The sequence below is a fragment of the Hakea prostrata genome, chromosome 9 (genome assembly GCF_041222555.1).
Source record: "Hakea prostrata isolate BN-2017 chromosome 9, UWA_Hpros_2, whole genome shotgun sequence".
Classification (NCBI taxonomy): domain Eukaryota; kingdom Viridiplantae; phylum Streptophyta; class Magnoliopsida; order Proteales; family Proteaceae; genus Hakea; species Hakea prostrata.
In genome coordinates this window covers 44740442-44812530 of record NC_142608.1, presented here as the reverse complement: position 1 = coordinate 44812530, position 72089 = coordinate 44740442, and the positions used below count along the sequence as shown (strand labels likewise).

General features: G+C 38.8%; 2 protein-coding genes across 2 annotated transcripts; both read left to right on the top strand.

Annotated features, from left to right (window-relative positions):
- The first annotated feature begins 27448 nt into the window (after positions 1–27448).
- Positions 27449–28520, top strand: LOC149005294 (putative glutathione S-transferase parA). The gene is made up of 2 exons (XM_089168757.1): positions 27449–27801; positions 27883–28520. The coding sequence occupies exons 1-2, from the start codon at positions 27481–27483 to the stop codon at positions 28225–28227; spliced, it is 666 nt and encodes a 221-aa protein (XP_089024883.1). The 5' UTR covers positions 27449–27480; the 3' UTR covers positions 28228–28520.
- A 12498-nt stretch (positions 28521–41018) lies between these two features.
- On the top strand, positions 41019–42446 carry LOC149005293 (putative glutathione S-transferase). The gene is given in 3 exon segments (XM_089168153.1): positions 41019–41456; positions 41700–41972; positions 41974–42446. Coding segments are annotated over 3 exon segments (663 nt in total). The 5' UTR covers positions 41019–41141; the 3' UTR covers positions 42049–42446.
- Positions 42447–72089: the final 29643 nt, after the last annotated feature.

Sequence of the window (72089 nt, the reverse complement as noted above, 5' to 3'; positions counted from 1 at the left end):
TCAGCGTAGTCCCAGACCTCTGACTCATCAACCCTATTAGTCATCCACAAATAATAGACGGGAAGCTCTCATGTCCTCTCACGGGTTGGTTACCGGTCTTGAGCGCCCATGAGCCCAAATCTACTATTTGCAACACTACCAATAAATGGCCCCCACAATGTGATTCATGTCCTCTCATGAGTTGGTTACCGGTCTTGAGCGCCCATGAATCCCCATTGCTACCACGGGTCGTTCAGTCTCAATACCCTTCCGAATCGGGTCTGATATAACAGGGGTATTCCTAGCCAAACATTGCTAGACCAATCCTAGGTATGTCAAACAATAGTTAGGGAAAGAGTCAAGGGGCACCATATGAAAGCGTCCCATACCACTTCCATTGATGTCCAAAGACATAAACGCCAATAGGGCATTCCCCATTCCACAACCACAACCTAGGCATTCACATCACATCATGATTCCATACAAATCACATTCACATTCACATTCATATTCATATCATAGTCCAAATCACATTCACAATACTATATCATCAATTCCAATATGTAAATAACAATATGAATACGCTACTGTAGTTACAGAAGTATCATGATGTAAAGAAAATAAAACATCAATAACTGGGTCAATCATTTATGTCATATTACAATAAGACATGTAAAAAGGCATATTGTGAGTTGGAATACTCACCTCGTAATCCGAACTTATAATCTTCAAGTAAGAGATCAGAGAACAGATCCAAAATCACCTATACATGTTTTGTCAATCACCTAAACAAGCTTGACAAAACATGTATAGGTCATAAGAAGCAAATCCAAAATATAGGAGTCGAAACAGAATTGGAGTTGCTGATTGCCTTGGTCGATTGGGTGGTAGCTTGGTCCAATCGACCAAGCAATCGACCAGATGAACAGTGTTTGACAGCAAACACTAAATTGGTCATAACTTCTTCGTTTGAAGTCCGATTGATCCGAAATTCGAAAGGGAACCTCACAAAAACATACTAAGATTATCGAGCATGAATTGGACATCATCCATGGTAAAAAAATCAGCACTTTCTAATTTGGGAACATGAGTTTCTAAAGTAGAAACAACATGGTTTTCATAGCAAAACACAACGTGTATTCAAAGGGGAAATTAGAGAGAACAAGGCTTCACTCTAATGGAATATCAGTAACATATCAGAGATAAGAATCATCATAAGAATGGATCAATCGTGCTAGAGAATATGATCAAACATGCATCATGAAGATATCCATGATCTCTTTTAGAAAGTCAAATAGGGGAACCATAGCATCATTAGAATTGAATGGATTCGCAACTTTGAAGATCATAGAAGAGGTGTTTGCAAGGATGCAATACCATCTTCTTAATCACAGCAAGAGTAGATAAATAGAAAATCAAAAGAATACTAATCCTTGAATGAAAGGAATAAAAAATAGAGACTTGCTAGAATGCTTATATCAATGATCAACATAGAAGGCTATAATAGCTATAATGAATGGGGATTCATTCAAAGAGATGAAATACATTAGAACAACAGTACAGACTAAGATTAAACATGTTAAACATTGATTAGAAATGAACTATAGTAAGATAATCATGCTGTCCAAAACTCAATCAAAAGCCAATGAAGAATCTAGGAGATTTACCATATGGCTTCAAGGAATGCATAGAGCGATTGGGGGTTCACTCTAAGACATAAGGAAGCAAGGGAATAGGTAGTTACAGTAGTGTAACACCTTCTCCATACTCAAAACATCATGCTAGAACAGTAAGAAGAAGAAATCAGAGAAGAAGAAGATAGATTACTAACCTTGTTGAAGATGAAACCAAATTAGAAACAAAGAGGAATGCTTGGGGATCTTCCTTGGCTTGAGGAGGAGGCTCTAGGGTTCTTCCCACGTTTACTAGCAATTGAGAGGCCAAACAATAGGGTTTAACACGAGGTTGCATTATATAGAGGGTCCTAAGATCAAAACTTCCAAAAATAAGAAGTTCAACAAATCTGGGCAGCTTTGGTCGATGCCTTGGTCGATGGGATTGACCAAGGAGGATCGACCAAAGGGTCTTCCTTCCTCAAATTTCAGAATTTTGGTCTCCCGGGGTTAAATCCGACACTTGGGCCTATAGCCAACTTAGGGAAAGGTCTGAATTGACTTTCTAGGGTCTTCTAAACCTATCCACACTGAACTCTGGGTCCCACTTACAGGTCTAATATCCACAAGTCAATTCTTTATCCCAAAACAAACAGGGTGTCCAGGCTAGGTTTAGAGCTGGATTTCACACTCAGGGCCAAACTTGCACCTCTATGATTTACAATGAAAATTATTTACCTTATTAGTAATTTTATGGAAAAGGTATAGAGAGTATATTGAAAGATCTTCATACGGTCTTTATTGATCTAGAAAGCTTACGATAGAATCCCTAGAGCATTAATTTGGCAAGTACTAGAGAAAAGAAATGTTGCAGGTAAATATATAAACATAGTTAAGAATATGTATGATGGTTCATTGACAAGTGTAAGAATGGTGGGAGGACAAGGTGGTGAATTCTCAATTACCATTGAGCTACATCAAGGACCAACTTTAAGCCCATGTTTATTTGCACTTTATAATGGATGAATTAATCAAACACATTCAAGATGAGATTCCTTGGTGTCACACCCATCTAGCAAGTATCAGACTTACCTGAATATCATCCGTGGTTGCGATCCGTCACCATGATCTAGGTTCATGGCCAATCCATAATCACATGTACATAATATCAAAATCAATAGAGTAAAAGAGAAATAAAGGTATTAAAGTATAATTTTTATTACAGTTATCCCAAACGATATTAAAGTAAAAGTCAATGATAAAAACAAAGGAAGTCTAAGAGTATCATAGTAATGCTTAAGAGTATTTGGCATTGCCTAACAAAAGAGATAAAAAGTATACATAATAGCAATCAAGGCAACTACACTTCCAAATAATTTCTCTAGAGTGGAGTCTTAGAAAGGTTGGACTCCATAGGAGCAACCCGGGCACATGCACGAATCTCCCTGTGCCTTGGTGTCCTCTCCAGCAAGTCCCTCGTAAGAATCCACCAGTGGCGAACTCTCCTAGTAAATGACGTTTTCTCATAACCTACAACTGATTCTAAAGAAAATATATTTTCAAGGAAAGAGTTCCACAGAACTCAGTTGAGGTCAACAAAATCGCATGTCATGCATCCAACACATGTACCATAGATAATGTATGTGTAAATGAAATGGGATAATGAATGTATATGAAAGTATGCTCCTATACTCTAAGAAGTATTAGTCTCTATGGAGGACATGCATTAAGTCGTAACACCAGCCTCCTCTGGAAAGGTCTTGTCAAACTAATCCCCCATTGAATGGTTACCTCTGTTGGGATCTTGTGATGAGGGGGTCCAGTCACATCACAATATGGTTGGGGATTTGGTCACTACTCTCTCACCACACCATTGGCAATGAGTATTGGTGTGCGTCAGGGATAAGCCTGTCCCAATGCAAAGTAATCTACCTTTCATAATACTGTGGTCTGGATACCTTCTCTCATGCCTAATGCCTTATTGGTCTGCATATCGTTCTCACCTAGGAATGTTATTCCTCACGGGCTGGCCCTCTATTGGATTAGTATTCCGTAACCTTATGATTGTAATGCATCACCACCCAATTCCCAACATATCACATTCACAATCATAATTTGAAATGAAATGAATCATGAGTAGCATAAACAAATATTATTACCACCCTTGCATGCATGTCCTACTATATCCGTCATAAGAACACACACAACAATTGTAATAGTATGAAATGGAATATGAATTAAATGCATAAATACATAATGATGTATTCCTCACATGTCAGTGATGAAATAGTCTATAAGAATCCAAGATAATCCACAAATCAAGGAATTAATCAGCTACACAAACCCTAGAAAATGTGTAGGTTGAATTAGGTTTAAGTTGAAGATGGAACTAGGCATCAACAGGATCAAAAAGAACAAACCAGAACAAAGGCAATTTGTGACACCCAGCCCAAATCTAGCCCGAAGACCCAATCTATTTTGGGTGAAGTAGGGTTTGTTTAATGTTGACTTGGAAGTTTGACCGTGATTCAGTTTTACTATCTTTTAAAATCTTAGGAAGCCATGTCAGACCTTTCCCTTAGAGTTGATCCAATGTCCCAAAATGAGGAAGATGTCTTTGTGGGCCATCACAGTAGAAGAATTGGTGTTTGACCCAAAACCCATGGATATTGATGATGGTGTTTCCTTATGGAAAGTTTTTTTGATTTGGAGTTGAACTACTCATTTGTGAAGAAGAACTTGGTTGATGAACCTAAAGCTTAGTTGGACCTGGTTTGAAGACATCCCTCCAACTAGGTAAGTAGTATGATGTGTTGAAAGAAGCCCATCCAAAAATATTGAAGTTAGGCCCATTAAATCCCTATTTTTGAACAAGCTGTCCAGGCAGTGGCATTTTGGTAATTTTCTGTTTTGAAGGTTTTTAAAAAGTTTTATTTCTTTTAATTTCGTGGTAAGCTATCCTACTATGTTTCTAAACCTCTTGATGGTTTACCAAAAAAAAAAAACCTCTTGATGGCGTGGGAAGGACCTTAGAACTTCTTCTTTGGCGACCAATCAACCAACAGGGTCAGTTTGGTCAGTTTAGTGAAATCCTAGTAATTCTTGAACTCTTTGTGCTATTTAAAAGGGGGAACTCCATGTTTTTCACTCTCAATCTGTTTCTAAGCCTTGGAGAACGTGGGAAGATCCCTAGAACCTCTCCTCCGAAGCCTAGGAAGATCCTCAAGCATCTGTTCAGATTTCTTCATCGGTTTCTCTTCTATGAGGTTGGTATTCAATTCGTTTCTTCTTTAATTCATTCTTTCTTCTCTACTTCTGATCTTCTGATTATGAGAAGGGTATTACACTACTGTAATGACCTCTTCTCTAATTCTTTTAGCCCTAGAGTGAATCCCCCAATTTACTCTATGATCTTGAAGCCATATGGCGATGATCCTTGAATTTGACTCCACAAAAGATCTTGATGATACTTTCCCTGAATTTTCTACCTATCTTTATGGTTGTGGGGAAGGTCTCATACTATTACCATGACCTTCCCTTGTGTCCTCATGATTGAGGAGTTGTTCCCTAATATTCCCTTGGACCTTTGGAAACCAAAAGGGGAGAGATTTTTAGGGGAAATTCTTGGGTAACCTTCATAAGAGGGTAACCAATTGGCAACCCTTTTATTTTCTATTAATTCATTGGACCCTCCCCAAAAGCTTTCTTGATTGTAAATTCTTTGCCCTAAGGGTGAATCTTTATTATCCCTAGTCTTTTCATGGGATACACGGATTCTTGTTAGTAAATCCCTAATTGTATGATTTGAATTTCTTTCCTTTCACTTTAATTGAGAACCTTATTTTCTCTCATTAGTAGACCCTTCCTAATTCCATTCTTTATTTTGAAATACTAATGAGATATTCCTTTATCTATCTTGGGTTGTTTTTGTGAGGATTAATTATGGGCAACTCTCATGAGAGGTAACCATATATGAAACCCTAATGTTCTTTTATCTGTTGGAAACTCCCCAACACCTTTTCAAATTGTGCATTCTTTGTTTCTCTTTCCCTTGGGTGATATTTGTGTTAACCTAAACTTGATCATCTTTATTTTCTTGTTTTATTGGTTATCAATTTACTTCCTGTCATCCGGTGCTCTCAACCTTTTCATTGGGAGCCAAAAAAAGGGTGAAACCCTAACCTCTTGGATCAAACCAAGAACCCTTAGTTTGATCTTGTTATCAGCCAATCAATGTGTTTCTTTACTAAAATTGTAACCTATCATTCTCTAATTCCTTATCCTTGATCACACTATATTTTCTTAATGATCCATGTTTAACCTAATTAGGATTTCTAATTATTCTTTCTTCGTTCTTGTTCTTGATTGAGATCAGGAAAAAGATGATGCATCCTTGCAACCATCTATTCCATGATCTCATTCTATTCTTTGAGATCTATGATCATCATCATGATCTTAACCCTAGCCAATAGATTCTTGAAACCTTAACCCTAACCCTTGAATGATCTTTCTGGAAACCTTTTGTAACCTTCCATGTGAGGGAAACCTCATGGGTAATGTTTCTATTAACCTAAACTAGATTTCCTATGATTTCTTGTTATTTTCTTGATAACAATCATTCCCTCTCTTTCCGTGATCATAACCTTTTCATGAGCCATATGTTATGATGAAACCCTAACCCCTTTATTATTGACCTATTGAGATTGATTTTTCGGACTATGATCTCCCCCATGTCTTCATTTGGGTTAGGTTGTACTTGGTCATCAACCCCATGAGCAAAGCACCCTTGTATAGCAATATACATGGGGGCGGTTGCTAGAGGCAGTCGATTGAACCAAGCGACCGCCTGGAGCGACCGCCCGGTTCTGTTTTCGGGGTTTTGCCCTATTTTGCCCTATTTTGCCCCCTGTTCGTTATAAATAGCATCCCTCGCCCTATTAACGCATTTTTATGTTCGGGATTGCTATTTTGGGCGATTAGGCGGCTGTGGAAACATGCGGGATTCAGGTTTGAAGTGCTGTTAATGTTATGAAACCTTTTCTCTTCTATTCTTGGGGATTCTGATTAAGGTAATGAATCTCCATCTGCAATTCTCTTCTTTTTAACCTCTGATTGATAATCAACCCATCCCCTTTTTGTTAGTGGTTACCCATTTGATTTGTTGTACTCCCTTTTCAATGTTCTTGATGAGATCCTGTCCAGAAACGAATCCCTGCATTTGTTAATGGATAGATCCAGTCAAGGGGAGAGTTTCTGGGTAATCCATTTATGATGTTTGTTAGTTTTCCCTTCACCTTTTGTCTTTAGGAGTGTTAGATTCGAGACTTAGGCCATGATCACTCGAAATCCGGATTGAAAACGGATGATCAGAAGCCTGAGTTTCGGATCTGAAACTCTCTGTTTTTGGGGCGGTCGCTCAACCTAAGCGACCGGCTCAAGCTGTAAAACCCAGCCCTAACCTTGACCCGGAAACCTTGTTATTTGTAGGTCCGATGACCCGAAGTAAAGTAAGAAGTCAGCTTTGGGCCATCCCAGTGGAGGACTTGGTGTCTGGCTTTGAATCCATGAAAGTTGATGATGAAGTTCTATTTATGGAAACTGAATCTTGATGAAGATCGGATTAGTTGATGGACTTGGAGTGCTCTCTATCTTGGTTTGAAGGCATTTCTACCTATTAGGTAAGTCACTTGACATGTGTGCAAAACCCCTTTAGGATTGGATTTGATCTGGGTCTTCAATTCCTCGTTTTGGAATTGCTGTTCAAGATTGGTCGATCGATTGGTCGATGGACCAGTCGACCAATCCACTCGACCAATGAGTGCTGTCTTTGGCAATTAGGTTTTGCTTGCTCTATTTAAGTCCAATCTCGAGTCTACTTCGTATTTGCTGCCTCCAAACTCTTTGGAACGAACCAAAGACCTCTGCAAGTCATCTCCCTTGCATCCTTGGTGATTTTCTTGACGGATCTTCGTCAAGACTCTTCCTTTTCATCAAAAGGTATGTCTACACTCTCTTCTTCTCCTCTATCTCTTATTTTCTTTCCTTTTTGAGTTCAGACAGTAGAGGAGATGCTGCATTCTCTCGTTGCAAACATCTCTGGACTTGTCTCTCATGATCATCCTAAGGATTAAAGGCTAGAACAATGATCTTAACCATGATCATTGCAAGCTTTTGAAGGAATCATGATCAAACCATGATCTAATCTTTGTTAAACTTCTGATTTGAATTCCGATCTCCTTGGATCTTCTATATTGATCATGTTAGTAGTTAATTGCTGTGTTTTCTTTTCATGATCCATGATCTATCAATCTCTAGTTGTTCTCTTCTACCATACTATGTGTTCTTCATGAATCATGATAGTTACATATATGGTAGGTTTTGTTTCCTTATTTAGATTTATGCTTTTAAGCCTATTTCCTTGAAGATCTAAGTATGCTTTTCATGATACCTTTACCTGAAGCAATGATCCCTTCTCCTATTGTTCTTGTCTTTGATTTCTATTTTGAATTCATCAAGATCCATGGTTGATCTAATTATGGTAACTTTTTGTTTCCTAATTTGGATCTTGATGGCTTGATTTGATTAGTGTTTTGAGGTCCCCTATATGTTAGAATACTACTGATGTAGTTTACCCCTTGATTAGTACCCTTTTGAACCACCAAATTCGGATTTCATATCTTAAAACTCTGTTTTTTTTAGGTTATCGTCTGCATTGGTCGATCGATTGGTCGATGGACCATCGACCAATCCACTCGACCAATGAGTACAAAGCAACTCCAGAATTGGTCTGTGTTGGATGTTTTGGTATCTTTTCTGTTAGGGATCTTTCCTAATATGTTGTATACACTTGTTTAGGACCTTCTTCTCAAGTTTGCCAAGATCTTACTTGATTTCTTAGGATTCCTTTGCGAGTTATAAAAGGTAAGGATGGTTATTTCCTTAATTACATAGATAGCATGAATCTAGTTTCTATATTTGAATATCATTGATATGTTTCCTTAATTAGATTCTTACAACGATATACTACTGTTGCATAACCTTGATTACAGTAGCATTGCTTAAATTGATTCATATATGATTTACTTACCAATTATATACAAAGTGATTGTAATTATTGATTTCTTTCCATATATGAAGTTACCATATATGTGATGATCTGAATTGATGCATGTGTATGCTTAAGTATGGTTTGGAAAGGAGAGGTGTCCTTTTGACACTTCTGTCCTTGGACTACTACGGGAATATTATGGGATGTTTCCGGAGATGCCCTATGGACACCTTCCTAAACTGTTGGATGACATATCTAGGATTGTCTAGTAGTGTTTGGCTAGGATGTCCTGTTATGTCAAACCCTAATCGGAGGGGTATTGAGACCGAACGACCCGTGGTAGCAATGGGGATTCATGGGCGCTCAAGACCGGTAACCAACCCGTGAGAGGACAGGAATCACATAGTGGGGGCCATTTATTGGTAGGATTGCATATGGTTAGACTTGGGCTCACGGGCGCTTAAGACCGGTAACCAACCCGTGAGAGGACGTGAGAGATTCCCGTTTACCATATGTGGATGATCAATAGGGTTGATGAGTCCGTAGTCAGGGACTATGAGGACTCTAGTGTGAAGGATACCGGAAAGGATCGTCAGGGACGAGGAATGGACGTATCTAGATCTGACTTGATGTAACTAAGTAGAAGACTTGCATTTGGCTAGGTTTTACCCTGACATGCGCCGGTACTTAGACCAATGGTGATGTGAGAGAGTGGTGACTTAACCCCCAGCCATGGAATGTCCCGAGGGATGCCGGACCCATTACCAAATGATGATGAGTGATTGAGACCTTCCTAAAGAAGTACGGTGCTATGACTTAAAGCATGTCTGCCAATAGAGACCAGCATACATAGAGTTAGATTCATTCATTCATTGCTTGTCTCATATCATATTGCATTTATGTTTGTTCCCGAAATCCCGCCATTTATGTTATTATGGATTTAATCGCCTTTATCGAGTTTCTTTGAAACTCATTCCTTTACTGTACAATGTTTGTTAGACTATTCTGCAGATACTGAATATTATGACGGTCCCTATGAAGAAGCGCAAGGCGAAAAGGCATATCTCCAGGAAGGTGATTGCGGTTACCACAATTACACTGAAGATCCCGCAAGTGGTTATGCTCCATACGATGCTTAGTCCGACCATTGAGTGGAAGCGTCCTTGTGCCATTTATGAGATTTACACTTATAAGGATGTTGTCTATAAAGTAGAGAACAATTTAGTTACCCATTGTACTTGCTACTGGGATTAGATTTGTCTAGTTTATTCTCTTTTGGAGCTACTTTTCCGCTGGTTGTAGAGTGGGATTTTGCCTCACTTTACTTATCTGTTTTGACACTCTGATTATATCTAGCACTCTGATTTATATATGATTCATTCTTTCCTTATTGGATCTATGGTTTATCTTCCGCACTTTTATTATGATTGTTCATGATTATGTTATTGTTTATGTGGGATGTTGATTACTCGATACCTGATCTTCGGGCTGTGGATCACACTCTAGGGTATGCCAGATAGGGTACCGGCTGGGAGGATGTGACACAAGCGACCGGCCGGTTTCCAGTGTCTATGTAAGTTTGATTTTGGATTTGTTTTGACTCTTGACTCATATATTCTTGTAACCCCTATGCCTAGGTGTTCTCTGTTTCAAGTAAAAGTCTTATAATAGTTTCTGGAATTCAAGTTAGAGGAATTTTACATAATTACAGGTAAGGACATGCATTCTTATTTATATGCAATTACATATACATGATGATTCAGTTGTTCTATTTACTATTCTTTGATCATGTAACTTGCTGTAATTGTATAAAGCATGTGAATCTTATTGTACACTTGTTGTTTGTGATATTCCTTGATGTACTTCATCTTTCATGATATTGCACAACTGTTCATGGTATGATAAAGAGTGATTGTAGTGTAGTTGTGATGGAAGGGGTATTCCTTTGGGATATCTTAGCTTGGGATATCAGAAGGCTGTGGAATGGGACACATGCCTGCTGATGTCTCCAGCACTATCATGATTACTTGATAACATATTTAGGAGAGTCTAGAATTGCATGGCTAGGTACCCCACATGCTATTACCCTTTCGGCAGGGGAATTGAAGCCGGGTGACCCGTGACAATGGTGACGTGACTATGTTTCATCCAACAGCAGTAACCAGTCCGTGCGGAGACTCAGTGGTCCACTGTTGGTCATGTAATGGTAGGGTTGCATATGTTAGGGTTGAGCTCATGGACGTCCAAGGAACGGACCGGGTGTCGTGAGGAGTCATGAGAGCATCCGCCCCAATAATATGTGGATGACCATAGGGTTAAGGAGTGGAGTCCAACAGCGGTAGCCAGTCCGTGAGGGTTCTCACTCCTAGGTTGCGAAGGATACTGAACCGAGTTGGTTGGTGCCATAGGGGAAGTATCTGGACTTCATATAGTATGTTACCATTATGACTTGCATTGGATTAGAAACCCCGACATGCGCCAGTACTCATTGCCAATGGTCGAGGTGAGAGAGTGCGGACTTAACCCCTAACCATGGTTTGTGAGCCAAGTGTGGACTTTCCCTTTTTCCTTGGATCCCTACAGAGGTAACCAGTCCTTGCCGGATCAGAGTGATGAGACTTACCCAAAGGAGGGCTGGTGTATATCTTAAAGCATGTCAGCTGTTAGAGACTTGCATAGTTAGATCTTAGTAGCATTCATATTTCTGCATACCATCCATATCATTTCATATGTGCATTCGTGGATTGTATTGACATATATATGAGAATCGTTTGTTCCTTACTGAGTTCGTTGGAACTCATTCCTTTCATTGTATATATTATATAAACTGTACAGATAGTTGCACAACGTCGGACGTTGGAGATGATTCGTATGAAAGAGCCTCCTCGTATGAAGCTGATGTGAGACAGACAGTGATGCATGGACTTGTAGAGAATGGAGCCTCCTGAAGATGCTTGTGTGCACTTTTAGCACCCATTGATGAGCGACAAAGGCAGATTGCCAGTATTTTGATGATCATATGAAGAAAGATTGGAGGACATCTTTACTTGCTAAGTTAGAAAAATAGTTTTTAGTTTTAGAAAAGAAAACCAGAGAGAAGATTATTTAGTTATTTATTTTGCTTCCACTGAACTCGATATTATATTTGATTCTGGTTTATTTCCTTTGATTATTTCTTGGATATTTATTGGAGTATTTGGACTCCTGTAACCTTTTAATAATTATTGCACTATTCTTGCTCTTGATTATCTGTATTTGTATTTATTATTGTTGATAGACTAAAACCATGGATCCTGTGATGGTTCGCACCCACAGGTTGTCGGGCGGGGTGTGACACAATTGGTCTAGGCTCTCCCATGGGTTGCGAATCAAGTTGGCCTCTACAAGCTCATTTTGAAAGTCTAAGTTTTTGGGACATCGACAGAATAGTGTTTATGCCCCCAAAAACACTCCCAAAACACCCAACAAAATCTCAACATGAAAACCCCCATTCTGATTAACAGATTGTTGCACACATACATCTCTGAGATGATGAATCGAATTCAAATGGGAAAGATAACACACACCACTTAGTGGGGTTGAGAGACACAATAGGAAACACAAACAAGCATTCAATTCCAACTAACTACCACAACCACCACCATCAATGCAAACAATCATCTTAAATGTCTCAAAAGAATAGTTGCAAGGTGAGTTTTTGAGGTTTCCTTACCTCAACATGTGATTATCCTTGTGATTTGAGCTTCGACACCACCAATCTTGTAAAGATTCCACTAATTCTCAAGCTTTTCTCCTCTCCCAAACTCTCAGCCTCCAAGAACATAAAATATTCATTTGAGAAACATAAGAACAATAAAATAGGATTTCAAGACTCAAAATCTCAAAAATGCCCTTTTCTGGGCAGGGGGCGATCAGTTAGTTGGATCAACCACCCCCGAGAGACCGCTGCTATAACTTCTTCATCCGATTTTGATTTCCATCGGGCTTTGGAGGGTATGTAATTATAAACATGCTTGATTCAATGGTATAGTTTAACTTGGCATTAGGGTCTTCTATCCTTGATTTTCGTGCATGCCAAAATCGCTTTTTTAACCCCCGTCGATTGAGCTTTCTCTCTCCTCCCAAAATAATCTATGTTGGCTGGGTCATCTCCTACCTTGTCCATGCGCATAGGTTCCATTTTGAACTCTTGGCCTTAACATGCATGGTCCAAAGTTGTCTTCTTCAGGCACTCCGGGTTCTTGGACCTACAACAATGGGTTATTAGCGTAGGATTCTAGGAAATTTCACACTTGGTTTATGCTTTTTGTTGATGATATTGTGTTGATACACAATACACATGTAAGGATTAATACCAAGTTAGAATCATGGAGATAAACTTTGGAATCAAAAGGCTTTAAACTAAGTAGAACAAAAATGGAATATCTAGTTTGTAATTTTGGTATTAATCGGGTGGATGATGAGATGGTGAAACATAGGGAGAAGGAGATTCCTCAAAGCAATTGTTTTAGGTATCTTAGCTCAATCATAAATAAAAAAGGTGATATAGAGAATGATATTTTCTAAAGAATTAAAATGGCTTGGATGAAGTGGAGAGGTGCGTCTAGGGTTTTGTCTGATTGATCTATTTCTTTAAAGCTCAAAGGAAAATTCTATAGGACCGTTGTACAACTAGCTATGATGTATGGTGCAAAGTGTTGGGTTGTTAAGAAGCATCGATAAACTTAGTGTGAGAGCAATGAGGATGCTAAGATGGATGAGTTGAAAAACTAGGAAGGATAAGATAAGGAATGATTATACTAGAGCTGGTCTTGGAGTAGGTTCGATAAGTGATAAGCTGCGAGAAAGTCGTTAGAGGTGGCACGATCATGTTCAATGGAGGCTTGTAAATGCCCTAGTACGGAGAAGTGATTTAATCTAGATTGAAGGAATAAGAAGAGCTACGGGAAGACCTAAGATGACCTTAAGAGAAGTGCTAAAAAATGATATGCATAGCTTAGGCTTTGTATATTGTATGGTCTTAACCAAAGCAGATTGGAAGGCAAGAATCCATGTAGCTGACCCATTTAGTTGGGACAAGGCTTATTGTTGTTGTTATAATCCATTGGAGTCTAGATTAAAAAGTCTTTGTCGTCACCAAGCATTTTAATATGGAGTCTAGATATTAGAATAAATGTCAACTAAGGAGAGGCTTGTGTAAATACAAATAGAAAGTTACATGAAGAGAGAGAGAGAGAGAGAGAGTCGGGTTCCAAAAATTGTAGAGAAGGTATGACAAGTTCGAAGGAAGGTGTAGCAGTGATAATGGTGGTTACTTTTGATGTCATTCATGCATGTTACCCTATTACATCATTGGACTTTGATGAGATGCTTGCAACAAAGGTAATTCATAAACCACACAGAAGTATAGAAGTCGTTGTTGGGGGCAGTGGCGGTCAGCAAGGGAGGGGTGTGGTGGTTTCTGGCATGGTGTAGGAAGAAGATGGGTGAAGGGGAATCCCATCATCTTGTTATGTCACACCCCACCCAGCTGGATCCGGCCATACCTGAATACCCGTGGGGGTGATACACCGCAGGACCTAGGTTCAGTGACAATTCCATACAACACAGGATATACCATAATTAAAAGGACAAGAATAAATCAAGTTCTAATAATAAGTTATTAGAATCTGGATTATCAAAAGGTTACAATCATCCATTATCCAAAGTTAATCAAAATGGACATCAGAGTTTGAAGGAAGCATAGATTGTCATAGTGGAATTCAAACTAACGGATTCCCTAATGGAATCCAACCTCATAAGAACAGTCTTTGCACGTGCATGAAGCTCCATGCAAGTCTACATCTTCTTCAGTCACTCCTTCAAGAAAGCCTGCTGGCGATGAATCCTCCACTTGGAAAGAGTCCTCATAACCTGCAGAATATTCTAATAGAAACAACCATATAAAAATGAATGAGTTCAATAGAACCCAGTGAAGTCAACTCAACATCTTATCATACATTCGTCCACAAGATTCCACATCATATCATGCATTAGTACACAAAATCCCACACCACACATATAGCTTGAGTATCGATAATGTAATTAATGATAGTGATATGATGTATGAATGATTATGATATTATGCTCCTGACTCTATCATGTGGTCTCTATGGTAGACACACATTAAGTTTAAACATCAATCTCCTTTGGGCAGTCTCAATCGCTCTCCATCAACAAGAGACGTCTATTGGGTTCTCCGCGGTTGTTGAGTAAAGTTCTGTCAAGCATGGTTGGGGTATAGGTCAATACTATCTCATATCACCATTTGGTATGAGATTGGCGTGTGTCAAGGATAATCTTAGCCCAGTGCAAAGTCATACGGTCTCGTACTACATATGGTCCAAATATCTCCCCTCATGCCTAGTGCCCTTTTGGTTCAATATCTTCCCACCTATGAATGGAATCCTCAACGGGAGGCATCTGTTGGATCCCATTCCTTAACCCAATGGTCATCCACATATAATGGACAGGATGCTCTCCATGTCCTCTCACGGATCATTTCACCGGTCTTGAGCGCCTAGGAGCCCTTATCTATTATATGCAACCCTACCTCTCTATGATGATAGTGGGCCTGCTTGACACTCAGGACCCAGCCACTAACATCACAGGTTAACCAGCTTTAATACCCCTAGCCAGAAGGGTAGTAGTACTCATAAGGTTACCTAGCCAAACACTTCTAGACACTTAGCATTCATGTACTTAGCTCTAGATCCATATTCATGTAAGTTCACTAGGGTTGTGGGTTTGGGTAATGGGCAAACCCACAACCCTAGTTTGAAACATAAAATAAAAAGAGTAATTTAATCCAACATCATGCATATATCTTCACATCAATAATTTAGGACTTGAAAATAAAAGAAAAACTCACTCCATTCAATCTCATCCATCTCATCTGTATTCTCATACATTCTCATATTATTGAAAATGGAAGCAAACATACTTTCTTACTTTTCATTCGTGCAAAGTCCCACACATGAACATAAGAAAATAAACACTAAAGCAAGACAAGATATCAATAATGAAATTGAATTAACATGATTAAACATGCAAGATAAGGTTAAGTATATTCCTCACCTTTTTAGTTAGCATAAGCTCTCCAAAGTTCCACAAAGTCACACTTACGAGTTGATGATTATAATCAAAATAAACCTAATCATGTAAGAGGATCATTAGACATAAATTAGAAGTCAATTGGGTTTTAATAAAGTTCCCAAAATCACCCAACAAAAGCCTAATCTGCCAACTAGTTTCGAACCCACCTTTCTCAACCTAGTTTCAGCGAAAATCAAATTTTACCATCGATTCGAAGTCGAATCGAAACGAAACTTTGGGAATATCTAATTGGCTGCAATAGGGTCCAAAATATACCTTCAATTTGATCCAATTTGTTCTGGATCAAAAAGCCCCAAATTTGGCTCTCGCAAGTCACTTGAAAGCATCTCTAAGAGTCAAAATGCGAAATCGTTTGCAACGGTCCACACAAACCACTCACAAACTAAAGAGAAACATAAATAAAACTATTTGCAAGCATTTAATAGACCTAACATGCAACAACTACTCAAATCTATCATTTATTATGAAGAACACCTCATAAAACCAAGCTTAAAGAAGAGGGCTTGAGGATTCTCACCTTTTCTAATGATTTCGCTATGATTTGGGTGTCGGCACGCTTCCGAATGGTTAGGAACCTTCCTCTCCCTTGGTTTCTCCTCCTCCTTGAGCCATAGCCTTGTACTAGCAACATAAAATGCAAGTATGAGTGAAAGAGAGCTTCAAAATAGGGTTTTAAAGAGTAAAACTCGATTCTGCCCCGAACAAGGTTGGGGCGGTCGACCGGCTGTTCAACCGGCCCGACCGACCGGCCCTTGTTGAGGGGCCAAATAAAGTCCAAATTGGGAGATCTTTGGCTTGTTGGAAAGGTCTTTCGACGCTCTTCGTTTTGATACCTTATTCACGTCAATCGGATTCTCCATCACCGATCTATGGCCGTTCCAAGATCACCCTTTTTACACCATCATGATTAATATTTTCTCTTCAATTAAACTTTAGGAGAGTTGATGAGTCATCACAAGAGTCATCTACCAACATTGGTTCCATTTCCAACCCTTTGGGCTCCACTTGAGTGGCCCACATTTTTCGTCAACCCGAGGCCCGATTTTCTCGATTTTGAAGCCACGGGTTAAAGGGGTAGAAATCCAGGGGATTTCACATGTTAGGTATGGGATGAGACACAAAGTTAGTTTACTAACATTAAGAGGGTATTTTTGTCATTTCATGTTAGAAGTTAATTGACATTAATTGAGACTGTCGAGTTGTGGGCTAGAGGTAATTTAGTTATAGATTACATGTAATTTAGGCTACTTAAGGAAGACAACATGAGTTTTGGCCCAACTTAAGTAGGACATATGTAAAAAACTCTTTTTAAAATTTTTCGAGGGCAAAATGGAGCTTGCATAAGGGTGTCAATTTATAATTCAGACCATTAAAACCGGATTGAACCAACCCTTTATAGCACGAACAAGCCTAAACCGAACCTTAACAGGCTGTGTTTAGGCTAAGAGCCCCAACCCAAACCTATTGGCCAGAACTAGCCATACTTTTTTTTTTTGGTACAGGTTATAACAGGTTTTAGTATTTTACAGTTTGTATTAAACAATAACTATTCTTTTAACTTTTAGATTTAGGTTTTATTTTACTTCAAAACTCTAAAATGAGTTTTTAGGTTTCATTCTCACTGTTTCAGTTTCACCTTGGCTCTTCACTATCTCGGCTTCTCCTTCTGCGATGAGTCCAGCAAGCAACGACGACTGCCAAGCTAAAAGGCACAAGCATTTCTGATTTTCTTCTTTAGTTCTTCTTTCTCTGTTTCCTCTTGCGGACTACCCCTAGTATAGGTATATCACAAAGAAACCATCTTCTCTTGTTTTTCTTCTTCTTCTCAAGGATGCCTATGGCTATGATTCTTGTTGTGGATTTTATACCTAATCTCTCTTTGGTTGCATTTTCACTAGATATTTTTTACTTGTTTGTCTTTGAATCTCTCTGCATTAAATAATTCCCCTTTTTTCTGTTTCCTCTTTTGCATCTATAAAGCAACATTTGAATGTAATGAGAAGGTAGATTTTGAATATAGTAATATTCTCTTGTTGAATTCGTATAACTCAAGCTTCATTCTTCACTTCATTTTTTAAGAAAGTAGTATCATTCATAATCTCTTGTTCTACGCCATGTTACTCCAATTTTTGAAGTTCTAGCATATACAAAAGACACTGTTGAAGATATCAGTTATGTGAAATCCCCCGGATTTCTAACCCTTTTATCCATGGTTTTAGGAACGCAAACCCAAAACTCGAATAGGCTACAACTATGGACCATTTGAGTCAAGCCAAAAGGTTCAGAAGTGGACCCCATAGTAGTAGATGACTCCATTGATGACGTGGCCACTCTCTTCGAATTTAAGAAGAGAGAGAAAGTCCATCAAGATGGTACTAAAAGAGATTTTGGCACGTTCGAAAATCGATGAAGGAGAATCCAAATGACGAGGTAATTATACCCAAACATAGGCCCTTGAAAGAGCTTTCTTTCAAACCAAAAAGGAATTGGACCCCGACTGATGGGGCAAACAAGGACTGGTTGATTGGCAGGTTGAACGTCTGGTTCAACCGCCCCTTGCCCAGTTCGAGGCAGTTTCAGGAAAATGGGTTTAAAAACCCTATGTTATGCCTCCACTCAGCATAGAACGTATTTTCTAATGCTAGAGTGGGGTTGAGGCTTGGAGGGAAGAGGAAACTAAGGGAGATTTCGGATTCCTTCCATGCGGCATCACTTCAAGGCTCGAATCTTCGTGGTAACGCTAAGAAAGGTGAGTGTTCTTGAAACCTCTCTTCTTTAAACCTACTTTAATGGTATTTTTCATCATTGAATGCTAGGTTTTGGTAGTTGGGGTTAATATAATGCAGTCAATGCTTTCCTTTACTACTCTTTATGTCTCTGTTTGTTTTATAGAGATGATTATGCGATTCATTGCGATCAAATTCATTTTGAACCTCTCAAGGACGCCTGCGGGCATTCGCGAGAAGTGAATCTGGGGCTTTTTTCATTTGAGGCCTAGTTGGGATGAATTGTTGGTACCCCATTACTGTTAATTAAAAGACCCCAAAGTCTCACTTTGATTCAATTTCGAATCGAAGGCGAAATATGAATTTTTGTTCAAAACTAGATTGATGGTGAGCTGACTAGCCGTTCAACCAGTCCTGTAAGCCTATGCAATGGGCCATTCAACCGGTCATATTTGGGAAGTGTGTTTTGGACCTTTTTTGAACTCCAATTGCTCAAAACTTACTCTTTCTCTTATGCAACTAGGGTTATTTTGGGTCTAGTTACACTTTTGGGTGCACTTTGTGGGACTTTGGAGAGCTATACTAACTTGAAAGGTGACCAAATATACTTAACCACATATTGTATGCTTGGTGATGCTATTACACTTTCATTAATGATATCTTGCACTACTTTTGTTATCTTATATTTGTGATAATTGTGTGACTTTGCACGAACAAAAGGTAAGAAAATATGTTTGTTTATTTTTCAGATCTTGTGAATGATGATATGAGAATGTATGAGATTGGTTTTGAAACTTAGTTCTTTTGTATCTATTTACCAACTAGGGTTGTGGGTTTGCTCATTACCTTAGTGACCTTATATGAAGATGCATCTAGACCTAAGTGTATGAATATTAGGTGTCTAGAAGTGTTTGGCTAGATAACCCTATAAGTACCACTACTCTTCCAGCAGAGGTATTGAAGCCGGTTAACTTGTGATGTCAGTGGCTAGGTCCTATGAGCACCAAACAAGCTCACTGCCATTATGGAATGGTAGAGTTGTATATAATAGATAAGGGCTCATGGGTGCTCAAGACCAATAACCAACCTGTGAGAGGACATGGAGAGCATCTTGTCCATTATATGCGAATGATCATTGGGTTAAGGAATGGGATCCAACAAAAGCCTCTCATTGAATATACGATTCATAGGTAGGAAGGATATCGAGCCAAAAATGCACTAGGCATGAGGGGAGATATCCAGACCATATGTAGTACAAGACTGTATGACTATGCATTGGGCCTAGAGTTGTCCTTGACACTTGCCAGATCTCATGCCAAACGGTGATGGGAGAGAGTGGTGACTTATACCCCCAGCCACGGATTGGTGACTTTACCCAACTACAGCGAAGAACCCAAAAGACGTGCTTAAGAGCCGTTAGGGAGAGTGACTGAGCCCACCCACAAGAGATTAATGTTCAACGTAATGTGTGTCTATTATTGGGACTTCATGAAAGAGTTAGGAGCATAACATTATAATCATTCATTAATCATATATTTATCTTTAATTATATTATTATTATTAATCTTATATGTGTGATCTGCGAACTTGTGAATGAGTGTATGATATGTTGTTGAGTTGACCTCACTGAGTTCTTTTGAACTCATTCCTTTTATATGTATGTTTTTGTTAGACTATTTTGTAGGTTATGAGGACTCCATTCAAATGGAGAATCCGTCTCCGGTAGATTATTATGAAGAAGCGACTGGAGAGGAAGTGGACTCACTTGGAGCTCCGTGTACGTGCTAGGATTGCTCTTACGGAGCTGATTCCAATAGAGAATTAGTTTAGATTATTTTCGCTGCAAAACTATTATTTCCTTTATTCTGATATTCATTTTGATCAACATTAGTTAATGAATGGTTGTAAACACTAATATTTTAAATTTTATAACTTTAGTATTTGAACTTGATTTATTATTGTCCTTAGATTAGATATATCATGTAATTTTATGGGTTTGTCACTTAACTGAGATCCTGTAGTGTATCACCCAGTGTATCACTCCCACGGGTATTTGGGGTATTACCGGATCCGACTGGGTGGGTGTGATAAGTTACCTCATTTTCTCTATGCGCTAATTATGATAATACCACACAATTATAAGATCCATTGAATCACCGAGAAGTCTGCTTCCATACTGATTCAATTTATGGTCTTTGGTTCAATATTCTAACCCAAACAATGGACTATTTTTTAGTAATTTTAAGTGGCCATCAATCCAACCCATATATATATATATATATATATATATATATATATATATATATATATATATATATATATATATATATATATATATATATATATATATATATATATATATATATATATATAAATATTTATATATTTATTTATTTATTTATTTATTTATTTATTTATTTATTTATTTTTTTTTTTTCTTGCATATCACAAACCTATTAGCCCAAACTGTTAGTCAACTCAAATCCAAACTGTTAATCAATCTGAACCCAAACCACATCAAACTGTAACTAGCCCGAAATTGTTATTTTTCAAATGGGTAGTATTTGCGTTGAGTGTTTTTCAGCTCGAGACCTAAGGGTGTCAATTGTGTATCAAAATCGTTCAACCGTACCAAACTGCGCCCTTTAAACCGCACCGTACTACATCGTTCAAAATTTGTTATGGTATGTATTGAAACTGAATTTTAAAATTCGGTTTGGTACGATACCGATTTTGATGGAACCATACTACCGTATATCCCAAAACCGTACCAAATTTGCATAAAACGATATGGTACCCTATAAAACTATATATCATATCAAATAGAGGCTATATATATAAGTTTGCACTTAGAAGATGCCGTGAGAGAATCATCTAGTGTTTAAAGTCTATATTAAATATTATTTACTTGGTGTTTCAAGTCAAGTTGATTAGCCCTTGATGTTTAAAGTACATGTTACTGGAGGTTCTTTGGTGTCTAAACTCCAATTCTCTAAGCCAACTATGAAACTACTCTTCCACTTCAACCTACAAGTTGCTGCATTGAAGATCATATCCATAGTGACCCAATAACTATCTTATTATGAATTATGTTATTCTTAATTAGATATTTGATGATACAAGTAAAAAGCATTGAATTATCTTTCATGATCGTACGGTCATAAGCACAACTTTACTTTGGACAATAAAGACTTTCCTTTAGAGCATATGAAGTTAGTAGACCAATAACAAAAATGGAATGGGTTTTTTGGTACAAAAATTATACCGCACTATATATCGTGTTTAAACTATTTTTTCGCACCGATTTCATATTGAAACCGTACCTTACCGTTTTGCAAATACCGTACCATGCCATGTAAATTCAATGTAGTACAGTTTCGATTTTCGGAATTCAAAGTTGGTACCATACCAAAACTGTACCAGTTGACACCCTTACTGAAACCTTTAAGCAGAATCTGAAATTGCACCGTTTACACCCGTACGCTCGCATCAGGTCTCCACAAGGACAATGTGGAGTGAATTTGAACCCTCCTAATGGTGTTGGCGCACGTGTTATAGGTGGCTCTCAGGGAGTCAGGCCCATGAAAAAAGACTAGATTTGTCCAATGGTCCCATGTTGGGCAATTTTGCTGAGGTCCTGCCCGATCAAGATCTTGGGGGAAGGACCTGCTCCAGAGTCCGGTCCGGACCTGTATGGCAAACTCAAGTCTGTATCAGGATTTTAACCATGGTACCAAATGTCGGCGACATATCGCCGACACACGGCGATATGTCGCCATGTCGCTGGGGGGCGATACGACACCCCCCAGCGACACCAACATCGCGAGAAGTCGGTCGATAAATCGCCGACTTCTCGCGATAAAAGGGCGAAATTCGGGCAAATTTCGCCCGAATTTCGTTCGAATTTTTTTTAATTTCTCTCTCTTCTCCAGAGCTTCTCTCTCTCATTTTTCGCACTTTTCACTATATTTTCGTCCGATCTTCGACATCTACGGGTACATCTTGCTTCCTTGTTGCCGGATATCACGTTGTTTCTGTCGATCAGTAGCCGTTTCGCACAGATCTGAGAGTTTTTTCGTCAAACAGGTAACCATTCTTATCCAAGTAATTTTTCACAAAATGCATGCTATATGATGTTGGATGATTTTGAAATTAATATATGTTGAATACCATGTGACGATCTACGATTTCACGGAGTCGGAATTTTTTTCCGCAAAGTATTTAATTTTTTTATTTTTGTGGGTAAAAAATGATATTTTGATTATCTTGTATGATTACTTTTTAAGTGATACAGTGGTTGTATGATGATAGAAAAAACATATGTGGAACTCCGTGAGCCGATCTATGGACTCACGGAGTCGAAATATTTTTTGACCGAAAAATAAGTTATTTTATTTTTCAAAAAATATCTTGATATTAATAAAAATATCAATAATTATGAAAAATGCAAAAAATAGGGAAAAATGGGGGGAAATGTTTTGAAAATTATGGAATAATTATATAAGTATTTTTCAACTGTTGGTTGTGTTGCCCATGTGGCTTCATCGCCGGTTTTGATATGGGCAGCTATTTTTATAATTATATCATACATGCAATATTCATAATTTCATATATGATTGTTTATATGTGTATAAAGTATAAACAATTATAATGATGTTGTTATTTGTTAATGTTATTTGAATGCAACAGTCATCATGTCTGCTGGTGGGAGTCAGAGGGGAACTGGGTCTTCCCCGTGGTGGACGAGGAGGGAGGAGGGGGACGAGGGTCAAGGAGAGTGGTCGGGGACAACTCCGAGAGATCAGCAGAGGAGGGAGGACCGACCCAAAGCATGGCAATATTGTACGGCTATTGATGGAGACAAAAATAAAGCGAGTGTAATTTTTGTCACAAAAGAATATACTCGGGTGGCATCGGTAGGTTCAAGGGTCACATCACTGGGAGTTCAAAGGATGTGACTAAATGCACAGAGGCCCATCCAGATGTAATCAAGTTACTCAGGGATTTACAAAAACAAAAGGGGAAGAAGAAAGATGATCGAAGGAAAGTCAATAGAGCACTAGATGATGCAGTGCGGGGGCCGTCATCATATGTGGATGATTCAGATGATGATAGGGATGTTGATCCTGTTGATGTGGACGAGAGATCGGGAGGAGAGGGATATGCGGCGGGCCATGGCGAGAGAGCAGACGATTGCACCATCGGGGAGCGAGGATATGGCCAGAGCTAGAGCTACAGGAGCTGGTCCATCTAGGCCTACAGGGGCTAGACCTTCTGATTCTGGGGGGAGGGGTGGTGTATTTGGCATGTTTGGCAGATCACAGAGTCAGCGGGCCCCTCATACATCAGGTTCAGACCGTTCAGTGCCACTACCACGGCAACCATTTGATTATCCACGCCGTCCAGACCCGACCATGGAGCAAGATCCTGATACATTCAGGAGAAAAGGGTCCAAGCAGCCCAAGATATCTGGTGCATGGAAAGGTATGGCAAAGAAGGTAAAGAAGGCAATGTCAAAGTGGATTTATTACAATCACATCCCAGCAAACACAAGACACGGGGTCCATACTATACGAATATGATTGATACTATTGCAGCGGCAGGCCACGGATATAGTGGTCCCAACCCTACGAGTTGATGACCACCCTCCTTCAAGAGGAGAAGCAAGAGCTGCAGGAGTATATTGATAGTATGAAACCCTTTTGGGATACTTATGGATGCACCATCATGTCTGATGGATGGACCGGCCCGACGAGAAAGTCCATCATCAACTTCATGGTATCTTGTGATTGGAGAACTGTCTTCTTGAAATCGAGTGGATGCTCTGTCGGTCATACGAAAGACCACGAGATATATCATGGGTCTCCTGCAGGATGTGATCGACCAGGTTGGTAGGAAGAATGTGGTGCAAATTGTCACTGACAATGGCTCCAACTATAAGAAGGCCGGTGAAGTGTTGATGGCTTCACCTGATTATAACCTTATGTGGACACCTTGTGCTGCACATTCAATTGACCTAATGCTGAAGGACATTGGAAAAATCAGCATTGTCCACAACACCGTTGAGAGTGCAAGACAGGTAACCAACTTCATCTACAATCATAACGTTGCTTTGGCAATGATGCGGAGATCATGTGGAGGTGAGTTGGTGCGACCTGGTCCGACAAGATTTGCGACAAATTTCGTCGCCTTGAGCAACATGCAAGATAAGAAGTCGGGCCTCAGATCCATGTTTGCATCGCGAGAGTGGTTTGATTGGGCTGGATCCAAGTAAGATAACTATCTACTATTTCATCTTATAAATTATTATATTTATATTATGAGTTTATGATTATCTTGTATGATATTTATTGTCTATTGACTTAATGAGTTTGTGATAATTCAGCACGACCAATGGGCGCGCCGCACAGTACACAATATCATCTGATGATTTCTGGAGATGTGTTACTGTAGTGTTGCAAACCATAGATCCTATAGTAAAGGTCTTGCGTATGGTGGACTCTTCCTTGAGGGGACCCACTATGCCCCACTTGTATGCATCCCTTGAGCGTATGAAGGATGCTATAAAGGCAGCAAACCCTAGAGGACATCGGGCTTTCTTAGATATTGTCGATGCACGATGGACAGCTCATCTGATGCATCCTCTTCATAGGGCCGGTAAGTAAATATTATGGGTTGTTGATTTGTAGTTGTAGACTTGTAGTCTTGTAGACTTGTGGGCTTGTAGAATTGTAGGTATTGGTACTTTGGTAGTTGGTACTAATTTTAAGCTTTTTTAATTATGCAAGCATATTTTCTAAACCCTAAGTATCAATATAGTCAACATTTAGGGTTGGACACAAACCTATTGGATGCCCTGATACAGGTGATAACGAAGTTGGAGCCAGATGAGATGGTCCAATCATTTTGCCACAATGAGGTGAGACATTGGGAATTTCAAACGATTAGTGAGTTGTATTAATTGTTTAAATAATTTAGATAACCAATCAATACTAATGATTGTATTATTGCAGATCAAATTGTTTAGAGATGCATTTGGGTCTTTTAGTGGAGCTGGTGTCAGACGGGCGGAGAAACCATGGATCCAGGTTAGATACTTATATAGTTAGATCCTTAGGGCTTAGATGCATAAATGTTTTGAGTCTTTTGACTTTTGAGTTTCTAACTTAATGTTTTTGTGATAATGCAGCTGAATGGTGGTATCTCTATGGCAATAGTTCATCAAACTTACGAAGATTGGCGATCGGGATCCTGTCTCGGACTTGCTCGCCTCTCTGGATGTGAGAGGAATTGGAGTACATTCAGCATGATCCACTCCCGGAGGAGGAACCGGTTGGGAAGCCAGCGTCTAAATGACCTCGTATTTATTCACTATAATATGAGGTTGAAGCTGCAATATGCCGGGGAGCAGGCTCGGAATGAAAGGCAATACATCAATCTCGATGATATATTTGATGTTGCCGAAGATGACCAAGATCCCCTCACTCGGTGGATGTTGGACGGGGGTGAGCCGGTATTGGACCAACCTGGAGGGAGGCCCCCGACCCAGAACTAGCTCAAGCTGCGGGGGTTAATGTGGGTGAGTATATGGCCACCGAAGAGGGTCGAGGCACATGCGAGGGCAGCTGCCACTGCCGATGAGGATTGGATGATGGCACCAGGCACGGAGGAGCCGCGGGACAACACTCCCGATGACACACTCTCGCCTAGTCGGTGACGGTGGAGATGATGATGGTGGTGGTGGTGGTAGTGGTGGTGGTGGTGGTGGTGGAGGAATTGGAGAGCGTATACATGTTCCACTACCGGAGACACGGGAGCCCCCCACCCCGGATACACCGGGGAGAGTCATTTTGATCATGCCACTCGGGATTATGATCATGGTGGTGAGTATCGGCGTGGTCGTCAATATCCCGATACGAGGCCGAGCCACCATCGAGGGGAGCTGGCCATGACTATGTTAATCCTTGGGATGCGGTGATTGCGTCAATGGGGTCCATGAGCTTGGATGAGTCCGTAGGCTCCACACCAGGTTATTGGCCTACGGGTAATTATGGTGTCCCTCTCCCTCCTTCAAATGGACAGTATGATATGGGAATTAGTAACCCCTCTAATTCTTCGTATCATGGGAGCTATGGTGTCCCCTCCAGTTCTTCGTATCATGGGAGCTATGATGTCCCTCTCTCTCTTTCACAATCAGAGTCATTCGTACCAACAAGGGCATCTGATGGCATGCGAAGACGTTCCTTGGCCCTATTCTCACTTCCCTCAAATTGGAGTTCTCACGGCGCGGAAGATGACCGCTATAGAACTGCAGTGAATGATTACTTAGACAATTTTCAATATCGTATGAGATGGGATGAGTATGTGAATTTGTTGGGGGGGCATCAATGGAGACAGTCTGAGTCAGAGGAATTCGATCCACCTAGGCACAGTACTTGGTACTGAGACTGAGAGTTTCAGATTTTATATGGTTGGATGACTTTATGTATTACAGTATTTGTACAATGAATTGTAGACTTTATATGATTTGGTTTTATGAGTTTTTAGGTTTTTAGTTTCGGGGCTTTCGTCCGCGTATAGTAGGACATGGGTCGATTAAGAACATTAGTTTAGGTAATGTTTTAGATCAAAATAACACTACCAATGTGTTTATTAGCCTCAAATTAGGCTACACATCAAATTTCAGGTCAAAATGACCAAAAAAACCCATCGAAACAGGGGTTCGATTTTTCATCGAACCCCTACCAAAAGTCGCCCGACTTTTGGCGAAATTTCGGCCGTGTCGCCGTGTCGCCAAGGAGCGAACTATGATTTTAACTCGGTTACCTCGCAGTACGCACTCATCAAATCAAGTCACCCCAATGACATTGACTTTTTTGAGTTTTTAAATGACGTTGAGTTCTATAAAACTGTCCCGTGACATTGAGCTTGGCCTTGGAGTACAGCTTATACTTGCAAAATGGCTGAGGAGAAGGTAGTTCTCTTGAGTATTTGGGCTAGCTATTATGGGATGAGGGTGAGTGTTGCCTTGGAAGAGAAGGGGATCAAATACGAGTTCAAGGAAGAAGAAGAAGCTGCCGAGAAGAGCCCTCTACTGCTACAGATGAATCCAGTTCACAAGAAGGTCCCTGTTTTGATTCATAACGGCAGACCCATCTGTGAATCTCTCATCATACTTGAATATATTGACGAAGTTTGGAGTCATAAATCTCCCTTGTTGCCCTCTAATCCTTACCAGCGTTCACTTGCCAGGTTCTGGGCTGATTATATCGACAAGAAGGTTATTATTGGTAACTGGGTTTTGATCTCTTTCTTGCTTTGATAACTGGGTTTTGATCTATTTGGTTTTTGTTTGTTCTAGGTTTTCCCATCTGCAAGAAGGATATGGACGAGTAAGGGAGAAGAACAAGAATCAGCTAAGGAGGAGTTCATGGAGGGATTGAAAGTGTTAGAAGGAGAGCTTGCAGAGAAATCCTACTTTGGAGGTGACACCATGGACTTCATCGATGTTAGCCTCGTTCCCATGTCTAGCTGGTTTTACGCACTAGAGAACTGTGCAAATTTCAACATAGAAGCTGAGTGCCCAAAAATAGTGAATTGGGCAAAAAGATGTATGCAGAAGGAAAGCGTTTCCAAGTCACTTCCTGATTTTCACAAGATCTATGATCTTGTTCTGCAGGTCCGAAAGTTTCGTGGGCTAGAATAAAGAATCTCTCAATGCCCTTATAAGAATTGTGCTGTTATTGGTTCTCCATCTTCATAAATGTCATGATCTTGCTTATGCCCTAGATTGGATGCTAAATTACAGGAACAGGGGATTATTGATTTCTAACATGACGTTATTAAGTGGATCATGGTGTTTACGGATGCATTTTCAGATATTTCTTTTTGCTATTTTGCAAATTCTTAGCTGTGATCTGAGTCTAGAAGTTACTGTGATTTCTGAAAATTAGATTTTGATTTACCAAGCTATCAATTCAACCTATTTTTAACTATAGAACAGAGAAAAACAGAAACTGGAAAGATCCGGGGTCTCTCAAATTTGTTTCTCTTTCCATCTCATGTTTTTTATTACCATCTCGGGGGTTTTTGATTCTCTCACTCTCCCCTTCCACATACCTGATTTAATAGTTGACCATATCTCTAGATCCTAATTCGTTTTTGAATCTTTTGCATCTACAGTGTTAATTTTGAGATTTGTGTGTCTGCCTTGAATATCATTGTAGTGATAAGGAACCAGGCTGATTACCTCCCATGGTCGGGCTAGGTAAGGAACCAACCTAAGAACCCCCCCCCCCCCCCATGGTCAGGGTAGGCAAAGTATCAGCCCAAGAACCCCCTTGGTCTGGCTATGCCATGACCAAATTAGGATACGTATGAAGAATCCTTGTCAAGATAGATGCGAATAATCCCCGTCAAGAAGAACATTGGTTGGGAGAACAAGTATCTAAATCTGAAAGCCAACGTTCAAAGAGTCTCCTTGGAGACGCCAAGTCAAATGGGCTAGTTATAGAAGTAACCGTCCCCGTATGCCGATAGTGAGATATAGGGGAGTGACTCTGGGAGTAACAGCTCAATTAGAATCAATTTGGGAATTGCTAAAAGTGGAAACATGCTCCTAAAGGAAACACACATCACGCTTTACTAAGTGGATGAGGATTAAGTAGTAACCGTCTAGAGGTAACCTTCATATAAATCCAATCATGGGATTTGTGAGGTAGGATTTTTTTTTTTTTAATTAATGATTTTGGGCATAGGAAACATTTGTAATATAATAAATTTCAGCCGACGTACCATTGTTTTTGTCAAATATTTGTGAGGGAAGACAAAGGACACAAGCTGCAAGCTCTTCCACAGCTCATCAGAGGTAACTCTCCACAAAAGAAGAGGCTAGCTACTCAGAAGACAAACAAATTTTGTTTTCTCCTTTGTGAAACGATAGAAGTGGAAGAAAAAGAAGAGCTTAAAGAATGAAGGGGTTTTTAGGTTAATATTTTTCATTTTCAATCTCATTCATCAATATTGGAAGGGTTTTTTTTTTTTTTTTTTTCGATCTCATTCTTTGAAAGGGTTTTTTCCTATTCAATCGAAACTTTGAGAAGTAAATTGGTTTCTCCTTCTTATTGAAACCCTAACAGTAACTTTTTCCTTTTTAGTTAATGATAAAGCATTCTAATTTTTGTTCAATTCTTTAATTTAGAATCGAACCTTTCTATCTTTCGATCCTGATATTTGTATTTGGTGAGCCACACATTTAATGCTTTTAAGGCTACAACATTTGTCTGCTGATGTCGCACCTGCCATAGAGAAAAATGATGTATACCTACGAGAAAAAAATCCTCTGCTGTGCACATCTCTCTACTGTGCACAACAGTGTAGCCCCACAGTTTGACACGTGACATATTCTTAATAAATGGCTCAGATTAGAAGACAGGATTTTAAGTGAAAAAGAACCATTTTGTGACCCATTTTAGCCAAAACCGACGAATGAGACCATTCAACGAAGTCGTCATCGTCTTCTCTCGATTCCTCCTCTGCTACAATCCATATACAGATTAACCCTTATAGAGTAAAACCCTAACGCCCCTAACACAAAGCAAACTAGCCTCACCGGCATTCAACTTTTGATCAAAGCCTGGATAATTTGGCACCGTGTATTTATAGTGTTCTGCAATTTAAGGTTTCGTCCTGGAGATATCAAAAAGGGTTCGATATTAGGGTTTTGATCTATTGATGGAGGATGTTGCTAAGATGGGTATGTTATGTTCATCTTCAGGTTCAAAAAGATCGTTGAGGATGAGAAGATTGTGTTGCCACAGCAGCTTTGTGGGTTTGGGATGAACGACTTCGAGTGGAAGAAGATAAAGAAGAGTATATTAAAGATGGGGAGCTCATCATCATCAATGTCTTCGGCTTCTTCAGATCTGTCATGGAATGGGCGACTACAGAGGAAAACGAGTTGTAGAGCCAATATGGGTTTTCATTTTTCGTTTATGCTTGGAAGAAATGAAACGGGTTCATTCAACTGAGAAGATAGTGTGTACATTGGTTTAGGGTTCATACTTAATGTGTTCTCTCATTTTTCATTAAGTCTCTCTGTTGAGTGTTACAGTCCTCTTACAATCAATGTTATTAGGTGTATATCTCTTTGATTAGTTCATAAATCTCTCTGTTGCTGGTTTTGCTCGACTCGTTCATTAAGGTAAATCCTACCTTTACTCCTTCCCAAGATTGAAATTGCTTTCTAACCTAGAGTTGATTGCTTAATCTTTCATTCTCTTTTTTCATCTGGAGTTGAGTCAAGACTCTCGTTCTCTTAGTCGAATATGAATAGAGTGAAGAAGACAAAGAGAGGGAACCATTGCAGTTACAAATAGAATGAAGATGTCATGACCCTAATTTTCACAGACTTGGTGGGGCCTACATTACGGACATTCAACTAGGGCACGTGACAGTTCCTCTATTTATCAACCTGTTTATAACCACTAAAACAAAAATACTAAACTAAACATTTCCAAGGACGAAAACAGACAACCTATCTGACAGTTTGACTTATAAACATATATATACAGTCCAAAATTTTGTTATGTTTACATTTGAACTTTTAACAGTGGCTAATTAAGTACATACAATCTTAAAGGAATATATTCATCCACAATCTAATTAAATAAATATTAGTTGCAACAAAAAGACAAAAAGTTTCCATCTTCAACTTTAAAGGCGTTGTTGGCCGGGGCGGACCCATGATTCAATATTGGGAGGGCCTAACAATTGAAGTCTAGATTGGGGAAGCACCAATGTTTTTTACCCACACATATTGTGTGGACCCTTATAAAATCCATTAAGGGTCTTACCTATGAATTATTTTTTTATATTAAGGAATAGGCCCACATATATTTTGTGAGGTCCACAAATATTTGACAAAAATAGGTAAATTAAAGCATCAATATAAAAAAAAAAAAATATATATATATATAAAATAAAATAATTAAAAAACACACACACACACACATGACTTCAACCCTAAAAAGTTAGATGCAACCAAATTTTTTCTAGGTAAGAGATGCAAACCAATGGTAGTTAGTTACGTTACTAATTGCAGACATTTTATTTACAATATAGAATCAATAACAATTTCTAAATAATGAAACAAATAATATAAAATCAAATAAAGAATAACAAAAAAAAAGGATAATAAATTGAGAAAGAGAAAGAATACCTAATTGTGGAGAATATTTTTTTCCAAATTTTCCTTAACCCATGCTTATAGAAAGAGACGAATAAATCGGAAGAAAGAAACGGAATAGAATAAATAGGAAGAAAAGAGGAGAGAGGAGAGAGGAGAGATATGAGAGAATAAATAAGGGTTGAGGAGTTAGTTTCTAATTAGAAATGCTAATTAGAAATGACATTTTGAATATCTAATAAGATTTTTTTTCAAACATCCTTTAACCCCCACATTTATAGAAAGAGAAGAGAATAAATAGGAAGAAAATATGTGAGAGAGAAGAAGGGGAGAATAATAAGGATTGAGGAGTTAGTTTTTAACTAGGGAATGACATTAATACTCATTATTTTACCTTTAAAAATTGTTATCAATATTGAGGGAGGCCAAATGTTAAACACTTGAGAACATGGGGTTGTTTGATCAAATTGACAATTCCAGAACCTAAGAGGCAAAAAAATTAGTTCTAAAACCATTGACTGTATGTCTATAGGATATGCAGTGCATAGCTTTGTATACCATTGCATGGTTATAAGAAGCATTGAAGATATTTGTGAGGAAAATTCAATAATTGAGACAAGGGGTGCTAAATCCTTTGAAAAAATATTTCATTTTAAATTTAATAGGCTTGATAGTAAGACTAGAAGTAGCAATATAAATCATGAAAATGATTTTGTTCAGCTACTAATTTATCTTAAGAATTGACATAAGGCAGTGGAAATGAACTAATACCAACTCCAAGTGTATATAGGGATCATATACAGAAAATCAAAAGACAAAGGAAAGCTAAATTTTCATTTGATGAGTGGATAGTCTATCTTATAGATAATGACCCTCTCACATATAGTGAAGCAATCACTTCACCAAATGCTATTTTCTGGAAGGAAGCTATAAAGAGTGAACTAGACTCCATCATAGCTAACCACACTTGGGAATTGGTAGATCTTTCTCAAGGTTCAAAGGTGATAGAAACTAAGTGGATATTTTGGAAGAAATTGAAACCTGATGGTTCCTTAGATAAATTTAAAGCTAGACTTGTAGTCAAAGGTTTTAAGAAAGGACATAGACTATTGTGCTACCTTTGCACCTGTTGCAAGAATAACAACAGTGAGAGTTCATATGGAGATCGCATTCATCTACATTTTAGTGATATACCAAATGGATGTAAAAACAATATTTCTAAATGGAGAATTGGAGGAATAGATCTACATAAGACAACCAAAGGGTTATTTATCCCCTAATCAACCTAACAAGGTTTTTAAGTTAGTCTAAGTCTTTGTATGGGCTAAAACAAACACCTAAGCAATGACATGAGAAATTTGATTCTACCCTTATTTGGAAAGCTTTTAGCATCAATGATCCTAAGAGGTGCTTGTATAGTAAGTTTCATCAAGGGAAGTGTGTTTTTATTATACTATATGTAGATGACATGTTGATAATTGGAACAAGCCTAGAAATAATTAATCAAACTAAGAAACTACTGTTATCTTCATTTGGCACCAAAGATTTGGGCCCCGCTAATGTAATTCTGGGAATTAGAATCATCAGAAAAGAAAAAGAAATTATACTCTCTCAAGCTCATTATGTAGAAAATGTGCTTAAGAGATTTGGTTTTTATGATTTTGGTTCTTTCAAAACACCTTTCACTATGGAAAGTAATTTTTAGAAAAATGTTGGAGAACCACTAAATCAGAAGAGATACTCATAGATTATCGAATTTGTGACTTATTTGATGAATTGTACTAAGCCAGATATTGCTCTAATAGTTCAAAAATTGAGCCAGCATATTCATAATTTCAGTAAAGAGAACTGGCTTGGAATCGAAAGGTTACTTTGGTATCTTAAGGGTACTATGCATTATAGGCTTCACTATACTGGAAATCCCTCTGTTTGAATGGACACTATAATGCTAATTGGATCTCAGATTCAAGAGAAACACAAGCTACAAGTGGACATGTGTTTATGTTAGGGGGAGGAGCTGTCACATCCCCCCATCCCCCCAGCCGGTACCCCAACTGGCATACCTGGGTGTGTGATCCACAGCCCCGAAGATCAAGTATCGAGGAAATCATTCTCCCACATATGCAATAACATAATCATGAACAGAAAATAATCAACATTTTAATATTATAAACAAAAGATCTAAATCAGGAAATGAATATTAGTATAATCAGAGTGCGGAAAATGGTAACAGATGTAAGCACATCAAAAAGAAGTAGAGTGAGGTAGAATCTCACTCCATAGTTACAGCAGAATGTAGCACGTAAGTCTAAAAAGAATTACAACTGTTTCTAAAAGAAAGTAAGGAAAAGAAAGTCAAACTGAACTACGAGTTTTATATTCTATAGATAACATCTTCAAAATAGTGGACTTCATCAATCAAACATAGATGTTCCAATTCTACGTTATATATAATCGTAGTATGCAACTTGATCGCTCGTGGGATCATCAGCGTAATCTTCATTGTTGCCAGCACCTTGCGTGTAGTACGCTTCATCGGCTTGCGCTTCATCGTATTGTCCTTCATAGTAGTCAATACCTGTAGAATAATCTAACAAAAAGATTGCACAAAAAGGAGTGAGTTTGAATGAACTCAGCAAGGCAAGTTAACTCATAACAACATAAATAACATACAGCAGAACATAACAAGATGCAATGCAATATGAAACAGATAATGTATGTATGCATCTAAACTCTATGTATGCTGGTCTCTATTGGCAGACATGCTTTAAGTCATAGCACCATACTTCTTTGGGAAGGTCTCAAATCACTCATCATTGGTTGGTAATGGGTTCGGCATCCCTCTGGACATTCCATGGCTGGGGGTTAGGTTACTGCTCTCTCACATCACCATTGGTCTAAGTATTAGCGCATGTCAGAGTTAAGCCTAACCAAATGCAAGTCATCTACTTAGTCATATCAACTCAGTTCCAGATACGTCCATTCCTCGCCCCTAGCGATCCTTTCCAGTATCCTTCACACTAGAGTCCTCATAGTCCCTGACTACAGACTCATCAACCCTATTGGTTATCCATATATGGTAATCAGGAAGCTCTCATGTCCCCTCACAGGTTGGTTACCGGTCTTGAGTTCCCATGAGCCCAAGTCTATCCATATGCAACCCTCCCAATAAATGGCCACCGCAATGTGATTTTTGTCCTCTCACGGGTTGGTTACCGGTCTTGAGTGCCCAAGAATCCCTATTGCTACCACGGGTCGTTCGGTCTCAATACCCTTCCGACTAGGGTCTAATATAACGGGGACATCCTAGCCAAACACTGCTAGATAGCCCAAGAGACAACCAAGGCCAAGAAGGTCAAGGGCAAGGAACCACATCCTTCCAAAGCAAGGAAAGGGAAAAAAAACTCCTCAATCCCAAACCATACTTAATCAATCACATTCTCAGATCAGTCATGACATACAAAATCAACACCTCATCATACAAAAGAGAATGTAAAAGCATAATCCAATCATTAAACAATATGCAGTAATAAGCATTTCATATAAGCTTGAATAATGAACAAGAAAACATAAGTGAAGTGCTACTGTACTTACAATAGTACCTCATAAGTATAAAATACAATAACAGTATTTAAACTCAGAGTTTCTTAAATTAGAAACCAAAGTATACGCGATCTATGTTATTATGAAATAATTGTCCTTACCTTAATTATCGTCGAAGATAATCCAAAGATTAAAGAGAGAGGTTTCAAACTTAGCAATTAAACCCCTAACAATCATAGATACAACATTAGGAAAGAAGCCTAAAAGATTATAGAGCAAACAAATCAAACAGAGCGAAAAACAGAGCTTCTGACTTCATTGGTCGATTGATTGGTCTACTGACCCAGTCGACTAATCAGTCGACCAACAGAGTCAGTACGAAGAAAATACGGGAAATTTGATCCGAAACTCAATCTACAGGGTTCAGAACTTCATGAAACTTGGAGGAAAACTTTAGGATAGTATTCTAACACTAAGGGAGCAAAGATTGGGCACTAATAATGATTAAAAACACTACCTTCTAATTTAAAATCATGGTTTCCCCAATTGGGAGAAAACCCTAGAATTCAATGAAAAATATACTATGAAAATCACAAAAAAGACTAGGGATGATTTAGATCTCATCCAAGAAAAAGGTAATCAGAATCAAATATAAGTATGTCATGAAAATTAGATCCAGTCAGCTAAGAATTTAGATCCAAAAAAAGGATTAGGGTTTTAAGAAGAATTTTCAGGGTTAGGGTTGAGATCACTATGATGATCATAGACCCTAAAGAAAAGAATGAGATCATGGAAGAGATGGTTGCAAGAATGCATCATCTTCTTCCCATTCTCAAACAAGAACAAGATCAAAGAAGGATAAATCATGATACAGAAGAGATTACTAACATTGAATTGGCAGATCTGAGATGAGAGGCTTCAGATCTAGCAGAGAATTCTTCGAAATCACCGAAGAGAGTTTCAAACGAATCTTCCCACGTTCTCGAGTGTTTTAGAGGCCAGAGGACACTAAGAAACAAAAAGTGTGTTTAAATAGAGAGTGAAAAACCCTAAAATTGGATTTTCTCGGATTTAACACACAGTTGGTCGACTGCTTGGTCGAATGGCCCAATCGACCAATCAATCGAAAAATCAAGTTAGCAAAGTCCAAACAGGGAATTGGAGGATCAAATGAACACCAAACCTAAAGGGCTTTTACACACACATCAAGTAACATACCTAGGGTGTAGAAATGCCTTCAAACCAAGTCAGATAATACTTCAAGTCTTTCAACTAATCTCATCTTCAATTAGGTGCAGTTTCCTTTCTAGTTCAGAGCAAGTTTCCATAATTGAAATACCAACATCAACATCCATGGGTTCTGGGTCAAACACCATGTCTTCCACTAAGATGGCCCACAGTTGACTTCTTCATTTACTTCGGGTCATTGAACCTACAAACAACAGGGTTTCCGGGTCAAGGTTAGGGCTGGGTTTCATAGGAGCAATCTTATGTAAATCAATTAAACAATCATATGAAACTTCTTCTACAATGGAAGTAGAATTTGTAGCTTTGGAAAAGGCTAGAAGTGAAGCTGAATGACTTAGAAACTTGATTGTTGACATACCTCTGTGGCTCAAACCAGTGCTACCTATATCGTTTCATTCTAACAGTAAAGCAACAATAGGAAGGACTAAGAATAGGGTATATAATGGGAAAATAGGACACATGTGTCTTCGGTGTAATCTTGTAAGGCAATATATTAGTGAAGGAACAATTGCAATTGATTACATGAAAAGATAAGAATATAGTTGCTATGTTCACTAAAGCTATGCCTACAAGAGCTTTTAATGAAACATCTATGGGAATGGGATTAAGAAATGTCAAAAGGTTAAATCCTTAATTAAGTTCAAAGAGTAAGCAACAAAATCTCTAAATGACATGTTTGTACTACTATACCCATTATGAATAAATATAATAAAGTAGTACCATCATATCATTGATAGGATTAGTGACTTACTCTTAATCAAGCATAGCTCACAAAATGTGGGGGTGTGTTAGATGTGGTGCATAGCTAATGCTGACCTAAACAGATGTAGAGGGTGAGTCTACCTTTAGTTGGAAATTACAAGCAAATTTCCTTAAAATTACTTGTGAGACAAAGATTCGAGAAGGTTGACCGGATGGATATGAATGGTGGAAAGCTAGCTACATTGAAGAGGATAGGTTCAAGAAGTCAGACTTTACCAATAATTTGTAGCATGCTTCATCAAGTCTAGTGTAGATTCAAGTCCGAAAGACATCTACAATAAAGTGTCCTACTGTGTTTGATGTGTTCACTACTACTTGGGTCTTCATTCTTTGTATTTGAAGTTTTAACCACTGTTGGGAATTGTTAAAAAAAAATGTTTAAAACTCACGTATATTATTTTTCATTTAAAATATATGTTTATTTATGTCGTTCTATCTTGTGATTTATATAATGAAAACTTTAGTCCCATATCAGACAGAAAAGAGCTGGTTATCTCGTTTATATACAATAAGGTCCTCTGTAATATATCTTTGGGGTTAAGGATCACACTCACGCAGTACGGTGTCAACCCATGTGCGACGTGAACCAAGCCTAAACCCTTATGTGACCCAAGCATTGTTATATAGCTATATATTAATTAATATTAATTTTTCTATTTGAGTTGAGACTTGGGACATGAGTCGTGGGTCATAGGCCTTGATCTGGAAAACTCATTTTGTCGTGGGTCCTAATCCGAAAGCCCCTCCGCTGGGTGAAAGTATAGAGATGCCATTAGAGAGGCACTTTTCCTAGGGAGAGCAGCTGAAAAGGTATCTTCCTATTGGGAGTTGACCTGATTAGGTACTCTCACAAAGGGAGGTGACATTACCCTTTCACCCATAGCCTTTAGGGCTTTATATAAACCCATTTTCAAGCTCATTTTTTTACAATGAATTTTCCCTCTCTCTCTCTCTCTCTCTCTCTCTCTCTCTCTCTCTCTCTCTCACGTTGTCTTTCTGTTAAGCAGTGAAAACAACCTGATTACTCATGAAGTAACCTTTCTGGGTTTGGGTTAACTGATCTTGGGGGTGAAGACACATTTAGTACCCGTATTGCACAAATCGGGATATCTAGATACCTTAAAGCAAGTACCTCTAGTACGTTTCAACTCTGACAAAGTTCGTGACTTCAACAATCTTTCAAGTGTTCATGCAGATTCCTCAACAAGTTCTCAACAAAAGCAAGGAAGACAAAAAAGCCATTCTCAATATCAGCAAGCTGAACGCCTCTCAAGCCATTGCGTTATATTATGCGCACCTCGCACTCTAGATCCCATACCCTTGGGTTTAACCCACCTCTCGCTTCCCCTCCGAAAAGGGAAAAGAATCGGTTCTTTTGGATATGTTCCCCAATGCCCCTAGAGGTATACCCAAACATTGGTGGATCAATAATCATGAATATTGATCTTAGAAAAGCTTCTAAAGTTCAAGTATTGGGATTGGCTTCGATAGATGGTTTTCTTAATCCATCAGGGAAATTGATGAATGGACGGAGATCAGGATGCCATGCCTTATTATCTGAAATCTCCGATGTCTAAGATAGAAGATCAAGCCTGATATTACCTGGTCGGGAAATGAGATTTTTGGCCTAAAACCCTATGTGTATTGCCACTAGGGTTTAATTATGTTTGGGTATTGAAGAAGGTTGGCTTTTCCGACAAGGTGGAGCGGACCAAGAGGTTAGATTTTCTTTATTGATTAGTTAAGAGGAGTTACTAGGGGTGTCAACGGTTCGGGTTGGGCTGGTTTTGGATTGGGCCTAACAGTTTCGGGTTGAAAAACACTTAGCTCAAACATGGCCCGTAAAGAAAATAATTGTTTTGGGCCGGTGCGGTTTGGGTTCGGGCTGAGTAACGTTTTAGAATTGGGTTTACTAACAATTTGGGTTTGGGTTTACTAGCAATATGTTTTGAGTACCTTGTTGATGTGTGGAATTTATCAAGAGCGCAAAAGAAAGTTGGCATCTTGATGAATTTTAATGGGTTGTTTTTGCTTATTCTCCTCCCCCTTCTTGACATTTGTAAAAATTGATTAAAATAAATCATTAAAATATTTTTAAATGTTAATACACTTGTTAAATATTTACTAAGCCCATCTTCCAAATGGTGAAGGCTTTGACAGGCTAGCCTGACCTGGCCCAACTTGAACCAGAACCTCAGCCCAAACACAGCCCATTAAGCTTTGGTTTGGGCTGGTCGGCCTATAACGAGCCAGTTTGGTCCGATTTTAACAGTTTGAGTTAGGTTTTGATACCCTTAGGAATTACCATCTTTTTGGGGAAAATTTTGGAGACAAGTGTGTTAAATTGGCAACCGCCCACCCCCTTTTCCATTAAAATGGTAAATTGATTAGACCAAAAGACAAATATATCCTTAAGTTAATTGGGAAACTATGAAGAGGTAAAGATCTACAAAAATTACCAAATTACTTTGGAAAACCACAACACTAATTAGAAAAGAGAAACCAAATAAGATTAGGAAACTAAATCCATCAAGCTTATTGTTTCATTGGAGGATTTGAGTACTCCAATATGTTTTTTTTCCTTTCTTCTGTCATGTAAGTTGATTGCTGATCTTGGAAATGGAAAACACCTTTTATGGGATCAAACTTCCTCATCGGCGTCATTCCAAAAAGAAGGAAGATAGATTAAAAAAACAAAAAAGGTGAAATTAAGGAATGAAATCGTGCATAGGTTTAGTCGTTTTTTTTTTTTTTTTTTTTTTTTTTTTGAGTAAATGAAAATAGATTTCTTAAAAAATAAGTCAATAGTATAATAGTCTTTGTATAAATATGACTAACCAAGTAATAACCATTCTAAGAATAGGATCTATGTGTTTTTTAAACATAAAGTGAATAATAACCATTCTGACAGAATGACCTATGTGTTTTTTAGACATAAAGTGAATAATAACCATTTTAACAGAATGACCTATGTGTTTTTTAAACATAAAGTGAGTAATAACCATTCTAACAGAATGACCTATGTGTTTTTTAAACATAAAATGGAGTGTTAGTGCTTTAAGGCCTTAATTTTGGGGTGCCAGTATAATTTGCTCTAAAAAATTAGAGATAAGGAGTTAAAGGGCTATAATATAAAGTGACAAGACATGAAGGATAATTTAGAAATTATTAAATTATCTAACCAAGACTTAATGGAACTTATTAACGGAATATACTACTTGCAAATTTAAAAGACGTTCTGAGATGTCTTTGTCAATTTGATATATTTTTTAGGTTTTTGTATTTTTTACTATTTAATTTGAGTTGTTCTTGAAAGTTTCCTTCATTTGTTTTTTTGTGGTGGATAGCTTCTGATGGTGGCGGTGGTGAGTGATTTAAGTTTAGAATTCAATTTTAAAAATAGAGTTTAATTAAGGGGCATTGAACCCACAGTAATTTAATCATAAACCGGAGATAAACAGAAGAGAATCAAACATAATTTATGGACTAATAAGGCGAACACATTAGTTTAACCCCAATATAAGAGAACCTAAAATTTCCTACTTAAATTTTGTTTTTATTATTAAAAGTTTTCTTTAATATATAAATTTTTTTATTATTTTCTTGAATTATACTGAGAATGTGATGCTTGAACTGGCGTAAGGCATGACACATGAGTCAATGAACTGCGTAAGGCATGACACACGAGTCAATGTGAGAATCTTTAATTCGGAAGGAACTAGAAATATTAGAACTAAAGACCGTTCACCGAATACTGGCCATTGAAAGCACTATAAATGTTTGTGTGCAGTTCCAAGTTCCAACAAAACAAAGTAGCTTCGGTTTAAAGCTTGCCTTCCATAGTCATTGACGTTTTCAAGCTCTGCAATTTTTGATAAAGAATGGCTAACGAGGCTACTCTTCTTGATTTCTGGCCTAGCCCATTTGGGATGAGATGCAGAATCGCTTTAGCAGAGAAAGGCATCAAATATGATTACAAGGATGAAAATCTTAGGGAAAAGAGCCCTTTGCTTCTTCAGATGAACCCTATTCATAAGAAGATCCCTGTCTTCATTCACAATGGCAAACCCGTCTGCGAATCATTGAACATTGTTCAATACATCGATGAGACTTGGAGTGATGTTTCTCCCCTGTTGCCTTCTGATCCTTACCAGCGTGCCCAAGCCAGGTTCTGGGCTGATTATGTCGACAAGAAGGTAGGTTCTCTGTCACTTTTCTATTGTTTGCCTATTAGCATTTCAGAGAAGTTGCTTTGAACCGGGTTTCTCTTGTACAGTGCTGTTCGGTAGACAGGTTTACATAAGTAATTGATCCATGCTAGATCTAGAAAATTATTAGGGTTTATCAATCTTTCGTCTCTCTTTCTAGTCAGATGGGTATTTGCCCTTGTAGATTTCTTATTCATCTAACTTTTTTTGTTCTGGGCTTGGAAAATGAAGGTGTATGAATTGGGGACCAAGGTCTGGAAGAGCAAAGGAGAAGAGCAAGAGGCAGCAAATAAGGATTTCATAGAGTGCCTCAAAGTGATTGAAGCTGAGCTTGGTGACAAGACTTACTTTGGAGGTGAAACCTTTGGATTTGTTGACCTGAGCCTAATCCCTTGGAACAGTTGGTTCTATGCCATTGAGACATGTGGGAACTTGAAAATTGAAGAATCTTGCCCTAAGCTGGTGGGTTGGGCTAAGAGGTGCATGGAGAGGGAGAGTGTATCAAAAGTCTCTGCCCGAAGGTCAGAAGGTCCATGGATTCGTTCTGCAACTCAGGAAGATGTTTGGTATTGATCAGTAAGGGAGAAGAGATTGAAAATATACAGCAAGAAGAATAACTCATATAATTACCCTATGACAATGGGAAGTTGTCTTTTTTATTCAATGTGTGTTTTTCCATGCCTTGGGTTCGTCAAGGAATAAAGTTATTAGACTATGACAAAGGAGGAATAAAGTCAGTATGACAAAGGAGTTTCTTTTTCAGCGTGTGTAGTTTCTTTTTTTTTTCTTTTTTTTTTTTTTTTTTGGTAGAAGTGTGTGTGGTTTCCACGTGTTGTGTTGTCTATTTGAGCGAGATTTATTGATAAAATTTATGTACTAGTCTTCCCAACTGTCTTTGTGCTGCCGTTTTGGTGGGTGCAGTTTTCATGTCTTAGAATTATTTATTTTGGAATTTCTATCTATTGCATACTTTTAGCAGATTATTCTTTTTTTTTTTTTTTTAATTATTATTTTAATGATAAAAGCTTTAAAGATCTAAACATAATAATGCTACACATTAGGGTTTCATAGTTCATTTTTCCTTTTTCATTTTTTATATTAAGAAATCTTATTGAGGAGTGGAAAGATGACTCATATAAAGCATCTGATTACAAACATCCAAGAGACATGGAGAGGTGAGGGGGTACTCATGCAGTTATGTTTGTACTTTTTTTAGTTCTTTGAATGAAGTGTTGTTTACAAAAAAAAAAAAAGAGAGGTGAGGGGTACAAAAGTCTTATCTATTACCGACTAACCTAATATTGCTGGAGAGTCCGCTACTTAGTTGGCCTCTTTAGAGATAGGAGACAAGATAAAACCTTGAGATTGCCTCAAAAGCCCTTGGATGTTCTCTGTGACATTAGCACTTCTTGGGGAGAGCTAGTGGTAGGGTCTTGGACATCTTAACTAGTTGAGAACTATCAGATTCAATAGGGGTAATTTACAGTTGGACCCCCTAAGGTTTGACTCTTATCAGATTACATAAAAAAAAAACCTGTAACTTGCATTTGTCTTCCTTGTGATTCTTAGATACAACCAAACAAAAGATACTCTGATAGTTGTTTAATGGTTCAAGCTATAGTGGATCGATCCAGCTTATCTAGAAGGCTAAAAGTGTCACATCCACCCAGCCGGGTATGCCAGACACAGTCCCGAAGATCAAGTATCGAGGAAACCAACCTCCCACATTCACAATAATTTAATTATGAACAAAACATAATCAATGTAGCATTACATAAACAAAGAGATCAAGATAAGATAAAGAGAAATACAATATAATCAGAGTGCGGAAAGAATGATACCAATATAATAATCAATGTAGAATAATCACATGTAGAGTGTGCGGAAAATCATTCCACATAACACAGCGGAATGTAGTTCAAAACTGAAAGAAAAGCTTACAACTGGTTCCCAAAATGAAAGGAAAAGAAAAGAAGTAATCAAACTAAATTAAGGTCTCTTCTAACTTATAAATACAACTTCTAAAAGTATAAGTTTCGGAATCCAAATAGCGAGTAACTAGCACATGAGTGTGACTAATCCTGACGCATTATGTCTTCACCCATGAGTTCTTCACTTTCCTAATCACCGTAGCCACCAGCTTGGGAGTAGTATGCATCATCGGCTTGTGCTTCATATTACTGGCCTTCATAGTCGTCAGTACTTGCAAGATAGTCTAACAAATATACTGCAAAAAGGAGTGAGTTCAAAAGAACTTTATATCCACCGTAACTTAGTAAACATGATAGCAAAATATAACATGATGCAAGATGATATGAGACAAACAATGCATGTATGAATCTAACTCTATGTATGCTGGTCTCTATTGGCAGACATGCTTTAAGTCATAGCACCATACTCCTCTAGGTAGGTCTCATATCACTCTCCCTCAACCATCTCGGTATCTTGGGTTCTCCGGTGGTAATTGGGTCCTACATCCCTCTCGGACATTCGTTGGCTGGGGTTTAGGTCACCGCTCTCTCACATCACCATTGGTCTGAGTATTGGTGCATGTCAAGGTAAAACTAGCCAAACGCAAGTCATCCACTTGGTTATATCAAGTCAGAGTCAGATACTTCCATTCCTCCCCTCTTGGGATCCTTTCTGGTATCCTTCTCACTAGAATCAGATACTTCCACCCCGTCGGGATCCATCATCCTCCACAGGGGAGCATATCCATGGCTACAACCAACTTGGACTAAGGACTCATCAACTCTATTGGTCATCCACAAATAATAAAAGGGAAGCTCTCATGTCCTCTCACAGATTGCACACTGGTCTTGAGTACCCATGAGCCCAAGTCTACTACTTGCGACCCTACCAATGAATGGCCCCCACAATGTGATCCATGTCCTCTCATGAGTTGGTTACCGGTCTTGAGTGCCCACAAACCCACATTGCTACCACAGGTTACTCGGTCTCAATACCTTTCCAAATCGGGTCTAATATAATAGGGACATCCTAGTCAAACACCGCTAGACAAGCCCTAAGTATGACAAACAATAACCCGGGAAAGAGTCAAAGGGCACCATCGGAAATGTCCTATACCACTTCCACTAATGTCCAAGGACAAAAATGTCAAAAGGACATTCCCCAATCCCGAATCATACCTAAGCAATCACATTCCCAATTCAATCATAACATACACAACTGATATTCCAACATATAAAAAGATATCATATAAACACGATTAATCGAATATATAAATTACAAGAATAAGTATCCATATATGATCAAGTAATAAGAGAAATACATGAACAAGGTACCACTATACTTGAAGTACTTGAAACAGTAATATCATAATAAGAAGATGGAAGAACAACAATATATTCATGAAATTCCCAAATTAGAAACTAAGATCATGCAAATCTAGGTTAATATGGAAACAATTGTCCTTACCTTAATTAGATTCGAAGAAATTCCAGAGAACAATTAGATCAAGTCCAAGGTTAGCAAACAAACCCTAAACAAACATAAATACATCATTAGAAAAAATCCCTAGAAGATTGGAAGTCAAACGAATCAAATCGGACGAAGAAACAAGCTACTATCAGCCTTGGCAACCTGCTTGGTCGATTGGTCCAATCGACCAACCAGTCGACCAAGTGAACAGTACGTAGCTGAAAACTGAATTTTTATCCGAAACTCATCTTTCGGAATTCAAAACACTCCGAAAATTCAAAGGAACAGTAATCTAAAACTAACTAGCATAGATTAAACACCAACAATGATCAAAATCATGACTTTCTAATTTGATCAAAAACATGGTTTTCAATGAACACAAGTATGGATTCAAAGGAGATATTAGAGAGAGCAAGGTTTCACTCTAAAGGATCATTAGCAATAGATCAGAGATGAGAACTAACATGAGGATGAATCTAACATGCTAGAGAATTAAGATTAAACATACATTCATGAAGATATCAATGATCTCACTTAGAAAATCAAATATGGAGATCATAGCATCATTGGAATGAATGGAGATTCATTCTCAACTTTGGAGATTGTAGAAGAGGTGTTTGCAAGGATGCAATACCTACTTCATAATCACAGTAAGGAGATTAGATCATAGCAAGAGTAAATTCAATAGCAAGTTAAGAGATTACTAAACTTGATGATAAACAAGAGATGAAAGCTTTGAGAAATTGCAAGTAGATCTTCCACAACACCAAGAGAGGCTTTGAGAGAGGTTCTCCACGTTCTCTAGGAGTTTCAAAAACAAAAGAGGCTAAGAAACACAAAGTTCTATTAAATAGAGCATCAAAACCCTAATCAGAGGATCTTACAAGATCTACTGTCTCTGTTGATCGACTGCTTGGTCGACTGGCCTAGTCGACCAAGCTTGACAGTAAGGCTTAGTCAGGGACTTCAAGGCCCAAACCTCTTCCAAATCAAATGGGCTTCTCCCAACTCAACATATGACTCACATAGCATAGAGGAATGCCTTCAAATCATGTCCACCTATGCTTAAGGTCCATCAACCAAGCTCTTCTTCACCAAGGTGCAGTTTCTTCTCTAATACTACCAAAGTTTCCAAGTATGGAATACCATCATCAATTTCCATGGGTTCTGGGTCAAACACCATGTCTTCCACGGAGATGGCCCATAGTTGCCTTCTTCCTTTACTTTGGGTCTTCGGACCTACAAACAACAGGGTTTCTGGGTCAAGGTTAGGGCTGAATTTCACAAAAAATAGTGTGTAATAGGAGATCATAGGCATAATCCAAGTCACCAAATGCAAGGATATGGCTTCATTGGTAGTCCTAAAATAACAAGGTGAAAACAAAAAAATTGTAGTCAAGATCAGAGACGACCCAATGAAAGAAACAAGAAAAAAAGTATCCATGACATTTGGCCGATGGTTTGTAGACCAAACTTACGTCCATGGCAAGCCCCTACAAGGAAGAAATTATAAAACTTATTCTTGACAAAGTGATTGCTTGCACTCATTCATATTTCTTATTTATACAGAAGTGGAGAGTTTTACACTCCATGGGATTTTACATGAGATTGGGTTTGGTGATTAGAAAGTAAGGTAGATAAAGTAAAATTCAGGAGAGGTTTGGATAAGGCGAAACTCTAGAAGGTTGGGTGAGGTAAGACTTAAAGACCCAATCCTTCACATTTCTGTGAGTTGGTTAATAACCCTCTCTCAAACTAATGGGATTATCAGTTACATTGAGTTTGGCCTATAACTTCTTGAACCGAGGTGTAGTTAAGGCTTTTGTTAAATACATCTGCAATTTGATCATGAGTGGAGATGTATTGCACCTCCAAATCCTTTCGAGTGACGCGCTCTTGAATGAAATGATAATCCACTTCAATGTGCTCTGTCTGTGCGTGAAAAACAAGATTTTCCGCAAGATTGGTAGCACCTATATTATCACACTAGATGAGTGGTACATCACAGATGAAGATGCATAAATCCTTAAGAAGTTGACGAATCCATAATAATTTTGCAGAAGTGACAGCAAGGGCACGATACTCAAACTTCATACTTGAGCGTGAAACAAGAAGTTGTTTCTTTGCCGCCCAAGATATTAGGATTGTCCTTTGAGAAATACAATAGCCAATGATAGATTGTTTGTTGTCAATATCCCCCACCCAATCAGCCTGTAATAAACAGTAATGGGGAATGATGAGCCCTTGTTTATTAGGAGTCCTTGATTTATAGTCCCTTTAAGATAGGGCAATATCTTTTTAACAGCCTCCCAATGAGGAGTGCGAGGAGAGTGCATATGTTGGCATACTTGATTTACAAAGTAAGTAATGTCAGGCCTTGTGATACTCAAGTACTGTAGAGCTCCAACTGTGCTTTTATATAGGGTAACATCATCATAGGGATCACCATCATTGGAAACAATGATTGTAGGACAAGCCATTGGTTTTGCCTCCATCATTTTTGTTCTTGCTAAGATATCTGAAATATATTTTGACTGAGAGAAGTGAAGACCCATAGAGCTACGTGTGGCATGGACTCCCAAAATATAATGGATGCTGCCAAGACTCTTCATGGCAAATTTAGTCCCTAAGCTGTGGAGGAGGGATTCTATTGATGCAAATGAGTTACCTATGAGTATTATATCATCAACATAGAGTAGAAGGTAAAACCAAATATCGGATTGATTGTAGACAAACAATGATGAGTCTATTGTAGATGCATGAAATCCTAGCCCCAAAAGAGATGTGGTGGACCATCGGAACCAAGCACATGGTGCTTGTTTGAGACCATAAATCGCTTTGCATAAGCGACATACATGATTGGGGTATTGTGAGTCGACAAATCTCTGTGGTTGAGCCATATATACTTCTTCATCCAAGAGGCCATGGAGAAAAGCAATGGTGACATCTAGTTGATTTATTTGCCAATAAAAAAACAAGTTGGTGCTAACGGTATAGATGCATTTAAGGCTATGATAAGGGGATATTTTGAAGCACACAACACCCTTTTTTCTTGTTCCATCCTTGGACCAAGTGATCATTGGGTGGCTATTGGTGTCAGCTAGTTCAGATCTAGGTGCATGGTGAATGAGGGAATGTTTTTGGATGATTGAACTGTAGTGGATGATGGAATGTGGATGGAGCTAGGTGTAATTGTAGAGGTGGTAGGTAAGACATGACCATTTGTATTAGTGGGTGGGGTAGGGGGTATCGAGGTGGGTACATCTGATGGTGAAGATTAACACTAGAAGGACCCACAAACGTTGAGTTGGGTTGGATCAAAGGCGTGGAATTGAAGTGGTGCCAAGTTGAATGTGAGTAAGCCCATGTTCTCTAGGTGCCAGTGTTAATGCTTGTTGCCTAGAGTGAAAAGGTAATGACGTAGGGTGACATTTTCAAACACGGTTCCACAGTCAGTTTGAATATTCTTTATTCATGCATTAAATTGTGTTTCAACCATTTTTGCAAAAATGTAAAAATTGAAGGAACTTCATTTTGGGAAAATAAAGGAAAGAACCATGTATATTTAGAAAAATGATCAACAATGAGCAAATAATAATGATAACCATAGGTAGAAATAATGGGAGCATGACCCCAAACATCCATGAAAATTAAATCTTTGACTAACAAAATTTGAACTAGAAAAAGGGAACTTCTTGCCTTTGCCACTTTGACAAGAAGAACTAACTTTAATAAGTGAAGCAGAAGTGAAAGGGAGTTGGTGATGACGGAGAACACAATGGAGTATTGGTGGTGCATGATGGCTTAGACGATGATGCCAAACGTTAGAGGAAACTTGTTCACCAATGCAGGCATTTGGTATGGATGGAATAGACTATGGTTGCTTGGACCTAGGACTTGGCAAACAAACATGGTAGAGATCATTAAGTGTTGGCCCTTGAAGTAGAACCTTCCCTGTTTTCAGATCCTTTACAAGAAACCAAGAAGGATAGAATTCAAAAACACAGTTGTTATCCTTGCTAAATTCAGACACAGATAGAAGAGTTTTAGAAATATTTGGAACATGCAAAATATTATGCAATTTTAAAGAATAAGGCAATTGATGGGAACTAGTGTGTAAAATTTTAAAACCTGCACCATCACCAACCATCACATTATCTAAACCAGAATATTCAGAGTGGAGGCTCAAATTGGACAAGTCATTAGTGATATGATGAGTGGCACTAAAATCTGGGTACCATGTCAAAATTTCAGTGTTGTAGGCTACAAGTTGCCCGGAGGATTGACGTCCTTGATATGCAAGGTTCAACCGATTGTAACAGTCAATGGCTGTCACATCCACCCAGCCAATACCCTTCCTGGCATACCCGAGTATGTGATCCACAGTCCCGAAGATCAAGTATTGAGCAACCATGCCTCCCACATACGCGATAACACAATCATGAACAATAATATAATCAAGGTCATAGCATATAAAAAATGAAATCACGATAAAGATAAGAAACAATATAATCATAGTGCGGAAATGAAAGATACCAAGGTATATAATCAAAAAGGAAGAGAGTGAGCGGAAATCACTCCCTTAGTAGCAACAGAAAGTAGATCAAATTATAGTTAAGGGTTACAAATCCAAGTCTCGAAAAGAGAAATAAAGAGATGAATATCTAAACAATTGTTTCCTCAGTCTTATACAAAATGTTTTCATAAGTATAAACATAAGAGACTAAGCATGGCCGCTCCCTCACCAGAGTCGAACTAATCCTGGAACAAAGCGTAATCACCCTCAGGATCTTCACAGTAATCCTTGTGGTAGCCAATACCCGGAGGGTAGTATGCCTCATCGGGGTTCGTCTTGAGGTAGGTGCCATCAAATCCTTCAGTACTTGTGGAATAATTTAACAAAACATTTGCACGGAAAGGAGTGAGTTCGAAAGAACTCAGCAAGGCAATTATTCCATAATAACATAGATACATGATACAAAACATAACACGATGCAAGATGATATGAAACAGATGCTACAAATATGATTCTAACTCTATGTGCTGCTGCAGACCCAAAGGCAATTATTCCATAATAACATAGATACATGATACAAAACATAACACGATGCAAGATGATATGAAACAGATGCTACAAATATGATTCTAACTCTATGTGTGCTAGTCTCTATGGTAGACATGCTTTAAGTCATAGCACCATACTTCTTTGGGTAGGTATCAAATCACTCTTCCCTTAACTATTCTGGTATCTTAGGTTCTCCGATGGTAATTGGGTCCTGCATCCCTCGGGACAATCCATGGCTGGGGTTTAAGTCACCACTCTCTCACATCACCATTGGTATAAGTATTGGCGCATGTCACGGTAAAGCCTAGCCCAATGCAAGTCATCTACTCAGTCGTATCATGTCAGATCCGGATACTTCCCTTATGGCACCAATCAACTCGGACTACAGACTCATCAACCCTATTGGTCATCCACAAATAGTAGACGGGAAGCTCTCACGTCCTCTAACGGGTTGGTTACAGTCTTGAGCGCCCGTGAGCCCAAATCTAGCTATTTGCAACCCTACCAATAAATGGCCTCAACGAGTATCCGTAATGTGATCTATGTCCTCTCACAGGTTGGTTACCGGTGTTGAGCGCCCATAAAACCACATTACTACCACGGGTCGTTTGGTCTCAATACCCTTCCGATTCAGGTCTGATACAACAAGGACATTCTAGCCAACACCTCTAGACAAGTCCTATATATGACATCCAATAATCCGGGAAAGCGTCGATGGGCATCTTCGGAGAACATCCCATACTATTCCCTCCGATGTCCAAGGACAGAAATGTCAATAGGACATTCTCCAATCCCAAATCGTAATTATCCAATCACATTCTCAATTTCACCATATCATACATAAATGATACTTCATCATATTGAAAGGCAAATCATAACATCACATGATCAATCATACATGTAATTGATAAGAATGAACAGTCATGATAATCAATAAGTATATAAACACGGTACTACTGTCTCAAGTACAAACAGTAGTCATATGATGTTCAAATACAACAAAGAAGCTAAGCCTACTAAGTTGCCAACATCAATGTAAGATTCACATAGTCTATGCATTTATGGTGATAACCGTCCTTACCTTGAGTCAAGATGAAGATAATCCAATGATCACAAGAGAATGATCCAAAGATAGTACATAGACCCTAGACAAACATAGATGAAAGATTAGAAAAGAAATCGGGAAAATTGGAGGTCGAACGGGTCAAATCGGGCAATTACACAATGCAGCCATCAATTGGTTGACTGACTTAGTCGACTGACTCAGTTGACCAAGTGAACAATGCAAGGTTGAATAGTGCATTTCGGTCCAAAACCTAACTTCCAGAGCTCGGATCACTCCGAAATTTGAAGGGATTGTTAGGAACAATAGAAGAACACTACCTAGAAAGTAATTAACATAAATCAATGGTCTAATTAGGAATTCCCAAATTGAAACCCTAGGTTCTATATGCAAGAATCATAGGCATCAATGAAATTATATGCAAATGCAAGGAACATTAAGGAATCAGCTAGGGGAAATGATATGCAATAGATTAGGATCAAATGCTAGCAAGAAATTAGACTTAGCATGCTACACAAATCATTTTAGGTTAAGAAAACAAGTTGCTATGAAGAGAATCATGGATATGTATAACTAAGAATCAAAATGAGAGCATAGCATAGGTAGAAATGGAAGGGGCTTATGCATTAGCAAGGAAAGAACACATGAAGTGGTGGTTGCAAGGTTGCACCAATTTCATGGTTTCAACAGCAAGTAAGAGAAGGGATTAGAGTAGAATAGAGAGTGAGAGAGAGAACACATACATTGGAGATGATTTTGGGGATGAGAGGCAATGATTGGCAATGATTGATGCAAGATTCCTTCACCACTACCAAGGGAATGTCTTGGGAAGCTCTCTCCACGTTCTCAGGAGTCTAAATGAGTGGAATAGGGTTCAAGTCACGAGGTTCACTTAAGTAGAGTGGAATATCCAAAAAGCATCAAATTCTCGAATTTGGGAATCCTTTGGTCGACTAGCTAGTCGACCAAGCTAGTATAGCAAGCTTGATACAGGGAATTGAAAGGCCAGAACAACTCAAATTCAAGTGGGTTTTCTCCTACAAGTCAATCAACAAGTCTGATCAGAGTAATACCTTCGAATCAAGTCCGGAAGTGCATCAAGTACTTCAACTAAGCTCCCCCCCCCCCTTCTAGGTGCAGCTTCTCACTAAACACTGACAGTGCATCCAAGTAAGGGGCACCATCATCTATGTCCATGGGCTCGGAATAAAACACCATGTCTTCTACAGATATGGCCCACAGATATCTTCTTCTTCCACTCCGGGTCTTCGGACCTACAAACATCAAGGATTCCGGGTTAGGGTCAGGGTTAGGATAGGGCTGGATTTCACAATGGCAATGTGGCCTAGAGTGTTACATATTTGACACACAAATCGGCCAGTAGTTCGATTAGGTGGCCTACTTCCTTGTGAGTGAGTCAGCCCTCTACCACGATTACGACCACTATTGAATGATTCAACAGCTTGCATGTCATTACAATGGGTGGTTGAGTGATAAGAGTGCTGAGCTCTAGGATGCTGTGAGGCAAATTTGTTTGCGATGAGAGCCATAGTTGAGGGCTCAGAGTGGTTGAAACTAAACCTGTTGTAACTCGTGGCTGATGAGAAGATTGAGAAGTTCATTTAGGAAAGAAGATCTATCTGAGTCATGACCGCAATAACAAAGGATTCAAAACTAGCACGGAGTCCTTCGAGAACACACAAAACAAGATCACTATCAGGAACAACGTGGGAAGTAGCAACAAGAGAGTTAGCGATTGATAAGCATGCATTTACCATTATTTATTTTATTAATTCCCCATACTTATTTAATTAAAGAGAGCTAATTGAGTATTTTTGTGTATTTTTCAGGAATAAGGTGATTTTGGTTATTAGAGATAATATGGAGTAAAGTTGGAAAATATTTTAGATATTGGTGGATTTTAAATCATGGCATTCAATCTTGCTGCCCAAGAAATCATGAAAAGTGAGATCTTAGCTAAATTGGAAACAGGTGGAGGTCTAAGGAACAAAATTGGTAATAAATCTGAAAATCGGGTAAACAGACCTACCTTCAGTATTTTGGGCATATCTCTCTCGTATGAGCTTTGATTACTGTTATTCAAGATGCTATGGAACGATATTGAAAATATCTACAACTTTATTGTTTTGAGTTTTTCCAAAATTCGAAAGAATAAAGGTCAAATTGACGGGTAAAGAGAGGGGATTCATTGTGTGTGAGAGACAGAAAAGAGAAACCAGCCACAGAGAAGAGGAGAAGACGGCGAATGCGGCACTCATCTCTCTCATTGCTGAAGAAGAAGACCACATCTCTCTCTCTCTCTCTCTCTCTCTCTCTCTCTCTCTCTCTCTCTCTCTCTCTCTCTCTCTCCTCCCTATGTTTCATTTTTATTTTTCTTCTGAACTTTGTGATAATGAGTAGCTAGTTCCTTTTCTTTGGGATGTAGATGAACCATGCTTATTTTATTAATTTGATTGTTCTATCTCTTCTAGTTGATTGTGTTTGAGTCTGGCCAAAGATGTTTTATTGCTCAGCAAACTAAGCATGCCAAGCTTTGGCGAAGGACGATAGTCTTGCGAAGATAGGGCATATCTAGGAAGACCATCCCTAATTTGCTTTGAAGTGTAGAGTTATATTGGTTAGGGAAAAGCATTGGGGATTCGAAATCCCAAAGATCTTCACATATTCATAGTTAAAGTTTTTGCATTAATTAGTAGATTTAGTTTGAATTTAGTTTTGGTAAATTCAATCTTAGTGACTTAGCCTTTTAGTTCCCCATAGTTCGACTCCGTACTTTCTGCGTGCTAGATTAGTATAGAATTTTATTTTTGATTGGTTAGCAACATGATCAGCGATGCTTTTCATCCTGCTGAAATAGTCTGCTAAAGAAAGAGAATCTTTTCTTAGTGTTTTTAACTGATGGCACAACTGCATGATTCGAGTGCATGACTAAGACTCAAGGGCATTCCAGACAGCGTAGAAGTTTGAAGTCCAACAACCTGTGACATAACAGGTTGTATCAATGTAGCATTGATCTAGCTTAGAAGAAGTTGATCACCAAGAACCCATTCTTCATAAGCTGGGTTCGAGTTTGAATAGTAGGATCAAAAGAAAGAGGAATCGTCTTTGCTGGACAGACAATTGATCCATCGAGATATTCGTACATCCTTGTGGCATGTAGGTAGAAACTGGGAATGCCAAAGAAGATGGTTTTGGCGATCAAGTTTGATTGAAACTAGATTGGTGATGTTGGATTGAGGATTTAAGGGAGAGTGAAGGAAGGGTTGTTGTAGAGAGCTATTGGTAACAACGGAGATTGAAGAAGAAGTTGACATCGTGAAGAAATGTAAGAGGCAATTAGTTCAGGTGGCTAACTAATACCATATAAAACTTATTCTTGGTTGAAGTAATTGCTTGCATTCATTTATGTAATAGTTGCATACTTATACAAAATTGGAGAGTTTTACACTCGATTGGGTTTGGTGGTTGCATTTGATTGGGTTTGGTGGTTACAAAGTTAGGTAGATAAAGTGGAACTCAGGAGAGGTTTCGATAAGGCAAAACTCTAGAAGGTTGGTAAGGTAGGACTTAAAGACCCAATCCATCACGTTTCTGTGAGTTGGTTAATAGAAAATCATGAAGGAATTCCAGAGAGTGAACAAGAACAAAGATGGATCAAGCGTCCTCCCAACAAAAAGGCTTCCCTTTTATTTCACTGGGGTGGTTCGGAAAGCTCCAGAAGCCAAAGAGCAATTACTGGTCCCCCTCATCATTGCCAACTGCTCAAGTCGGCCTAATGGTAACCGGATTCACCCCTTAAAGGACAATGATTGGTTAGCTCCAGGTGGGGAGCATACCAAAACCTCATGTCGAGTGGAGGAACTAGAGTTCTTCTAAGAGTGGTAAGAGCAGACAAGGGTTTCACACTTGATCAGCTCCTCCAATTTCTCTATATAAGTTCATACACAACACAACTTGCACATCAGCATCTTTGAGAACCAAGCTCTTAGGGTATATGCTCTGCAACTATTAGCTGAAGCAAGTAATGCCTAGAAAAAGTTGCAATCAGAAGCATCAAATGTTTCTACTTCAAAAGCATCAAAAATAGTTTTGACTGTTTCTGGAAGTGGAAACACTTTTTTAGGCATTCGATTAAACATGCTCCTAGAAGAAGTGAAAACATATCAGCAAGGTTTAGTAGAGTAGACAGAACAACAAATATCTTGAGTCAAACAGCTTTTTTCCATTCTTTTTTTTTCTTTTTCTTTTCCCTCCCCCGAAGCAAGAAACACCAAAAATTGTTTTTTGATTAGTTATCAAACAAGTCCTTATTGTCCAAATGAATATAAAGTACAGGTATTTTCATCTCTATTAGTGTCGACACACAATACAAAGCCACCACCGACACCGGCAAAGAGTCTCTAATTGGTGACTTAGTCTCTAACATGACAGTATTAGGGGAAAGAACAAAAGAGATGATACAATGGCAACCTAAGGATTTAACATCCTAGTTTCCTGAGAATTTCTTTTTCTTTCTTTTTTTTCTAGAAAGGGATTCCCTATCACACCCCCACCCAACAGTATCGGACCAGCCCGACAACCCGTGGGTGTGATCCAAAGCCACAAGATCCGTAGTTACACTATCAATAATAATAATATACACAATGCTATAATCAAGAGCAAAGGACAATTCAATAATTAATTGAGGAATAAATGGTTCCAAAATCTAAGAAAAATGTATTAGCAAAAGCAAGGAGTGAAATCCCCCACAATCCTAACCCAAAAATCTATATTGTAAGTCCGAAAACCCACAGTACAAGTAGAAGGCAACTGTGGGCCATCTAGATAGAGACCACCGGATTGGAGTATGAACCAATGGTAGTGGATGGAGATGATGCTGAGTTGGGAGTGTTGTCAAAGTTTGGAAGGAGATCTAACTCAGACGTTGACGGATGTGGTAGATGGATCAAGTATTCCTTAATGACATGTGTGGAAGGTCCTAAAATCAGGTAAGACCATTCTAAAGTGTAGAATAGGAAAGAGGGCAGAGCCATGGGTTTTTGGAGCCTTGTTCTGCTTTGGGAAAAAGTAGTTCCAAGGGCTGGTTGATTGGCTTGGTTGCCTCGGGCGACCACCTTGGTTCCAGGTGAAAAAGGGCAATTTTGGAAAAATGATTTTTGAGGCCCTATTTAAGGTGTTTTCATACTAAAACGTATCATTTTGATCCAAAGTCATCAGAGAATGTTAGAGCTTGTTAGAGAACTCTTCATGAAGGACAATGTGGAAGTCATCTGAAACAGTTTTTGAACAACAATTACTTTCTTGAAGGTTAGTATTCATCTTCTTCTTTCTAATTCTCTTCTATGATTGATTTCTCCTACAGTCTAGACCTAGTTGAAGGCTCATAGTTACTATATCAACCTAATTCTTCAATCATCTTTACTCTAGAGTGAATCTCCATTAACTTTGGCATATCCGTGAATCTTCCAGATTGATTTCAAAGAAGACCTAATATAGGAATCATTAGGTTTTCATTCCTTTTGGTTTGATTGATGTCTAAACTATGATAGATCATGTTCTAGTATTATTTCAACATTTTCTAGGTAAGTTATTTGTTGTGTTGGGAGAAGCCACATTGAAAATTTTGAGGTTTAGAGCTTGAAATCCCTAAGTTTGGGCTTGCTATCAGCCTGGGTCGACTGGGCTAGGCTACCCAACTAGGCTGCCCAATGACAGGGGCTTTTTGTGTAAAACTCTATTTTGTAGGGTTTTTTATGCTCTAGATATTAGAACTTCGTGGTTTTCAGCCCCATTATGTTCCTAAGCCTCTGGAGAACGTGGAAAGGACCTTATAACCTCCTCTTCGAAGCCAAGGAAGATCCCCAAGCATCCGTTAGAGTTTCTTCGTCAAATCTTCTCCTACAAGGTTAGTAATCGAACTATTTCTCTCTAGATCTACTCTCTCTTCTATTTCTTCTAATTGTTTTTATTGTGAGGAAGATATTACACTTCTATAATAGCCTATTCTCTGATCATCATAGTCTTAGAGTGAATCCCCATTCACTCAATGTTCTCCCTTGAAGCCATATGTTGATGTTCCATGTTTTTGATCTGGCATGAGACCATGGGTTACTCTCTCTTTGTTTTCTATCTACCTCTGTGATTGAGAGAAAGGTCTCACGCCAATTTTACAACCTTTCTTTCTATCCCCATAATTTTTGGGTGAATCCCTTTTCCCTCTTTTACTTTGAGAATCTGTTGTTGGTTGATTTTGAAGGAAAATTTTAGGGTAAGCTTCAAGAATGGGTATTCATTCGAAGACCTTATTTTCTTTTTCTTGTTAGACCCTTCCCAATGCCAATTCTTGATTTTGAAAAACTACTCTTTCTTTCCTAGAGTGAATCCCCATTCTCTCTAGTCTTTCAATGAGATACACGGACTCTCTTCAGTAAAACCCTAATTTTTATGGTTCGATTATAACTCTATTCCATTGACCTTATTTGATGCTTGAATCACATAGATATTCTTAGTATGTTTTTGGGGAACTCCCCTTCGAATTTCAGAGTAATCGAACTTCAAATGAAGAAGTTATGACTGAGTTAGGGTTTTTTTGTCCGTACTATTCACTGGGTCGACTACTTGGGTCGATTTGGCCAGGCTGCCCAGCCAATCAGCCAACAATGACAGTAGCTGAATTTTTGCTCCGTTTTGACTCCAATCTTTTGGATTTGCTTCTTATGGTCTATACATGTTTGTTTAAGCTTGTTTAGGTGAATTTGGATTTGTTCTCTGATCTCTCTCTTGAAGGTTATAGATTCGGAAGTCGAGATGAGTATGTTCTCTCACAATATACATTTTACATGCTTGTTATGATATGATTCGAATGCATGAGTTAGCTACTGTTGTTTTACTTTCTTAACGTTGTATTACTTTTGTAACTACAGTAGCATGTTCATATTGAGATTTACATATTAGAATTGATTATTAAGTAATGTGAATGTGATTTGGACTATGATGTGAATGTGATATGTATGGAATCATAATATGATGTGAATGGGGAATGCCCTTTTGGCGTTTCTATCTTTGGACACTTGTGGAGGCGGTATGGGACACTTTCCTATGGTGCCCTTTGGCGCTTTCCCTAACTACTAGTTGACATACCTAGGTTTGGTCTAGAAGTGTTTGGCTAGGTAAACCCCTGTCATATCTGACCCTATCGGAAGGGGAATTGAGACCGAGTGACCCGTGGCATCAATGGGGATTCATGGGCGCTCAAGACCGGTAACCAACTCGTGAGAGGACATTAATCACATTGTGGGGGCCATTTATTGGTAGGGTTGCAGTAGTAGACTTGGGCTCATGGGCGCTCAAGACCTCACATGAGAGATTTCTGTTTACTATTTGTGGATGACCAATAGGGTTAAGAGTCTACATAGCCAAGGAAGGGGACCAACTACTATACACATACTAGCATGTCCGAATCGAAATTTTTGCCGAAATCAGTTTTTTCAAAAAATTACTAAAATACCCTTCTTCACAAAAAACAAGCCTGTTGTACTAACTCATTGTAACTTTTGTCTTGTCTTAAGAGATTCATCATACCTCGACATGGTAGGCATGCAGACAGAGGTCGAGGACATGTTCCTCGCCCAGTGGTCATTCAAGAGGACCTATTTGACACACCAAAGGCCGAGTTCCTCTATGAATACTAGTTTTGGGACCTTCCTATCGAGTATGGCCAACTGATCATAATGAGGGAACTACACATGTTCCACATACGACAGAGGCTAGAGGCTATGGAGTGGGCGCACTTAATTACTACCGACTTACCCGTCTACCCAGAGCTTGTCAGTTATTTCTACAGTAACCTGACTTTCCACACAAAGATAGATGGCCACGGGGGTACGAGACTAATTATCCAAACATGGGTCCGGGATACTGAGATCCGATTATCCACTAGGGTTCGCACCCGCATTCTAGGAGTACCACATCTTCTAGATTCCTGCAAGTGGATCTCGGTAGGTATTGATATCATAGAGACTCTACTTCCCGTACGAGCTACATGAGATCTGTGCCACGCTTTGGAGCGACGATCGCTGTTATAGTCTGAGGAGCGGCACAAACATGATTCCTTCTACTCGAGTCATCACTCGCATTATTAGGTGAACCATCATACCAAAGGGTGGGAATCACAATAGGGTCATGGTGATAGAGGCGCTTGTCATCTATATCATCTACATTGGACATCACATCGACTTAGCCTACATCATTCAGCACGTTATGATTGATCGAGTCGAGTATCCTAGGGTCAGAACTTAGCATTTGGTCGACTTCTCACACTCATCTTCTGACACTTCGACGTCAGTCTTGAGGATACAGGGGAGCTTAGTCGAGACCTAGGAGATGTCATGGGGTCCAGATTGATCGGGATGATGCAACTTGATGATGCTGAGAGATCCGAGGGTGAGGAAGATGATGAGGATGATGATGAGATTCATGCTCTAGCTCAAGCTCAGGATGGTGATGATGATGGTGAGGATGGAGATGATCATCAGGGAGATGAGGAGACACATGAGGTTCAAGGAGATGAGGAGACACATGAGGTTCAAGGAGATGAGGAGACACAGGATGTTCAAGAAGATGAGGAGGATACTATTTCACCTCGATAGTTTGAGGATGGAGGTATTTCACTTCCGACTTTTGAGACTTCAGACTTGGCTTCTCAGATTTCTGTGATGACTTCCACATTGTCTAGATGGAGGCTTATATGTATACTATGGGAGAGCAATTGTCATGATTAAAGCAAGAGTCTCGAGCTATTTAAGATCGGCTTGACTCACAAAGACAATCTCCTAGATAGATAGTTCTAGGATTTTCCTTTTATGCTATCATAGATGTATTATTTACTTTTAAGTCTTGTAAAAATTTTCAAAAAATTAATGAACTCCACTTTGTTTCACTTTCTTATTGTGTATTATGCATTTCCCTTATTGCATCAAGATTTATGTTTGTTTCACCAGGTTATTGTGCAATATTCATATTTGGTGTATTATGTTTCATTAATACAAGTTTCTATTATGATGTTTTCTATTATTCACTTCTAGGAAGATTTGAGTCACTTTTGGATTTATGACTCAAGGATGCTCCATTACTGTGTTCTGTAGTTATGATTGTCCGAAAACTTTGGGTTCTGATGCACTTTGTCACATCCCCCCAGCCAGTATACCTTAACTATGATACCCGGAGGTGTAATCCACAATCCCATGGTCAAGTTTAGGCCGATCATATACCCACATTGCACAATATTACAATCAAGAGCAAAGAATAATCAATGTTTAATTATATTAAGAAACAAATAAAAGTAAGATCTCAAAATAAATCTCAAAATATATCAAAGTGCGGAATAAAATGATACCAATCAAGAAAGTAACTATAGAGTATAGCAAAAAACAACTCTATAGGTCAACGCAGAAGTTAGGTAAAAACTCTAAGTTATTACAACTGAAATAAAAAGTAAGACTAAATCTATTCTAATCTTCCATAGGCTCTTCATGTTCATCTTCTTCTTCACCTTGGGTTTATGCACTTGCATCTTCGGATCAACATCTAATTCATGATCCCAACGACGAACAAGACGGTGTTTACTACTATCAATAGGAGCCATCAAAGTGGTTCAGACCAATGTACGGCTTGTACCACTGGTCACTAGCTTCTCCCACTGAGTCTACAGCTGTATCACATAAGGAAGGGTCCTCCATACTGGTGCATGGTGTAAAATCCAGCCCTATCCTAACCATAACCCTAACCCGGATCCACTGTTGTTTATAGGTCCGAAGACCCGGAGCGGTAGTTAGAAGAGACTTGTGGACCCTTTTGATTGATAATTATGAGTCGGAGTCCGAGCCCATGAACATTGACAATGATACCCCTTACTTGAGTACATTGTTGGTGTTTAGTGAGAATCTGCGCATCGAAGAAGAGTGAATTAGTTGAAGTACCTAATAGACTCCCGTGCACAATCCAAAGGTATTTCCCAAAACTAGACTTCTTGATTGAATTGTAGAAGAAAACCTCATTCAATTTGACCATGTATAGCCCTCCAAATCCCTTCCTGAAGTTGTTGAACTAAATTTGATTTTCTGTTGAATTCGTTTTGGTCGATCCTCTTTGGTCGATGCCATCGACCAAAGACCATCGACCAAAATTTCCCAAACTCGAAGTTAATGAATCTTTGGAATATTCCCTATTCTATTTATACTAGCCTTGTGTTTTGAGCCCTTTTCCAATCATTATCACTCCTGAGAACGTGGGGAGAGTTTCCCAAAGCACCTCCTAGGCATTTATGAAGAAGATTCCACCCAAATCATTACTAATCATTGTTCCTTGTCTCCATCAACAACTACAAGGTATGATTCATCACTCCCACTCTCTATTCTATTCTTTTCTACTCCTTCTATTGTTGTTGAGACCTTGGAGATGGTACCACAACCTTGCAACCATCACTCCAAGTGTGCACTCTTACTTAACCTATGATTCTCTCCCTTGTTTATTGATGTTGTGCTCTCATTTCAAGCCTTGCATAAACATTCTTTGATTTTCTTCTTAACTTCATGCTTTCTTGTCTAAAAATTGAGATACATAGTGTGCTATGTATATGTTTATCACTAGCATATGATCCTAATCCTATAAGTTCCCTTAGCTAATGCATGCCTTTCCAATGCAAATGCAATTGATTTCAATCCATGCTATGATGCTTGTCTATTGAACTTAGTACCTCAATTTGGGGCTTTCTATTTAGACCATTAGATGATGTTAATTCCTTGATTTGTAGTGTCCTCATACTGTTCTTAAGCATCCCTCCAAGTTCCGGATCGATCCGAACCCCGGAAGACCAATTTGGGACCAAAATCCCCAAAACCCATTATGCAGCCCCGAAGACAATTTTGGTCAATCCTCTTTGGTCGATGCCATCGACCAAGACCATCGACCAAACTTGTTGCTAACAGCAAACTCAGCCAGTTTTGACCCGTTCGACATCCGATCTTCCCGATTTCTTCTCTAACCTCTTATTTATGTTTGTTTAGGGTCTTATCACTACTTTTGGATCATTCCTTGGTAATTCTTGATTCGTCACCAACTCAACCTAAGGTGAGGATGGTTATCTCCATAAACACATAGGCTATGAACTTATGTTTTGGTGCTTATACTTAGTGAACATAGTCTCTTAATTGCTCTCAAATATTATAGGACTGTTATACATGTTTTAGAACTGCAGTAATGTGATTCATACTCTCTTGTTATAATGATTTATCATTCTTGTACTTGTACATATGATGGATCACTTCGATGTTATAATTTAATTTTTATCATGATGATGTATCAAATGTATGATATATGATGGACTTGAGTATGTGATTTCTTAGGTATAACTTGGGATTGGGGAGTGTCCTATTGACGCTTCTGTCCTTAGGCATCGGAGGGAATAGTATGGGATGTTCTCCGAAGGTGCCTGTCACATCCACCCAGCCGGTCCCTATTGGATGACACCGGGATGGGATTGTCCAGTTGTATGGCTAGGATTGTCCATTGTGTTAGGGACCACATAATCCAAGGGCATTGGGACCGAATAACCCGTGGCAGTGCATGGTTTGATAATAATCATAAACTAACAATGAATGATCATGGAATTCCAACTATGGTGAGGACATAAACCATGCTACGGATACCAAAAGGGGCCGTTTATTGGTAGGGTTGCTAAATAGCTAGACTTGAGCTCCCGCCTCAAAGATCGGGTGAGGTCATATCCGTGAGAGGCAAGCTGCCAGACCTCCAAGCTTGGTGTCTACTATTTGTGGATGACCAATAGGGTTGATGAGTCTGGTGGGTAATATCCGTGACTCTAGTGTGAAGGATACTGGAAAGGATCCCAGGATGGGAGGAATGGACGTATCCGGATCTGACTTGATATGACTGAGTAGATGACTTGCATTGGGCTAGGCTTTACCTTGACATGAGCCAATACTTAGACCAAATGGTGATGTGAGAGAGCGGACCGAAACCCCAACCATGGATTTGTTCGAGAGGGATGCAGGACCCAATTCCCCCCGATATTAAGTGATTGAGACTTACCTAAAGAAGTATGGTGTTATAGCTTAGAGTATGTCTACCATAGAGACTAGCATTTATAGAGTTAGAATCATATTCGCATCATATGTTTCATATCAAATTGCATTATGTTATGATTTGTATTTACATGATTATGAATTATAGAATAACTGCCTTGCTGAGCTCTTTTGAACTCATTCCTTTTGTGCAAATGTTGTTAGATTTTCCTGCAGATATAAAAGACTCTGATGGCACATTCTACGAGACGGACTTTGATCCCTCATACTATCCTCCGGGTGGTAGCTACGGTGAAGATCAGAGTTATGGTGCTGAAGAGGATTACTCTACGTACCAGGGTTAGCCCTACTGTAGTGAGGGAGCGGCCGTGCTGGGCTTCACACTTTTGAAGAGACAATTATCAAGATAGAAGAAACCTTTTCTTAGTGCCGCATTTCCCTAGATTTTGTTCAACATTTGGGATATGTAATTAACTTTCTTGAGTTACTCTTTAAACATGGGATTGTAACTTAACTTGATTTTTACTACTTTTCCACTGCCTTTGAGAGAGTGACTTTCACTCATTTTCTCATTCTTATGATTACACTTATACATTTGGAATCACATATTTCCGCACTCTGATTATTTGATCTTATCTTATTCATGATATCTGTTATTTATTGCTTTTACCTTGATTATCATTGTTCATGATTGTGTTATAGCGAATGTGGGAGGCATGGTCTGTCACATCCCACCCTAAATCCACCAAGGGGATACCCTATCTGGATTACCCGGGGAGTGAATTACAGTCCTGTCGATCAAGTTTAGGAACGATCATAGTCACTTAGCACAATAATATAATCAAAAGCAAGATCAATTCCTTGTATCCAAATAATTTAATAATAAAAGTCGAGAAAGTACTTCAGAAGGATTCACAAATAACATCAGAGTGCGGAAAGGATTTCATTAGTATAAACAATCAAGTGTGAAAAGGAGGGAGGAAACCCATCCTATCATATTAGCGGAAGATGAAACGACTAAAAGTAAAGGTTACAACCGATTCACCAAATAACAAGTGAAACAACTAAGCTATAGTCCCGACAATTCAAAAAAAAAGTTAAAAAGGGAATGAGGCGACATCCCATCCCTAACACACAAATATAAAATTGAAACTGCTACAAACAAGTCCCGATCTCGGTCTACTCGTCTTTATCAACTGGTTCATCGCCACCAGTATGATACAAGTCTTCAACTCGGCCTCCAGAGGGTTGACTGCCACACAGATCAACAAGTGGTAGTACCCGTAGAAAAGTCTAACAAAATATTGTTGCAAAAAGGAGTGAGTTCAAAAGAACTCAGCAAGGTAGTAATTCCATAAAATATAAACCATATGATACAAGCCATAATATGATGCAATATGATATGGAACACATGATGCAAGTATGGTTCTAACTCTATGAATGCTGGTCTCTAAGGTAGACATGCTTTAAGTCATAGCACCATACTTCTTTGGGTCGTCTGTCACTCTCCCATTCCATATCTTGGGAATGCCAGGGGAATATCGGTAAAGTCATCTCAAAAACCATGGTAAGGGGATCGGTCACCGCTCTCTCACATCACCATTTGGTATAAGTACTGGCGCATGTCACAGTAAAGCCTAGCCCAGTGCAAGTCATCTACTCAGTCATATCATCTCAGATCCAGATACGTCCATTCCTCGCCCCCGGCGATCCTTTCCGGTATCCTTCACACTAGAGTCAGCGTAATCCCGGATTACGGACTCCTCAACCCTATTGGTCATCCACAAATAGTAAACGGGAAGCTCTCACGTCCTCTCACGGGTTGGTTACCGGTCTTGAGCGCCCGTGAGCCCAAGTCTATCCATTTGCAACCCTACCAATAAATGGCTCCCACAATGAGATTTATGACCTCTCACGGGTTGGTTACCGGTCTTGAGTGCCCACAAATCCCCACTGCTACCACGGGTCGTTCGGTCTCAATGCCCTTCCGATTCGGGTCTGATACGACAGGGACATCCTAGCCAAACAACTAGACAACCCTATGTATGTCATCCAATAACCCGGGAAAGAGTCGATAGGCACCTTCGGAGAACATCCCATACTATTCCCTCCGGTGCCCAAGGACAAAAGCGTCAATAGGACACTCCCCAATCCCAAGTTATACGTAGGCAATCACATATTCAAGTTCATCACTTCTCATGCATCCAATACATCTTCATAATACAAGTTAAATCATGATATTGAAATGAATCATCATAGACATAAGTAAACAAGAATAGTAATGTAATATGACAAGAGTATAAAGATTTCAATACTATTGTTCTAACACATATATAACAGTCTTATAAAGATTAAAAGTAATCAAGAGATTCTATTCATAAATAAGAACATGAATCATAAGTTGATGATCTATATGTTTATGGAGATAACCATCCTTACCTTAGGTTGAGTTGATGATGAATTGAGAATACCAAGAATTAGTCCAAAAGAATTGTTAAGACCCTAAACAAACATCAATAATAAGTTAGAGAAGAAGTCGGGAAGATCGGATGTCAAATGGATCAAAACGGAGCAAGGTTGCTGTCAGCAACAAGTTTGGTCTATGGTCTTGGTCGATGGTATCGACCAAAAGGATGGACCAAAATTTCCTTCGGGGCAGAATAGTGGATTTTGGGGATTTTGGTCCGAAATGGGTCTTCCGGGGTTCGGATCAATCAGAAACTTGGAGGGATGATTAATAACAATGTAAGAACACTACCTAGCAAGTATTATCACAATCCAATGGTCCAAATGAAAACCCCCAAATTGAGGTCCCATGTTCTAAAGACAAGAATCCTAGCATTCATGAGAAATTGATGGAATTGAAAGGGAAGCTAGAGAATTAGTTGGGGAATAGGTTAGGAACATGATTACAATCATTTGCAAGCCAGAGATTAGACTAATCATACTCCACATCTCAGTTTAGTATAAGAAATCAAGTTGTTAAGCAAGGAATCATGGTAATGTATATGTAAGGATCAAGATGCAAGTGAGGCATAGCAAGAATGAAGGAAAAACAAGTATAAATGGGAAGAGACGTTCATGGCAAGGTGTTTGCAAGGTTGCAGCACCTTGGCCATGGTCTCATCAGTAAAAGAAGAAGGGAAGTGAGTAGAATAGGGAGCAAGAGAGAGAATCATACCTTGGAAGATGATAGTTGGAGAAAAGAGACAATGATTATTGTAGAAGATCATCACCCAAGCCAAAGAAGAGCCTAAGAGGAGCCTTCCCACATTCTCAGGTGTTGAAATGAGTAAAATATCGTTCTAGGTTCGAGGTTTCACTTAAATAGATGAAGGAATATCCAAAAAGCATCTTTTTCACGATTCTGGGCAACTTTGGTCGATGGTTTTGGTTGATGGCATCGACCAAAAGGATCGACCAAAACAGGTAACTGGTTTCAGCAGAAAATCCAGAAATAGTTCAAAAACTTCGAACAGGGATTCGGAGGGCTATACAAGGTCAAATTGAGTGAGGTTTTCTCCTACAAGTCAATCAAGAAGTCTAGTTTCCAGAAATACCTTTGGATCAAGCATGTGAGGTCATTAGGACCACCAACTAAGCTCACCTTCTTTGATGCGCAAGCAGGATTTGCCAGACATAGTTCAGCAACTTCGGACAGGGATTTGGAGGGCTATATGGGGTCAAATTGAGTGGGGTTTTCTCCTACAAGTCCATCAAGAAGTCTAGTTTCAGGAAATATAATCGGATTGAGCACAGGAGTTCATTTGGTATTTCAACTAATTCACCCCTCTTCGGTGCACAGATTCAAAACTAACACTGACAATGCTCTCAAGTGAGGGGCATCATCGTCAATGTCCAAGGGCTTGGGCTCCGACACCAAATCAACAATCAAAAGGGTCCACAAGTATCTTTTCCCCCACTTTGGGTTTTCGGACCTACAAACATAACAGGTCCCGGGCCGGGTCAAGGTTAGGATAAGGCCAGATATTACAGGTCTACCCTAATGGAAAGGTCTGACATGGCTTCCTAAGGTTTTCAAAGATAATAATATTGAAATTAAAGTCCAACTTTTAAGGTCTAACATTGAACCAGTCTTTCTTTATCCCGAAATAAATAGGGTGTCCGGGCTAGGTTTGGGCTGGATGTTACATTCTCCCCCCCCCCTTAAAATAATTTCGTCCTCGAAATTGGGAGAGTACTAGGCTTCTAAAGAGATGGAGGACATTGCTTTTATCTTGACCTTTCTTCTCCCAAAATCTTCGGAAACAATTAACAATAAATCTTTTGTAATCAAACAATGAATAAATCTAACATGCTTTGAAATCAAATCGAAAATATGATCATGGCTTCAAGAAGTCTTCACAAGGATCATGGCAAAGATCAATATGAAGATCCTAAAACCATAAGAATGAAAGGAGATTGTAGAAGAGATGGTTGCAAGGATGCAGCATCTTCTTCTAAATCTCAATCACAACGGATAAAACATAGTAAGAGTAGATTAATACAGCACATGAGAGATTATTAACCTTTGATTGAGGAACAGGAGATGAAAGGTTTAAAGTCTTGAAACAATTAGAGGGAATAACAAATCATGAAGATCACACTTGATTTTTCTTCGAAATCATCATGTGGAGAGTTCACAAGGTTATAGGGTGTATGGAGATCCACTCTAGAACAGTAGGGATAGAAGGATCAGTCATGGGAATGACTTAGGGATAGAAGGCACAAGAAGAAATCGTAGGGAAAATAGATCAACTTCGGGGTAAACTTCTACCAAATGAAACTAGGCAACTCATACGACAAAGAATAAATCGAATAATGCATATGGTAGGTATGGATTTGGCACAGTAGCAAGGTTAGGATTAGGCGGGATTTCACATTCTCCCCCCCTTAAAAAAATTTCGTCCTCGAAATTGAAAGCATACATGGACTTCCAATAAGATGAGGAAACTTCTTCAGGGGTGTGATTGTTCCACCAAATCTTTACCAAGGGAAAGAAAAGTACAATGAGAAATAAGTCTAATAGGTAAAGAAGCATGGACTCTTGGCTGACTTCTTAAATAGTTAAGAGGAATTCAAACACTACTCACAAGTATTTCATACGGACTAGGCAGATTCATATAGCAAGAATAAATCAAAATAATGCATATGGCCTTTATGCAATGAATCAGTAAGGATTAAATCAAGCAACACATATGATATGTACGTAATGCATAAGTGAAGAATAAATCGGGACAATGCCTGTGGTATTCATACAAGGCACAAGTAACTATAAATCAAAACAATGCTTATAGGAACAATGTCCAAATTCAAAGATCACACTTTCAAAATCACAAACATACTTGCCTTCAACTATACAAGTCATCAAAAAAACCAAACAAAGTAATAAAAATCAAATTTTCTCAAAACTGGCCAAAGCAGCAATTTTCATTTTCTTGGTCGATGGCATCGACCAAAAGGATCGACCAAAAAAGAAAAATCTGCGCGAAAATCAGATTTAAAGGGCCCACTTCTCTTTTCATTTTCATTTCTCACATTACCAATTCGAGTTTAGCTCTGGGGAAAACGACTTCCTAGGGTTTCAAAGGGTTTTCCAAGCTTGATTCAAGGCTCAAACAACACTTGCAACCCTCTCTTGATCATCAACACAAGTAGGTTCTCTTTCTTTTTCTCTTTTCTTGAAAACTTCATTTACCATTGATGTGTTCTTCATTAAAACAGAATAATGCTTGTTGCTAATGGTTAGAATCATGCATGTAGGTGATTAGAAACATGCTTCCATAAATTTTCAAGTAAAACTAAGCTTCAAACACAAGATTGCATCCATTTTGGTTATCAAATCACTATTCATTTCACAAAAACCCAACTTTACAAAAACTTGTCTCATTTTCAAACCAAATTGAATTTTAGCATGAAATAAATTTCTACAATACTGATTCGCTATAGGAGAGGTGTTCCCACTCTCCATTCGGTCAAATTCCAAATTTTCAAAAATCACAAATGCAAGCTAAAAGAGGGGTTTTCTCTCTCCTACTTGCTGAATTTTCACCTTGAGGATATCAAAAAGATGAATTTTCACCAAACAAAGTATTCTAGCAAGTTTGTACAGGTCTTATGCATATGTTAGAATAATCAAATCAAAATTTTACCAAAAATGAAATTTCCTGAAAATTTACAAAAATGCCCTTCATCTAACAATCACACACTAGGACTAATTCAAATGAAATTCTTTCTTTGTTTCAATAGATTCACCATGCCTAAAGGAGGGCGACGGGTGGATAGAGATCGAGGACTTGTTCCCTGGTCAGAGGTTACGGACGAGGAGTATTTCACTACCCCTACGGCTGAGTTTCTATATGAGTACTATTTCCATGATATTCCAATCGAACATGGGCGGTTGGTTGATGTGGATGATTTAGAGGTGTTTCATATTCGAGAGAGATTGGAGGCTATGGATTGGCTTCACTTATGCACCATGGCACAACTAGTCTATCCAGATCTTGTCAGGTACTTCTATAGTAACCTAACTTACCGTATAGAGGATGATCCACGTGATGGTTCCAGGATTGTCTTGGACTCTATGGTTGGGGGCAAGGAAATCAGCTTCACTACTAGGACACTGGCTCGCATCTTAGATGTCCCGATTGTAAGAGATTCTCGTTGGTGGATTCCCGCCGGTAGATTCTAGTTGGCATAGACATCACAGAGGCTTCGCGACGCAAGCTAGGTCAGAGGATGAGGGTGATATTGTCAAGGATGATGACATAGAGGATGAGGATGCCGATGACAGTGATGATGGGGATGAGCATGGAGACAATGATGATCATGATGGGGTTCCAGTTCAGGATGAGGATGTTATTGATAATCGGGAGATGAGGATCATAGAGATGAGGATCGAGATCAGGATGAGATTTCGAGACACAAGGAGATTCCCACTCCACGATTCACTGAGGTCGGAGGTCCATCTCACACGACTTCTGAGGCTCCAGATGTGGCTTCTCATCAGTCATCGATTTACTCTATACTTGAGAGGATCGAGGCTCGACAAGAGAGGATGGAATTACACATGTGCACCCTCAGTGAGAGGTTTGCACGACTGGAGGAGGAGTTCAGATCTAGGAGGCATCAGACAGATCACCGGAGTCGATCACCTATATAGATAGTACTAGGAATTTTCTTTTATGCTATCTTGGATGTATTTCTTTTTCAGACTTGTAAAAATCTCCTATATGATTAATGAAATTCAATTTGTTTCACTTATGTTATTGTACATTATGCATTTCTTTTATTGCATTAGAAATTGTTAATGTTTAGTTATGACTTATAACTCATGACGACCACTCACGACCATTACTCCCAATGACAACTCCCGACTCAGACTCATACAACAACACATGACGACAACTCAACTCAAACTCATGATGACATACAACGACAACCCGACTCACAACTGAGACTCACTGACAAGGACGACTCATGAAGACAACTTCCAACTCAAGACCCAACTCACGACTCACAACACAAACACAATACTTAAAACTGACAACTTAACTCTAACCATGACTACAACCCAAGTACAAGTCATAAACTTTTAATTATTGTGTATTATTCAACCAGGATGTATAATGCTTCATTTATTCAAGTTTCTAATCCAAATTCTCTATTATTCGCTTCTTAGAAAATTTGAGTCACTTCTGGATCTATGACTCAAGGATGCTTTATTACTGTGTTCCATGATTATGATTGTCCGAAAACTTGGGCTCTGATACCATCTGTCACATCCCGCCCTAAATCCACCAAGGGGATACCCTATTTGGATTACCCGGGGAGTGAATTACAATCCCGCCGATCAAGTTTAGGAACGATCATAGTCACTTAGCACAATAATATAATCAAAAGCAAGATCAATTCCTTATATCCAAATAATTTAATAATAAAAGTCGAGAAAGTACTTCAGAAGGATTCACAAATAACATCAGAGTGCGGAAAGGATTTAATTAGTATAAACAATCAAGTGTGAAAAGGAGGGAGGAAACCCATCCTATCATATTAGCGGAAGATGAAACTAAAAGTAAAGGTTACAACCGATTCACCAAATAACAAGTGAAACAACTAAGCTATAGTCCCGACAATTCAAAAAAAAGTTAAAAAAGGAATGAGGCGACATCCCATCCCTAACACACAAATATAAAACTGAACTGCTACAAACAAGTCCCGATCTCGGTCTACTCTTCTTTATCAACTGGTTCATCGCCACCAGTATGATACAAGTCTTCAACTCGGCCTCCAGAGGGTTGACTGCCACAGTCAACAGTGGTAGTACCTGTAGAAAAGTCTAACAAAATTTGTTGCAAAAAGGAGTGAGTTCAAAAGAATTCAGCAAGGTAGTCATTCCATAAAATATAAACCATCTGATACAAGCCATAATATGATGCAATATGATATGGAACACATGATGCAAGTATGGTTCTAACTCTATGAATGTTGGTCTCTAAGGTAGACATGCTTTTAAGTCATAGCACCATACTTCTTTGGGTCATCTGTCACTCTCCCATTCCATATCTTGGGAATGCCAGGGGAATATCGGTAAAGTCATCTCAAAAACCATGGTAAGGGGATCGGTCACCGCTCTCTCACATCACCATTTGGTATAAGTACTGGCGCATGTCACAGTAAAGCCTAGCCTAGTGCAAGTCATCTACTCAGTCATATCATCTCAAATCCAGATACGTCCATTCCTCGCCCCCGGCGATCCTTTCCGGTATCCTTCACACTAGAGTCAGCGTAATCCCGGATTACGGACTCCTCAACCCTATTGGTCATCCACAAATAGTAAACGGGAAGCTCTCACGTCCTCTCACGGGTTGGTTACCGGTCTTGAGCGCCCGTGAGCCCAAGTCTATCCATTTGCAACCCTACCAATAAAT

Bases quoted from the DNA above. Each gene is read 5' to 3' on its own strand.
- LOC149005294 (XM_089168757.1), top strand. From the start codon at position 27,481: ATGGCTGAGGAGAAGGTAGTTCTCTTGAGTATTTGGGCTAGCTATTAT. The intron at 27,802-27,882 runs GTTATTATTGGT...TGTTTGTTCTAG, and splicing joins CTGATTATATCGACAAGAAG to GTTTTCCCATCTGCAAGAAG.